General features: G+C 33.6%; 1 protein-coding gene and 1 pseudogene across 1 annotated transcript; both read right to left on the bottom strand.

The window, feature by feature from the left end:
• Positions 1-13,997: 13,997 nt before the first annotated feature.
• On the bottom strand, positions 13,998-22,508 carry LOC121366097 (transaldolase-like). The gene is given in 11 exon segments (XM_041490684.1): positions 13,998-14,161; positions 14,219-14,286; positions 19,519-19,583; positions 19,585-19,649; positions 19,848-19,962; positions 20,007-20,061; positions 20,108-20,239; positions 21,036-21,143; positions 22,144-22,270; positions 22,443-22,475; positions 22,478-22,508. Coding segments are annotated over 11 exon segments (963 nt in total).
• Positions 22,509-39,816: 17,308 nt separating this feature from the next.
• On the bottom strand, positions 39,817-49,898 carry LOC121366098 (annotated as a pseudogene).
• Positions 49,899-55,782: the final 5,884 nt, after the last annotated feature.

The following is a 55,782-nucleotide window of genomic DNA, read 5'->3' as shown; positions in this document are numbered from 1 at the left end:
ATCTCTAGTTAGGCAAGCTCCCCACACAGTCCTTTGTGACCATCAAATTGTCCCCTATCCATCTCCAGTGTCTCTTGATGAAGCAGTGGCCTTGCATCTGAAAGTCGAGGAAAAGGATTGGGCATCATTATGGGATGAAAGACCACATCAGTAAAATATATCACATCAACTTAATCACCAAATCTAAATATAAGTGATGTAATGTGAAATTATAAACGAAAAAATCATTTATAATAATCGCAGGTTTTTTCTTGTTTCTATTTTAAAAAGCTACAATATCATACCTTTTGAAGCAGTGATAAACTTGAATTTTCCTTCATCATATAATATCACTGAAATGTAAAACTGAACAACAGGTCGAGTGTGAACTGGACAACTAAGCGGGATTGTCGAAAGGTAAGGAGACAGCCATTAGTTACCATGCTGTTGGGTGTGGTTTGCACGCCAACGCCACGCCTCTTTTAATTAAGCGAAAAACGTTAAAAATAACAATAATAATAACAACAAACGTAATATTAAACAATAACTCTGATGACATTATAATGTATCTGGTCAAAAAATAGATGATAGAAATACCTTCAGCAAGATAAGAGATATAATTCAATTATCGGAATATTTCCAAGACACACACACACACACACACACACACACACACAATATTCAGTAATCGTAGGAGTACCAGAAGCAGAATATCGGAAATTATGGAAGTTGTATCCACTGCTTGGTGTGTATGGACTAGAGCGAGGAGTGAAGGATAGTGGTCTTCAGGAGAGGATGGTTTAAGAGAAGGAGGATGATTGACAGGATAAGAAGAGAGAGGATCTCTTGGGGTAAATTTTCTTTGTGTAGAGCTATAAGACTAAAAAAATAAAGAAAGAACTAAATTACAGAAAGACATTGCTAAGTTATTAATAATTCAATTATTGTTGTTCGATACAGTAAGTAGGTGTGGTCTCTTTCAAATATGCTTAGTTATTTGATAAACTTTTAGATGGCAAATGTATCACAAAATGTCTTCACTGAACTATCAGTTTTGCCTATGATATTTTGACACGGTTTTTGATAGATTACACTTCTTTTTGATTATTCTACTTTTATAGAAGGCAAGTTTGGCATCTGTTACAGAAAATGGGGCTGCTAAAGATCCTACAGTTTGTGAATTACGATTGTATAAAGTGCTGTACCAGAGTAAAACAAAAAACTACTGTAACCTTGGCCTAAACATATGCCACAGCAAAGTAATGTATGGATGAGATAGATAGATAGATAGACAGATGGATCAATAGTGACAAAGCCATAGATGAAAGGTTAGGACTTACTCTAACAGGATAATACACTCTTCTGGTAAGCTTTCCACTTGATCAGCATCTTCAAATCGTTAGGCTTAAGTGGAGCAAAGATGATGGGACTATAGCAATTTGAGGAACCAGCATTCTCAACACTACATAAATGACACCATATTGTTAAATCAGTAATATGTCCACTTTGTTTGTGAACAAATGTTAGTAATACAAACAAAACATGTTTTAAAATTGAATGTATACCTTGAGGAGAACTTGAACAGAGACCACTAACACTCTTCATTGTGAGATATAAATGATTGTTAGAGAAAAGTATATTATATATATTTTCATAACAACAACTTACAATAGCAGTATTACAGTTTATTCCAGTCTCTGAGGAGAAAAATAACACCATATAATGCAGTGCAAATGTTGTAAACATCTGAACATTGTCTATTTATGTAGAATCTATTATAAAAGGCATTGGAACCGCTCATTACTGAGGACATTAGTAAAAGTACAATGGTTAATTGAACTTTGCTTAGTACTAAACTCTAACAAGAGAGACTCTAAAAATAACAGGAATGGAGTGCATTACAAGCTGTTGATATATCAGAACCCATTATATAAAGTACAGTAATTGTATACTGACTGATATCCTGTAGACATCATAAACAAAGACTACTATGGACACAATTTCATAAGAAGTTAACAATAATATGGGGGAAAAATAGACAGCAAAGCAATTGAATAACAGATTACAATAATGATGAGACTTAAAAAATAAGCTGAGCTTTTGAGACCATCTGTTTATTCTCACTGTTCTGACATGATTCCAGCTTACTAAAAATAGAAAATAGAAAATGAGATTTATTAATAATCTTCTTCACTTAATTAAAACTTGTCATTTAGATATTAAAAAGTGAAAGTTATCATTATTCATCTTTTCCTATTAAAGAATGTGATAAAACTATAGTATGATTATCTTTAAAGGGAGTACAATCTGAACTATACTAAGTCATAACGGTTTGTGATAACAGATAGATGAATGTACATCAACCACACTCATAAATCATAGATATAACATGGACAGGAGGACGTGAATGCTCTTAAAAACCTAAGTGTGGTTATATGTATAGCAGAGAACACATACCAACAAATATAGATGACAGTCACAAGAAAAGAGTGGACAATAATAGCTGAGAAGTTGAAAATATTAACCACTGTGGTCCTATTGGAGAGAAGGCACAAGTGTTATTCTTGTACAAATGATTCCGCATATTCAACTTACTGGTGCATTCATGAGATTCATCAGATGCTGAGGCAGCTGCCCAACAAACACTCCAGTAAAAGTGAGGGCAAGTACAATTACTAGAGGGATGCACCACTAGGAAGAAAGTGATATAACACAATATTATATTATGATCTTTAGAACAGATAATACTCACTAGAGAAATAATAATTCTTTCTTTAATAATCTGAAAGCCCGAATAATAATAATTTAACCAAATAGAAGAAGCTGGAGAGAGAGAGGGGAGACAGAGAGATTAATAACATATATAAGCTTCCTTTCAACTTGGGCACCTCTTATGGTTAATGGTTTACACAAATAGACAATAGCTTCACTTTCAACAACAGCCCTGCTGTCTCCAGTAGCATTACTTACATGACAGCAATGCATATTATACATAATTACAAGTACAGTAACAACATTAGTACATTATTTCACTTCTATAGTTTGAATTAGACTACTACATACGCAAAAGGCTTACCTGCACAGCAACCAATAGTAATAGTAATAAAATCCAATTGTACTTTTGAAACATATGCTGTGTGTACATCCTGTAGGTATCATGTGACAGTCACATGATGAAAAAGAGCTGTCAACTTACATTATGGGGTAATGATGATTCCAGTAAGAGAATGAAGTATTGTACATATGTTTATTTTTATAACAATGGTATTGTAAAATCTGTGAGTATATAGAAAACAAGAGGTTAATTTGTTATAAACAGAAAACCTTTAATATGTACCATGACATTCAAATATAGCTCAGTTATGAGGTTTATGGTCTTGACATCACTTAAACCACAATAGTCTTGTAAATTGCTGTTACCGTGGTGACAGTTTGTTTTGATCAACAATGCTGTCAAATTTATTAGACCAATTAAAACATTGTCATTTTATTGGTATGTTGTGACCTAAAGCCACTCACTTAAAGCCAATTTGTCCTGAGGACATCCCATACGTTTGTAAGTATAGATACAAACAGTAGAGATAGGGCAATAAAGTTGTTCTAAAGAACATTATAAAATTTCCTTGAAGGTTTCATTCTTTAATTAAAACTATGACTTTATAGGGATATTAGTCGCCAATCTTCATTGTTAGTCAAACGGTAATTTGTGGGATCTCTCTATAACAATATTTAGAAGTCTAAGAAACTAATATAAAGGTCTTTAATTGAACGATAAGTGTTATAAGTATAATTGGAATTCTGTATGAGAGGTTCTACTATATTAGACTACCTTCAACAAACTTACCCGAGCTATAAAGTAGGCCTGCAGTTAGTACCAATAAGTCCTAGCAAAAACACCAATCCTAAAAGGTCACAATATGACTAATATATTGTATGATGATGATGTCAGCATGTTTATTTCATGACCTGTCAATCTACACATTATAGTGTATAATGAAAAGTAAACAAAGTCTATTACATAATATGCTTAATAAAGAATTTCACGTCAGCACACAAAATGAGGTCATTTATCTGTCCATTGAAGATTATACACATATACATCTATTTTAACAAGTTATTATATATATAATAAGTGTGAAAATTAGAACAAGTAATCAAAAATGGAATTCTTGCATCATGCTAGTTTCTGTTGGCCCAATAACAGAGAAAACAACTTACATAAACATATTTTTCCTGTGAATTGGCAACGCATATAAAAAATAATCAAGACAGGTCGTCTATTTTGGTTGAACGAACATCTTATAAAAGTCTGTTACCACAATAGTCAATAATAAATATAATCTTTATAACGTTTGACGTAGACGTTCTCCTTACCTGATGCAAACATAAGTATCCATCCTTTGTAACATGCTGTAGCCTCCATAAGAATGGAGACGACATGTTGTTAGGGAAGACATTGTAGGTAGATGTCCACGCCGAAGTATGTCAATTATTTTTTAAAGGCGTACTATAATATAGTATTGTTTTTGCTAGTACTAACCACAATCAGCAGATCAAAAGACATGTCTAACAATTATAAGAAAAATGCCACACCTATGATAATAACTAGTCACGTTCACAAAATTACGAGAATATACGTAGTACAATTCCGTGTTATGTGTACATGTACATGTTTGGCTGTGATACCAAGGAAAGGCATTTAGTCCCTAATATAGTCTGCAAATAGCTCACCTTTGATAGAAAACTGATATACATGAATTTTACTAGAGAGGTAAATTATTTTAATAATATAAATATTAAAACACATAAAAAATCAAAATAATAATACTACTAAAAAAAATTATTACTGGCTGGTGATCACATTTGCCATTATTAACAGGAACTCTATGAATTCTTTTCTTCTAAATATTTCAATAAATGTAGCAAATGTTTGAAGTGATTGTTGATAAGTGAAATTTCTTTGATTACAATATATTTAATTCATCAATGTAAGCTGAAGACCAGAGCTAAATAAAATGAATTTGAATTTTAAACTTGGACACACAATAGTTAACTTTTACTTCTCTTATTCTCAATTCTACAGCTTACCTCAAGTTCACATATCTTGTCAGAAAGCTTCCAATTCTTCTCTAACAATTCTTTCTCTACTCTTTTCCAGTATTAGAGACTGACTGGTTACTATATTGAAATATAACAAAATGTATTACATGCAATGATAACTGCACCCATCATATTAGTAATTGTTGTCTCAAGTTGTTTATAAATGGAGGCAAACTGCATGTTGGTATCATTATCCTCTGTGATGTAAGTAGTGCCTCACTCTCCATTATTTCATCCACCATTTGTTCATCTTCATTTCCTGCTATTTGATTCATCTATTACAGAGTCTCCCTCTGAATGAGTCATTATTGTCTTTCCACTCATGACTTCCTTAGGTTCTTCGGGGTTGTTTGAGATGGTCAGGACAGAAGCTAGAGACAAGTTGCTCAGTGATTTAAACTCTGATTCAATTCTTGTATCATTTAGTGAAGGCTCATTAAAAGAATCTGTTGGCATTGCTCCTGTTGTTGATCTGTAACTGAGATGCAGTTTTGACTATTCTCATGTTAATCTCTTTGGTGCTTTGATCCTTTTTTCCAATGTCAATTTAGCTGGTATCATTTTTCTTCAACTGACTTAATAGTTCTTCGTGTGTGGGCGGCCCACAGAAGTGATAATGCTTACGGACAAATTACAAAAGGAGATATGACACAAATTGCAATACAATGAAGTGTCTCATCTGGCAAAGATTCTTCCAATTGACGTTGTCAACCAAAAATGGAGAGATCGGATTTGCTAGAAAAGACCTATTAAATTATAACACTTTTATAATATTTATATTTGAGTAGACAAGTTTTAAATAAAATTCATTTTAACAAGTATTTCATCTGTTAATCTGTTGATAATTGAACCATGTAATAGTTCATCATAATTATTATATGAATAACTTAGTACTTATTAATAATTGCTGTAAGTTACCTTGACATTTTCTCCATAGGTAATCTTTAATTCACATTAAATCGTTGCTGATCTTCAGTAGCTTTAATTTGATAATCCTAAGCATTAAATTAATTATGTAATAACTATAACTATTAATTTATCTAACATCTTTCAATTTCCTTTGTAAGTGATCCCCAAATTTTGTCCCAATTTTTTAGGACACTTGTTGCATAGATAATTCACCAGTGGCAGCTAAAGATTGATTCTCACGCACAAAAGCACCATAACTAACAGTGAGAGATAGAGATGCAGTAATAAGTTTATAAGTTCTCTCTCTCTCTCTCTCTCTCTCTCCTCTCTCTCTCTCAGCTCTCTCTCTCTCTCTCTCTTCTCCTGCTCTCTCCTCTCTCTATCTATCATCCTCTCCTCTCTCAAGAAGTACCTTGTGAGAGGAGGTGAGGAGGTTTTAATAATTCTAGCTCAGTTTTTCTTTTCTTTCCCTTAGTCCAACCTCCGCCATGTTTTCGTTTATCTACAAATAATTTAAGTGGTTTTTTAACAGTTTTGACTTACTCTTTTTGTTGGTAAAGTTTTTTATCTGATGATCTACCCATTTCTATGGAGACAATTGGTACTGCTTGATATTTATTTTTAGCAGTACTATGTTTGTCAGTAGATGATCCACTGTAGTTGTTGTCATGGAAATTCTCTCTAAGTTCCTTTACTGTTGTTTTCCTTAGAGCCTTGTGGAGTGATAGTTCTAGTAGGGGAAGTATCAGGTGATGAATTTTGGGACTAGGTAACAAAGATGGAGGCTGAGATGAGTTGATGTGGCCGTGTTTGGAGGGATAACTAAAGCTAATAATGGAAAAGTGGTTGGGAGTTGAAGGAGAAGACACAGGCACACTTTTAGAGGTTGTACTTTTCTGATGAGAAAGTCTCGTAGTTTTGTCCTAGTAAGAGCGGGACATATTGTTTTTGTGGCAGTTCTTTCGTTGTCCAACAACTACTTTGTACATCAGCTTTTTGTCTTATCTCGTCTTTTTTAATAGGAGATGTTACAAGTTCAGGAATTGGGTGTGGCTTTACCCATATCATGTCTTGACTTTTGTGAGTGGTTCCTTGGTAGCAATTGTATTGATTGGAGTTACAGTCCCTATAGAGATACTTGTATTTAGGCTTGGAGAAGGTTGACCATTTAAGTGACCATAAGATCTTCGTTGCATCGAAGGGAAGAAGGACTTTCGCTTGTAGGAGTCCCCCGAAGTTGAAGATGAGGTTTCAGTCATTTGAATTAAGTGTCATCTACCAATAACCTCAATATCTCTTCATCATTACCTTCATCCTCTTCCAAAATAGATATATGGCATTTCCTGTGATATTTGGTCTTAAGTCCACTGCATAGAATTATAACACAAAGACATTAAGTGAATCAAGTAATATACTAACCTTTAAATATGTCTAGTAATTTTTAAAATGATTTATTTAAGCCACACTAATTCATTCTAGTTGTGTTGAAACTTGATACATAACAAATTTAGCAGTTATTATGAGTATCTAAATTGCACACAATTAATAGCAGGTTTAAGGTACTGTTGTTAAATTAGGTATAATTTTTTCTCAATGTCATTTTACTGTTAATTTGCTGTTTAAGTATATTTAAAAGGGCATTGAGGAATTAATATTTACCAGAAGCCAAGGTGATGCACTTAGAAGCTCCACAGTTGAATGAACATGGGGTAAGAGGTGTTGTCATCTGAAGAATACCAGTCGTTCCTTCATCGTGAAGTGGTAACTCGTCCACGGGAATGACTCCGTGGAAGGACAGTACAGTTCGTATATCATTTATAAAGTTGATCTGTTGGTTTAGATAATTTGAGAATGGTATAGATATTATCATCTATGAATTACTTACCGCCGGTTCTAAATTGATGCCAAAAAGATCTTTTTCTGGAACAAGTGACCAAAAAGGTTCATCCAAAATGTTCCCATCTACCATAGTGACCTGTGCCCATGTAAGATAAGATTCTTATTAGAACTAGCCATTAGCAGCATTTTGTGCCACACCTCTTTTAATTAATAGATACATGGGAGTGAATGGGCTTTGGCAGGATTCTGTCCATGCTGGGCAGCTTTGTTCCTTAGAAGAGTTAAAACGGCAAACGTTTGGCTGTTGACCTCAGTTGCTGGATATGAATCATGTCAGACTAAAGGGCTTGCTGAGGCTGTACAAAAACCATACTTACGTAACCTGTTTTTCCGGTTATTGAACTTGTATGTTTGAAGTGGGTGCAAATGGGTGTTTGTCATTGATGGTGTATGCTACTTCAATGAAATGGGCCACTATGGATCAGAGGATGTCAAGTGTTCCCTATGGAAGAGGTGGAGCTAGAAAAACTGGTGTCCCGACATCAGCTTAATCAGAAGTGAAAGAGGTATTAAATGAAAATAGGTACTTTTTTGCAACTGGTTGTGTCTAATGTGATATGGCCAGTTGCAGGCTGCCTTCTGTAAGGAATTGACACACATTTCTTTAGTTTGGCTAAGAGAAATGACAAAAAATATCACATCAATAGCTATTTATTTATTGATGTTTGCAACATTGATTATAAGTATTTGCATGGCAAGCCATACTCATGGGAATGATAAGGTGATGATTACCAAATATTCAATTTACTGTTAGCAAAGAATCTTTATGGCTTCCTGTACCTTATTTTGCTAATTTAATATATAATTGTGTTTTAAATTTAACTCTTTTTTGTTCATAATAATTAAACAATAGTGTTGTGAGCTGCTTGAAGCAGGTGAGTACCATACATAAAAAGTAGAGGAGAAGCCGAGTCTCTGTGTGCTCTTATAAATAAAGAAGGAGTATGTTAACATGTTATTTTATCTACTTACTGATTAGATCATTCTCCAGTATGTTGATGGTGTTATTACTGATGATAGTGATGCACTGTTATATGGAGCTACTGTTGTCTACAGACAATTGTCCATCAAAAAAGTTTGTATTAAAATATCACACACTTTAATTATATTTGTGTCAATATGACAGGATGTCCATTTTGAGAAGTATACTATAAACAAATTAGTAGCATTTTAGGTAAATAAGTAAATAGTGAATGACCTTTTATAAACATATTTTGTAGGTTTTAGTAGAGATGATTTGGTAAAAATGAGTGTCCTTCTTGGCTGTGACTATCTTCCTTGTGTTGTCCCAGGATTTGGTAAAGAAAATACATTGAAGATTATTAAGGAAAACAAGAGATTGCTAGAGATACTTTTAAAGGAAAGCATATAGAATTAACTGAATTAGGAAAGACATGAAATAACAAGAAAATTTATTGAGTGAGCCTCTATTGTTCGCACGATTTATTATAATCAAACTTGTTTTACATTTAGTAAGGCAATGGATATACCTCATTTCTTTGACAAAGATGTAAGTTGCTACTGCAATCTCTTGCTTTGGATATTTATTATTTGTTTTTTTAGGCAGCTGTTATCAATGAGTATCTTCACCCCAACGAGACATTACCACATGATCCAACTTGTCTCTTTCAATGGGAGAATGCCCAATATCACTGGCTTACAGGTATATTATACGTGGTGCTTAGTGTTAGATAACATTGAACACTGTTACTAGTCAAATTGTATAGGATGTTTTGCATAAGGAATTAGCATGGGACTTCCATTATGCACTAGACAAAATAGTTACACTATTAAACTTATTGGGTATTGTGTCAAAGAAGACAAAAGAAAAATGTGGTCTGATATTAGACCTCAAAAAATATTGGCAAGTCGAGTAAGACATTTTATTCCACATACGAGGTAGAATGGTGCACGACATTGCCATCACATGTGACAAAGAGTCACCTTGGATCTTTAAGACTTAGAAAAAAGCTGATGTAGTAAGATACCTTTGTTATAACTCTTGTTCATTATATTCTTCAGTTGTTTAGAACTTGCTATCAGACTGTGTACTGAATTTGAAGAGCAGAAAGCAACAGAGACAACGAAAAAACCGAAGAAGAAGAGCCAAAAAAGTATATTATGCATGTATCATTTAAGTCATCATTCATCTTTAGTTTTAGAACCTAACGAGGTTAGCGGAAGTTGATACGATTGAGTGTTCAAGTCACATGTTGTCATTGGATATACCAGGTATATTATACAAGGAATGCAATGCAATTATATGGAGGTGTGTAGTCTACAAAAATCAGTGTGAACTACACTTTAAACTTTACACTACAAAATTTGCACATTACTAAGTAGTTAGTAACGTAACTATTTCGTCCATGACATTCCATAACATTTATGGACCTGTAGTATTACAGTAACTATCTAATTATAATAGACTTGTGTATTATATGGGAATTGAACTTTAAACTTTATATTGCAGAATATGTACATTACTAAGTAGTTTAGTAACATAGCTATTTTCATCTATACCTCCATGAGTTTGTGTAATATTACATAATTCATCAACAACATGCACATTTTCCTTAATAGGATTACTGCAAAATCACATCACTTTATACAAAGCTAGACAAACTGTCGACAGATTCATTATCACTTCATACAACTTCTCTTATCTCTCCGTTTTTCTATAAGCCCAAGTCCTTTGTCCTTTGTTCAAAACTGCATCAATAAAGATGCAAGCTCTTCTCCTTCGAGAAAGAGACCCAGTCCATCAAAGACATCAATAACAACACCTGAAAAGAGAATGGAATATAACCCTATCATCTGATGAGGAAGAAGTTCTTCCTTTGATGGAAAGACTCAAAATGTCATCACCACTAAAACCACACATGAAAGGAAGTGATGTGAAATGTAAACGAAGGATTTGGGGCAGCAGTGAGTGTCCAATTGAAATTAGTGACTAACAAGCCATGAAAATGTTGAGTTGAGTTATGAATATAGTTATAGAATTGCATGCATCATTGTCTATGAATGGACTTGACAGTGCATGCTTGTATTGTCTTTTTACTTGACAATTCTGTTGAAGGTACTTATATCTACTAGTAGCTTAAGTACGCAAGATTTACTGTAATTATAACAAGTTTGTTTTTTACATTATTTTATTAACAATTTGACTTTTTCTTATTGCAAAGAAATATCAGAGAGAATAAGAGTAGTCTTTAAGATAAGTGTGAAAGAAAGAAGAAAGAAAATCTTTAAATGAGACAATGGTTAATATATGACTTCTTAGTTAACAAAACTTCTGGTTCATTTTGGCAAGCAAAATGAAGAGTACTAAGGTAAGTTTTTAGTCTCTCAACACAAATTGTACCAGCAGTCATATGATCACTTACAAAGATAGGATATGGATAGTCTATGCCAATAATACAGCCACTTTCTCTTTGAACTTCGATAGGAGCTGTCCAAGGACAATATATGTACTCACTTGGATATTTTTTAGTTCTGGTATGTAATGACGTACATGCGTCCATTTGGGTCTAGTTGTTGGCCGAAACTGATTGGACAATAGTGCTCAATGGGGCCAGTAATAAAAGCAGAAGAACTGCTTTTCATCCACAACCACAGCTTACGGATGATTCGTAATCTAACATATACATCTCAAATGTGTCCTTTCCTTTGACCCACGTTATCCAAAGATCTCCTCTTGTCAGGAATGTTGCAATTGATTCCCTGAAGCAAAAAATAATATCAAGTAATACAGCAATTTATTTTACAAAAAAAAAAAACATGCTGTGGAATTTAGACTGATTTAAAACTTATAAAGTCCAATCAGAGTATACTCTGATAAGTACTGAAGCCGAGAGTGGACATCCACCTATACTACTTTTTATATTGTTCCTAGACCTACCACAAATTTTCTTAAACTCTAAAGTGCAAGTAGTAAGTTTTGGGTTTGAGGATAGGGTCTAGGAATAGTAAATGAAAGGCATAGTAACTTAGAAAGTAGAATAGATGTCTATCTTTGATGACCGCTTCCTTCTATAGATAGGAATCACTATGTTAAATGTCAGCATTTGATTGGTGACATGTGTGTTTACAGCATTATATTAGCACGCAATATGTATTATAAGATTATGTAACATTACTCAATCATGAGTGCTAAGGGTATTACGTAATATAAATATTATATAATATATTACATATACGCAGTAATCCCATGTGTACAATACAGTACAATACAGTCTGAAGTGCCTTGTAATTTAGTAATCTGTGTAAGATAGGGTTTTCTTAGGCGCTATGCTCCTCTGCACTTGCTATCTATTATGCTAACCTTAAACAATGATGTATCCAGCCTTCTTGTAGCATTTGTCTCACTGCAGCATCAATCCATGGATAACTGTACATCCTTTTTTCCATCTCATTAATAAATTGTTATCCATCTCCCATGGCCATAGCAATACAGAAGGATTGTTCCTGTCGCAATCAAAATTTGGCACTTGTTGTGCTACGAGAAAATAAAATTCACGTTGTAATAGTTTTGATGCTATTTCCCTCGCTAGCTTCTCTTTTGAGGTATCTGTGATAGCCAGCTCACGTGCATAATGCCACAGATACCGAACTGATAAACAACCAAATCTTATATAAGGACTCAATGAAGTCTTGTCAAACAAAGTGGTCAACTGGATCACGAAATGGCTTGCTACGAACTTTAACATACGTTTGCAATCTGTTGAGAGCTTCTGTCTCACCTCCACGCCAAGGGTTGGTCCCTAAAGTTGCATTAGGAAATCCTAATGTCTCTAAGTTGGAATCAGTATTTTTGAGTGATAATATAAGGTGTATTGTCTTCCTCAACAAACTGATCTTGTTTTGGGACCCAATAGGCAACTTTGGACTACCCAATTTGGTTAGGATTTCACGGAAAACTTTAAAAGTGATTACAGGTTTGTTACCCCCCGTTATTGTTGGCTTTGAGGATATCAATATGATTATATAGAGTGTGAGAATGGAAACTTTCAACTTTAATATCCATACTGCTGGCCCTTTGGTTGATAGTCATTTCCTCTACATAGCTATGAGGCTCTTGACTTTTTTGATATGTAAAGATGCTTCACGTCCCACTGACTACAGAGATTGGCAAGTACTGAAGTTGTTTGGCCTTTTGCAACATATAATCGAGAACCAAACATCTCCAGCTGCCTATGTATATTGTGCAAACACTCAAGGAGAAATCGCCATCGATTGACGCCAAATCTCTTGTCACCTGTTGCACACCACGTATCAATGATGAATACAGCACGAAAACGGGTGTTTGGATTATTGAGTGCTGCCATTAATGCTGGATTTTATCATGTAAACGTAAAGCACACATTCTAAACCAATGGAGGCTTGTGGAGGCAGGTACATCAGTGCAGCTGGATGAATTGGATGGAGAGGAAGAGATAGATGCTGAATAGGGAGAAATAGAACCAAGGACAAAGAACCGAATGTATCATCTTCAGAGGCAGAAACATCGCTGTCAGAATCTAGAGGACGGATTACAATGATCGTATTACAGATGTATTATTATGACAGTACGTATTACCTTGATCGGCAAATAGTCTTCGCGTGGATCTAGACTGCTTCGAGAAACAAGTCGTCTTCTTCAGAAAAAAACTCTGTTCCTTGCTCGGTCTCCCATCATTAAACTCATTTCGGACACAAATAGGATGAAGGTCAGGTATTGTACATATATCACGTTTTACGCCTTTCAGCATGCGCACATTTTTTCTGCTTGCTTAGATTGCGCGTGCACTCTTATCTTTATATACACACGTGACGTAGTGGTTTTACAATTATAGGGGGTAAGAATTATAATAAGCGAATTTTCAGCTTTTATACATATCCTAGCGTTTGCTTTTAATCTGTTGTACTTATTCAACCTTATAGCCACCTCTAAATTACATTTATATACATACATATGTACATTTTACTTTTAATATTCGTTAACACTACATAGGTGTTAGTTAGGTATTATTAAGATAGCAGCATATAAAAAATCATGTTAGGTTAAAATTGACGCTATACTATTAAAGTTGAATTTTTGTCTTGATCGTTGAACAATTGATGACTGTAAGCATCTAACTGGTTAACTTCTGCTTGATCAGTTTTTCCAATTTACGAGTGTCTTCAGCAAATTTACGGATGCCCTCAGATAATTTCTCAGTAGCCATTTGATCTTCATTCAATTCCCAACGAAATTGCGCTTCATTCAAGGTTATCTTCTCCATATCTGATGTACGAGCTAATAAAAAAAGGAACAAAAGATGTCTTATTACAATATGTCATTATAACAATATACCGGCTTCTATGGAGAGCTTCTGAGAAACAGTTTCCTTTGAATTTTTCAACTCCTCCAAGAGCTTAGGCCTGAAAGGAACCACACATTATAATTACATGTCTGTGTTGATAAAGTTATGCAACAATACATCATCACTATGAGTATAATTAAATGATGTCTCTTTGAAGACTAATTCAATATTATGTTCATTTGTTGTCCTTTATATCTATAATGATATTGCAACTAATCTTTGCACAAATCAACAATTGACAACATCCAAATTATGTTGAAATATATAATGATTAATTTTATATACATAACAATGAAATTATGCAAAAATAACTATTACATAATGCAGCATAATTATTTATATAACATTAATGTTGTTGAGGTATACTATTAGTTTGCACCACCAACACGCTACAGGCTATAAATGATTACTCAACATTATGTAACAGGAAAGTCATCGGCATGATAATAAAGCAACTATAATTAAACATGTGAGAACTACCATCAACAAAAGTCATAGTAACCTTTGAACAAGAATTTTGGCTACTAGAGCGGGTCTCAGAATGGCATCTTCTATAACTGTGAATGTTATATTGGTCAAGTTATAATACCTACAAAAATTTTTAATTGAGAAAGAATGGCAGTTGTGTTGTGATATGTAACCTTCACAAAGTATTAAGCCTTCTAGAAGTAGCTGAAAATTAATTTAAAATATTCCATTTTACTGAAAATCTTCTCGTTTCATTTTTTCTCTTATATGCAATAAATTAATGATACAAATGCAATACAAAAAGAGACAATATCTATAAAAATCACTAATCATTTATAGTATTCAAGTAAATTATTCTGAACCAGTTCTTTTTTACTATAACATTAGTTTGATTAGCCATACTTTAAAGTTAACTTTTTTGCAGTAATTGTTAAGAATAAAAGGAATGTAGTTTATTTGGTATATAACTTCAAGGAATTAGTCAATAAACTATAAAAATTATACTAATGAGTATACATTTCAATATATGGATTGAAAAAAAAAATTGGATTTAATATCTTATAAATAACTATTAATAATATTATCAGTCATTTATGATTTTTACCTTCAGTCAATTATTACATGTGCTTCAAGTTATAGTTTATTAAAATTAATACCACAAGTTTAGATTGTTAAATAATACACCCACTTATATTAATTATTTAACAAAACAATTGCATAATAATAAATAATAAGTTATCAAGCAGCATTGTATAGGTACAAGAGTGAATAAAATATGTTACTTCTTATTACCTAATACTATAGAGGTGGCAGGTGCTTTTAGTAAGACACAGGTAGTACATTATATTCACATCCTATATAAACTTTACAACATACTAGGAGGTGTATTCAGACATAATATGGTTTAGAGCACACGCTTTTAGCTAAAATTGGTTCACTTAAGATTATGTAACATCATGTTATTGGCATAGACTAATTCAATATTAAGTCATTTGTTGTCCTTTATATCTATAATGATATTGCAACTAATCTTTGCACAAATCAACAATGACAACATCCAAAATTATGTTGAAATATATAATGATTAATTTTATATACATAACAATGAAATTATCCAAAAATAACTATTACATAATGCAGCATAATTATTTATATAACATTAATGTTGTTGAAGGTATACTATTAGTTTGCACCACCAACACGCTACAGGCTATAAATGATTACTCAACATTATGTAACAGGAAAGTCATCGGCATGATAATAAAGCAACTATAATTAAACATGTGAGAACTACCATCAACAAAAGTCATAGTAACCTTTGAACAAGAATTTGGGCTACTAAAGCGGCTCTCAGAATGGCATCTTCTATAACTGTGAATGTTATATTGGTCAAGTTATAATACCTACAAAAAATATTTTATTGAGAAAGAATGGCAGTTGTGTTGTGATATGTAACCTTTAATATACACACAAAGTATTAAGCCTTCTAGAAGTAGCTGAAAATTAATTTAAAATATTCCATTTTAATTGAAAATCTTCTCATTTCATTTTTCTCTTATATGCAATAATTAATGATACAAATGCAATACAAAAAGAGACAATATCTATAAAAATCACTAATCATTTATAGTATTCAAGTAAATTATTCTGAACCAGTTCTTTTTACTATAACATTAGTTTGATTAGCCATACTTTAAAGTTAACTTTTTTGCAGTAATTGTTAAGAATAAAAGGAAATGTAGTTTATTTGGTATATAACTTCAAGGAATTAGTCAATAAACTATAAAAATTATACTAATGAGTATACATTTCAATATATGGATTGAAAAAAAAATTGATTTAATATCTTATTAAATAACTATTAATAATATTTTATCAGTCATTTATGATTTTTACCTTCAGTCAAAAAATATTACATGTGCTTCAAGTTATAGTTTATTAAAATTAAACCACAAGTTTAGATTGTTAAATAATACACCCACTTATATAATTATTTAACAAAACAATTGCATAATAATAAATAATAAGTTATCAAGCAGCATTGTATAGGTACAAGAGTGAATAAAATATGTTACTTCTTATTACCTAATACTATAGAGGTGGCAGGTGCTTTTAGTAAGACACAGGTAGTACCTTATATTCACATACTATATAAACTTTACAACATATTAGGAGGTGTATTCAACGTAATATGGTTTAGAGCACACACTCTTAGCTAAAATTGGTTACTTAAGCTTATGTAACATCATGTTATTGGCATAGTTTACTGTAATGTCGGGTAACTTTGAGCTCATTTTATAGGAATCTTGTAACATGACTCGACTGTTCCAACAATAACATTGTCAAAAGCCACAACAACACTTTGTAACATTAATATTGTAATATTTAACAATACTATCATTAGTACTGAATTGATTGGAAAGTTTTTTTTTTATGTAACACCATAAAACTTAGTCAGTCCCTACATGTTCTGCTTGCTACTAGAACTCTAATAAACACTTTTGTTCAATCATGTCAATTAGCGCTCCTATTTTGGTCACAGGAATAAGTTACACCAAATACCATAGTCATGTAATGTTATTAGCAGATAAGAAACTTATTTAACAATTCTTAAGTGAAAATACTGAAAATTAGTGACAGAATAAAGTGCATGCATCAAAAAGTTAGTAACTACATCACATGTACCATCACAATCGGTAGTTGGATGTATGTTCACTACTCAAACTAGTTATATCATAATCAAATATATAGTTTATACACCCAACTGTATTATAACTCATAGATTTCATAGATGATATGGGATGTGATAGCACACACGTGTGTCAAAACTTGTCATCATTAATGGAAAATTTGCTTACTAAAGACTCTCTGAATGGCATCTTTCTATAATTGTTATATTAAGAATATTTGATTGAGAAAGAATGACAGATGTATTGCGTTATGTAATCTTCATACACACAAAGTATTAAACCTTCTAGAAGTATCTGTAAATTAATACATTCAAACTATAATACTGATAGTTTGGGGTTAATATTACTTTTAAACTGAAAATCTTCTCATTTCATTTTTCTCTTATATGCAATAATTAATGATACAAATGCAATACAAAAAGAGACAATATCTATAAAAATCACTAATCATTTATAGTATTCAAGTAAATTATTCTGAACCAGTTCTTTTTACTATAACATTAGTTTGATTAGCCATACTTTAAAGTTAACTTTTTTGCAATAATTGTTAAGAATAAAAGGAAATGTAGTTTATTTGGTATATAACTTCAAGGAATTAGTCAATAAACTATAAAATTATACTATTAAGTATACATTTCAATATATGGATTGAAAAAAAATTGGATTTAATATCTTATAAATAACTATTAATAATATTATCAGTCATTTATGATTTTTACCTTCAGTCAATTATTACATGTGCTTCAAGTTATAGTTTATTAAAATTAATACCACAAGTTTAGATTGTTAAATAATACACCCACTTATATTAATTATTTAACAAAACAATTGCATAATAATAAATAATAAGTTATCAAGCAGCATTGTATAGGTACAAGAGTGAATAAAATATGTTACTTCTTATTACCTAATACTATAGAGGTGGCAGGTGCTTTTAGTAAGACACAGGTAGTACATTATATTCACATACTATATAAACTTTACAACATACTAGGAGGTGTATTCAGACGTAATATGGTTTAGAGCACACACTCTTAGCTAAAATTGGTTACTTAAGCTTATGTAACATCATGTTATTGGCATAGTTTACTGTAATGTCGGGTAACTTTGAGCTTCATTTTATAGGAATCTTGTAACATGACTCGACTGTTCCGACAATAACATTGTCAAAAGCCACAACAACACTTTGTAACATTAATATTGTATATTTAACAATACTATCATTTGTACTGGATTGGAAAGTTTTTATGTAACACCATAAACTTAGTCAGTCCCTACATGTTCTGTATGCTACTAGAACCTCTAATAAACACTTTTGTTCAATCATGTCAATTAGCACTCCTATAGTGAAAAATACTGCAAATTAATGACAGAGAAAAGTGCATATACTAAAAAACTAGTAACAATATCACGTGTACCATCACAATCAGTCGTTGGATGTATGTTCACTACTCAAACTAGTTATATCATAATCAATAACTATAGCTTATAGACCCAGCTGTATTATAACGACCCACAGATTTCATAGAATGTGATCATTAGCACACAACAGACTTGGCATGATTACCTAACATTTTGTAAGAGCAATGTCTTCTATGTACCATACCACGTCACAAGCTTGCAATGATTATTCAAGATTTTATAACAGTTACCTTGCTGGTCACGATAGAATTACACATAGATCCATAAACAACGTCGGGTAACCTTTGAACAGGTCATTTCTATCTGTTCGAGCCAAATTCCATAACTACAACCTCATTCCATCATTATATAAAGATAACATACAATAATCAATTTTATTAATTTAAAAGTGGTTGAAAATTGATAAGAAGAATAAGATCATAATCTCATAAGATAATTGTAGTTGTTATTTTAATTTACACTAACTCATAAAAGTCATACATAACTACAATATATTTTAAGAGAACTATTATTTTAATCTATTACGTAGAAGACTTTTCTATGTATATAACAATAAGCTCCTGATTCAGACTTCAGAGGAATATACTATCTAATGTAATATAGCTATAATACTAAATAACTTCTTATTGAGCTTACTACTTGTTAATGGGAGATATGAAAACAAAAACTAACCAATTCTCATACTATACTATTAAATAATGAAAGCTTACGATATAGTGAGGTTATCACAGCCAGCTAACTCAGTGATCTGCCCAATATTTCTAAAGGAGGCACCCCATCACGATAGTCTTGTAACCATATTTCTTGTAGTAATTATAGATTTTTGTAACAGACTTCACACCTAGAGAGAGAGAGAGAGAGAGAGAGAGAGAGAGAGAGGAGAGAGAGAGAGAGAGAGAGAGAGAGAGAGAGAGAGAGAGAGAGAGAGAGAGAGAGAGAGAGAGAGAGAGAGAGAGAGAGAGAGAGAGAGAGAGAGAGAGAGAGAGAGAGAGAGCAAAATACTCTAATGCCTCGAATGGGAATCCATGTTATTCCTGACCTGGATCTTCATTGGGTTGATAAACCTTCTTGTCAGTGTTCTTAACATACCAATCAAAAATACGCCCAACAAAAGGAGAAATAAGAGTCACGCCTGCTTCTGCACAAGCTACAGCCTATAAGAACAATAACACATTAGAAGGGAAGAGGGTATACTGACAGAATGCAAAAGAAGAGTGAGATTGCAATGAATGCCATACTGCTCTTCCAATATTCTATAAAAAGGGATTTTACAATTTAAAACACATTCATTGACATTACTTCGCAGTTTGAATGCCTTCCCATGTGGAGGCTAACTTGATTAATACTCTTTCTTTACTGATTCCAACTTGTTCATACAGTTCAATAAATCTCCTGGCCTTAGCCAAGCTAGCTTCTTTGTCAAATGAGAGACTATAGGAAACAGAATAATGTAATAATTACAACAGATATCACTTTGAAAGTACAGGTCTCTAATGTCATCTTTTATCTGATTGCTTGGCCCTAGTCTTTAGTACTAACTACAAGTCAATACACAACAGATGTTATACTCAAAAACACTGTTCAAATTCAAATAGAGATTCTATTTGATAATCAACTGAATTAAGATCACCATAATCCTTATGACACTACTATACTAGGACATTTATTTTGAAATTAATAATTCCTTTCTATCAATTGATTAATAAAATTAAGCTTCACTTCACATGATATCAGAGGCAGATCTATGGGGGAGGGAGGCAGGCCCACCCTAAAATTTGTCCCACCCACGTTACTTTATTTTTATTGATAAACCACGCCTTAATTAGTTAAGATTAACTGCACCTCTATGATAATTAGCCTCAGGGCCCACCCAAGAACTTTTTCCTAGATCCACCCCTACATGATATTGTTGTATATAGATAAACTGGTAAAAAACAGATATTACACAATGAACAGCTGAGTATTCATGTAAATATAAGATGCATCATTGATTCCAATAAATAGTCTCATTGATATTATTATATGAAAAGTTAGCTAACTAGCTCCTCCCACCTACGGAAGTAGGTGGAGCTCCACGTGTGGGTGTGCATGTAACCTATACCCATCCCACATAATAATCCATAGAAGTGACAAAATAATTGCATATCAGTAATAATTATTTAATTTAGATGTTTTTAGAATATTGGGAATTATATGATAAATTTTTTACCACAGCTGACATACTTACCGGGCATCTACTTCTGTTGATACTCGTCCAGGCACAAGTTTGAGAATTTTCTCTCCAAAATTGACATAGAGTTTATCAATGGCAGCAGTGACTTGGTCATCAATATTACTGTAGAAAATGATGGAGTCAATTACATGTGATAATAATCTTGGCTGTGTTAAAGGAACATATGATCTAATGATTGCTATTATTGGGACTACTCTACAAGGATAATTCACTATTATGTTTATAGTCCTTCTAGAGGACATACAATGATAGTCAAACAAAAGACATCTGTTCCATTGTTTAACTATATAAACAGTGGATTAGTTTGATGAGAGAAAAGGGAGCTGCTCTTCTAATGTCACCAGATAATAATGAAAATTCAGGTTTGGGGTCAGTACATTTAATATAATTGTATAAATACTCCAGGCCTGAGATATACCATTGAGACTTAGACAAGGAATCAATTCAATCTGAACAATGTATATATGAATAGCTTGTTAAGGTCTTTAAAAGTTTGTCATTTAAACACACCCAACAAGGTGCACATGAAATACTTCTCCAGTGATACTAAGTCTTTTACAGATGTTGATGATGATACATGATGCAAAAAGAGTTTGGAGCATTATTAGAAAGTATAAAAAATTGTTTCTGACTAGCCATTGAAAGTACAAGTGTGTATGTTTCCTTGTAGTAAACCAAACAGGTATTGCACTAACAAACAAAACTGTTAATCAAAGGTAAGCAACAAGGCATAAATGTAGTAAGATACAAGTATTTGTACTTTTTAGAAATATTGTCGATGTTTAATTATTTGAATGAATAAAATTTACAAATTACTTGGCATTACCTTGAATAAGAAATGAAAAAAATGTATTAAACCTCAAACTTGATAATAATACTGACTAAACAAATGTAGTACCATGTTTACTATAATGATCAATCATACTCTAAATTCTGGCAACATGCATAACCAATATGCCTTCATGGCCAAGTGTAACTTGAAATTTCAATTATAATTATGTCTTAGCTAATAAATACCACCTGCCCCTTTTACAAATGCTCCCTACAATTAAGGATCATAATTTTGTTTATGATTCTATTTATACAATTTCCTTTATAATACCTGCCTCCCTGAGCCTTTCCATAGGCAATCGCATCAGCTACTAAATCTTGATATTGAGGCATCTGGGCTGCTGCATACAGCAGAGAAGGATTAGTAGTGGCATCTGTTGGTTTATACTGATCAATAGCTAAAGGATATATGTAATATATGAGTAATCAATTTCTTGAAAGTACTAGATTTATCATTTGGGATAACTACATCAAACAATTATAAAATATAGATAAAATATAGTGTATTTGTGACATACAAATACATGGACATTGATAAACTCAATGTTTATATAATAATTATATTCTCACCATCAATATCGCCAGTGTCAGCAACTACAGTTTAAACTGCTTCAATTGCTCTAACGCATTTGCCATAGCTAGGTAAAAAATAAGGTCTTTACTGTTATTTACCAATTCACATTACCTGCTGTATAAAAAGACTTTATAGTCCCTCTTGATTCAATGGAATGTACAGGGCTGACTTGCTTCAGGAAGTAGGATGGGCTGAAGAAAATGTGAAGTGACGTCATTGTGACATTGCTTTATGCAAATTACTACTACAATACAGCAAGAAAAATGTCCCGCTCTTACCACGTGTAACGACCAATCAGATACTTTGGTGTTTGGTACCTCTTCAGTATCTTAGCGACATTGTTTACAGTTCAGTTGGCAGTTCTAGTCTAGAGTATTACCCTGAGGTAATTTATTCCTAGGAGAATACCACTGGTCATGCAACAGCAACAAGTGCCCTTATATCGACCACTACCACCAGCCTACTCTTACCTCATCTTTGCATGTCACTAGAGGTTCTAGACCGAGCATGCATCAACAGACTCACAGTCCTTTCAAACATCCTAATCAACATCCTCGTCAAGTTGTACAACACAAAAAACGCAAGTACACCAAAACCAGGAAAAGAAAGGTAGTTGAATTTTTTACTTTTATGTTTGTTAGTGTTTTCATTATTAGAGGAGAGCCAATCTCAGACTGACCGTTTATCTCTACTTCATTCACGACTTCAACAAGAAGCTGAAAAGATACGGAAATGGAAAAATGGTAACAGAACTTGAGTTACGACAAAAAACCACCAACTTCAGGAAGCACAGCAATTAATTGAGAAGCAACAAAAATCACTTATTGATATACAAGTATGTCTAATTAAAAGTACATAATTCTATATTGTGTTCTAGTTGCAGAATGAGTCATTAAACTCACGTTTGGAAGAGGAGATAGCAACCAACAAGAAATACAAAGAAAGTAATATTTTTTTTAAAGAGAGCCACTGTTGTAATTTTTTGTTATCTTTAGATACAATCTACAGAGAGTTATGTCATGCTCTAAAGGAGCACACCTGTAGTGTGGAGACATCAGTAGATCAAGGAAAAATGATCGGAGAGAACTTGGAGAGCGCAATATATATTTTGACTGAGCAATATAAAGTGAGACAATTTAAGACTGAATTGATATGCCTGTTTAAAGGAATTAGTTGAACGATTTCAAATGGAGCAACAGCAAATAGAAACTTACGATTTGTTGAAGGAAAAAAGTCAGTTCCAAATACAAATGAATACTTGTATTCATGACATGTGCACAGTTGAACAAGAGAAGGCAAGAAAGGCAGAGCTATCTAAGCAACTAAATGAGTTTGAGAACATCTAGTACTGAACAGGTATAACAGTATAATGCTGTATGTGTAACACTAAAACATTATCTTCTCTTGTCAGATTCAAACTTTACAGTTTGAGCTAGTTCAGTTAAGAACTGAAAATGATAACTGATAACTTCTCTGAGGAAAAGAACTCATGCCTTGCTATTCTTTGAAGAGAACAACGTATGTTTAAGAGAATATAACTGTGTTTATGTGCCTTATAGGAAAATTAGAAGAGACACTGAAAAGAATGGAGATAATTGTTTCAAATAAAGATGCAGAGTTGGAAAGTTGCAATGCCTCAACTCAACAGAGAGAGGTGAGTAATAAGTTAGTGTGTAGAATACTGGGTCCTATTATGTACTATTTACACTACAAGTATTAGCTATAATGTTTAATGATGTGTAGGCATTGTGTTACTTATAAATTATTTCATCATCTATAGACAGAAGTGGTGACTTTACACAGTCATATAGAGGACTTAGACCAAGAGATAAAGCAGTTAAAATGGATTTGTTCTGATCACAAACAACAACATGTTGAGTTAGTAAAGCAACATGAAGATAGAGAGAGAGAACATCAGGAATTGAGAGGGTCATTAGAATCACAATTAAGGAGAAAGAAAGGAGGTGATTCTTGTAATGATACTCTCAGCGATGAGTTTTCCAATAGATTAAGCCAATTAGAGAGCCAATTATTAGGTGCCATAGAAGAAAAGGTAAGTAAATATTATAGTCATATCAATTTCCAACAACTGATTAAGAGTGACTCTCACCTCTACAGTTGCATCTTGCACAACAATGTGAGAGTTTTCAATTAAACTTCAACTTACAGAAAGAGAACGAACAATCGCTCAACATCAATCTGAATGATCTGGAAAACCAGTTTGACCAGCTCAAACAGGATCATACCAAGTCAAAGGATTGAGTTTCAACATGTCAGACCAAATATCTGGTCTCCAATGTTTACTAGAACAGAAAGAACAAGGAAGAGGTCAGTGTGCATCAGCAATTTAACAATTTTACTCAAATAGGATGTAAGAAGAAAATGACAGAATCTTTAGAAGAAAGAGACAAGAAGTAAGAGTTTACATTCATTTATATAATCTAATCCTCTATTTAGGTTGTGAGCCTACAAGATAATTGTACTCACTTGCAAACAAGACCTGTACACTCAATGAGGAGGTAGATATATGTACATGTGTCAGGTGATTGTTCATTGGTTTGCCTAGAACAAAGATTTATCCTCTCAATTAAAAGAAAGGAGGAGACTATACACTTGCTCACAACAGAGGTCAGTGTATGCTAGCTTATTGAGGAAATATGACTGATATTAGATGGAATCACTTCATGTAAAACTAAAGACTACAGATGAGAGAAAAGTCTCACCAATACAGAGGTATTTATATGTAGATAAGTACAGTAATAACATATTTCTCATGTTATTGTAGCTGTGTCTGTCAAAGATCACCTAACAACTGTTGAACAAGAGCTAAGGGACAAGGTACATGTACATTATTTTACATGTAATGTGTGATTCTTTTATTCAATAGACTCATGACTTACAACTCAATTAAAACAACATAGAACTAACAGAAGTCATGAAGCTCAAAGTACATTATTTATACTAACATTTTAGTACTTCATATGTATCCACTTAGAACTCGGTCCTATATCAGATTTAGAGTCACGTGACCAATCCATTTTCATCTCTACAACTTGAAATAAACTAATCTAAAACTAATGAAAAAGAGAGAACACTGCTATTCACCAAAAGGAACTCCCAAGAGTATTTTGATAAGATTTCCAAATTACAAGAGCAATTAAAGGAGCTGTCTCAAGAGTTTGGTGTTGTCCCTCGAATGAAGAAGAAATCAAGAAAGCTATGGATGCTCATGCTAAAGAAATGGGATTAACTCTTGAGAGATACAAGTTTACATCATAATGGCATTATATGATACTTATTTGATCCTGACAGGCTGAGAATACTTACATTGTAGCACAGAAAGATAAGAAAATTGAAAGTTTGAGAGAAGTACAGATGAAAGGTTTTGTATTCAACCTGCTATAGTACAATGATTTAGTAGAATTCAATAGTCAAAAGAAAGAGAAGAACTGAAAAGTAAAGTACTTGAACTTGAAGAACAAATGCAACTACATAGTCAAGAGAAAGTGTGTACTATAATATATAGATATGTTGCTTTTATTAATTATAGGAGTGTGTTGCTAAGGAAACAGAACAATATAAAGCACAGATCCACTCACTGGAAATACAACTAAATGACAAAGTATGTAAACAAGGTTTTTAAGATTAGGTGATTAAATTGTATTGCTTAGGACAATGAACCTGACTCAATTAATAACAGCAGCCAGTACATTGCAGCTAAATTAAAGTAATTGTATTGTGTATTAGAATATAATAATGACATTCCTCAGTCCCCAGAATAAAAGAGAAAAACAAGGCTACAGAAATTTCTCCCTATACTACTCCCATTCAATCTAAAGGTATTATGAATGTAGGGACTATAAAACAATATCTTTGTTAGCCAACTCCTCAGACACCATCAAGACAATCCAAACTTCAACATAACTCAACAGTACATTTATTCAGAATTTTTAATCTATTTTGTCATGGTATTTTAGGCTTCAATCAGCTATTTCTCCTCGTGTCCCTGTCCACCTCCTCAAAGAATCACTCGTCCTCGTCCACTACTCCCAATCTAATAGCAAGAGTAAAGATGTGAGTTACATGTAGCTTATAAAATTATTAAAATTTATGTTAGGGTCACTGGAATGAAGAAAAACGGACAATTCAAAGAGTTATTTCCAGATGGCCGGCATTGAAGATGATGAAGCAATTTTTTATAGACCCTAAAGCAAGGTAAAGCCATCCTGTATGTACCGTTCTGTACAGTGAGAGTAGCCAGCACTGTTGTATAGCTGTCCTATACTTCTTTATTACTCTATGTACGTCAGATAGCTACTCCTCGATCTCAGCCTAGGTTCTACAAATGGGCGTGGAAATACCTAGAGTGAACAGACAGGTTCCTAGTAGAGGTCGTGGATGGGAAAAGAAAGGGGGGAGGAGTGAGTCATAATAACAAAGAAAGAAAACGAGAATCTCTTGTGGTTTGACTTAGATCCTGTATTTGGGTTTCCCTCCTGAAACTGAAGGGTATTATATCTTACTACTCATTAAGAGTATAACAATACTTACCTCATTATACGCCTACTCATTAAGAGTATATCACTTATTCTGACCTAATTATACACAATTCAGTGGGTGGGCACCCATCCAACATAACAAATATGGGGATTGCCTTACTATAACTAACACAGATTCAATTATACAAGTCAATTATGTCACTTATGTACAGAGTAGCTTATGAAAATAAACCTGAACACGAAGATTTATTCGAACGAGTTTATTTACCGAGTGGTAGGTCTTCGCGAGCTTGGATGAAGCACCTCCACTGTTGTTCTCGTCTTCGTTGTTGCTGTTGCTTAAATAACAAATGTAATACACAACACAGGATATATAATTGTGTAGAGGATATGTTTACCTGTGGAGGTAGTTGTGGTTGCCTGAAGGTGGTTGAGTGTGATGAAGTTGTGATTAGAACCAAGAAGATGTTCTGCTGTGTATAGGAGATGGAGCAGTAAAACACCTGTAGAAGGCACTCCACTACACTTGTAGTTTGCAGTAGTTACCACCATGGAAGGCTATGGAAAAGAAAAATGAGGCTAACAATTATTAATGAATGTACTACTCCAAATCTACAATTCCAAATTCCGTTAGACTCAATTTAAAATCCAACAGAGTAGTAGGAGTCCATAGTATTTATAATACCAGCTGGTCACAACAGACTAGTAGGAGTCTATTAGTTATTTATAATCCAACTGGTCATATATTCAAGCAGGAGACAAGAGATCGTCTGTAGGTGAGGTGAATATGGAGTGGGGACTTGAGTGATGTCTACAGCGTTCATTAAATATCCGTTCATCCTCCATTCGAATGAACTCTCACTCCAGAGAGTTGGACGTGATAAGAGCTTCTCCTTCGCTCAACCTCACGAACTAGAAGACTTGGCAGTCTCAGTTTCTCTTCTCGTAATGCTTCTCCTCACCTATACAGCTCGCAATTTCTCCCTATCTGAAAGATACATAAAGTATAATTACTAATTTTAAAATCATGGGGGGGGATCCAGGTAAAATACATATGCTCTTTAACAAAGGTGGCAGTCTCATGACATGCAGGCCTCTAAAAATAAAATTGAATAATCATACTTTGAAGCTTCAGTGGTTTGTTAGTAGTCGTTTAGGCGATCTACTTCTGCTGAGAGTTCCCATAATTTCTAGAATTAGGCAGCTGGATTGGAACGATCATTGTTGTTGGAGATGGAGGAGTGTGGTTCCTAAACGAGATTCTAACTCTCTCTTTTCAGCTTCGACTTTTTCCATTCTTTTTCCTAACCTGTTGAACAAGCATTTCCGCTCTTGTTCTAACGGGTCTCCAAATCAATCTTCTCACGACGAAGCTAGAAGAAAAGCAAAAGATATGTTAGTAGTACTGTTTATCACCAACTAAGTTACATTCAGTCTTTTTGAAACATTCTTATATTCAATTAAAGGATCTTGTTAATGGTTATAGATAAGTATGCCATCTCAGTATTCGTATAACTGAATTCTGGTCATAACTAAATAATTAAAATACCTGCTCAATGTTGACTGTTTGCCATTGTCTCTCTCTCAAGCGATCTATCTTCTTCATCAGTTTTACCAATCTGCTGTTCCTGTTTCTTGTTCTAATGTCTGCTCCAACTGGACCTTCTGCCTGTCGTACACTACATAAACCAAAACATGAGGGTTGTCAGGCTATTTAATATTATGTAAATTAGCCACAATATTTATTATTTCTAATTATGTTTCTGGTAAGTGAGATTGTTATCTTTCTTAAAACTAACAACAGAGTATTAGGCAAACTTAATAGTATAGAAGGTGATGTTTATAACACTTGTACAATTCCATTCTACTATAAAATAGATTACTTGATCTAAAAATGAATCTCTTATACCTACATATCCCCCCCTATTTGTTGTCTTTACTACTTGTGCCAACTTTCTTGATAAGTCATGTTGTCAAGAACTATTTCTTATTGTTCATAATTTCATAGCAATTGCTCTTTCTCATTTCTTGAGGGAATGGATTTTCTTTAATAATGTATTACTAAATGAAACTCCTCTTCTGCTTCAGTTGGGCTTGCTAAATGATAGAAATAACAGATGAAAGCCAATAATTGACTGATAGGAAAATATTAATATGATAATTCATAGCCGTGAGGAGTAACGGACATAACAGATAGTATTGGATTTATGACAAAATTATCTATAAAAAAACATGGCTGCCATATCTTAATTACAGAGGTCACGAATTCCATTACTCTATTGAGAATACCATTGTTAATTATAACAACACAATACTCCTTGTATTGAAGAGTCCCTATTACATATAAAACAGATGCTTGACGTAGTCGGTTTGTTCTCTTCAAATCAATGATTTCTACTTGTCAATTTTAACATTCTAGTTCCGTTTGAAGGAAGGCATTTTCTTGTACTACAGGAGCCAGACGAACCATTACTTCACATCCTAATAAAAGAGATGAATATAAATCAAGAAAGTTGTAAAAATACTACAGGAGACCAGAGTGAAGTGTGACAAGATAGGTGATTATTGTCTTATTGTCACATTTTAATTGGCAATATCACTGCTACAATCAGTACAATCATATACAAACTTTCCCAAGCTGTGGAAAAAAAGGAACACATGAGCAGTGTTAGCCCGGTTCTAGATAATCAATGATATCAATGAGTTGCCATTGTTAAAAAGAACAAAACAAAAATTTCACAACGGAGAGATATCTCAACTGTAGGACAATCAGTTGTTGACAATAGAACTCTCTAGACTCTCATTTCTAATGCTTTTTACTAGCTTGATAGACTTGAAGCATCGCTGTTAGATAATAAACTCGCACGGTACGCTTAGTCCATTACCATATTGATAATCTTTAGGCATCTCCTCTCGGCTCCAAGTTAATATAAGTTACTGCCGCCAGGACCCCCGGAGGGGTTCATGGTAGGCATATGGGACAAAGTTAGGATATCATGGATTATGCTTTGTAGGAATAAATGAAATTTCAAAGGAAGGGCTAAATTTGGATTAATTGGAAATAAATAAAACTAGAACATAAACGGGCCGTTATGTGCTACTAGTTCGTTGCCAATATTGACAACGATTTCATAACAACTTCCCAACACAACGTTCTGTTCATCTACTAAGCAGATCTAAAAATTAAGGATAGAGTTCTCTCCTATTTTTATTATGCAAAATAATCGAATTTCTAGACGATATATCATTACAAGACTACCCTAACCTTCAAACAGGGTCCTGGTGACAAGAACGCTGCGAAACCAAGTCCAAAAACACAACTCTTGAAGATGGCTGCTAATGAGACGGCAATAATAATTAACACCACACGCTACTTATCTTATTTTTATTATCAGATCCACCCAAATCCAGCAAGAAGCTTTGACACCCCATCATGTCCGAAACGTCGTTTTCATGATCGTCCTGTTTCTAATAACCATTAGTAGATAACAAGTACATTGTTGTGGAGCTTGTGGCTACTAGGACTTACAAGTAAGAGTTGACTTAGTTACAGGACATTTGAACAAACCATAAAGATACAATACAAATATTTTAGTTGGTTGAAAGGACTTTTAAATCTGCGAGCTAATGTAAATAAGAAATCGACAGATGGTTTTGCCCCTCTATGTATTGGCCAGCTTTTTTTTTATTTTGGGGCTATTGCGAGATTTGTGAAAAATATCTGCTTGAAGCAAAGTACCCAGTCTTAGGGTTATTTACATTACTTCGTACTTAACACTCCTCACTATTTACTTAAGAGCAAGAAGGCAAGCTTACTAACAGGGTTACAGGTGGACAGCCTGTCATTGTGCAGCATTCAAGGTCATGGTAACGTCCTCAGGTCCGGGCCTTCATTATACCTGATATCAATATACAAGATACAATGGGAAGGTTAGGTTTATTAAAACAGTAATAACTTGTATATGTTACTTGTTAGAAACAGGCTGTAGATTTTGCATCTGCACAGGATCCAATTTGGGCCATTTTTCTCTGGTTAGATTACATGTTACAATGTATATAATAGTGGTATTATATAATGTTATAATTATGAGGAGTGCATTAAACAGGAGGAATACACTCCATGGGATCTTTCTGATTTTATAATCTATATAATTGTATATCCAATTATACAAATAGTGATGGATCTCACATTAATCCATTTCATTCTTTCAGTTTCTTGTAAATGCAAGAGAATCTTCAAAGGAAGAACTCATTCTCGTTAATATAATCCAAAAAATTGCCCTTCACAACCTGGTGCAGCTTCAGGGGGTGTGGCTCAAGCCACAGAGACTCAGCAGATTTAACCGACCTGGGTCTTCGTAATTATACTTGCTGATCTACCAATGGGGTGGAGTTAGTGATGAGATAACAACAGGAGAAAAAAGGTATTGGCATAACAATGAAAAGGACAATTGTATTTTTTTTTAAATAAATAGATGTCAGCAAGCTCGAGCTTATGGTAGATGTGTACTATATGAGGAGAAATAACTCTATACGCAAAGAGAATACAGAGATATACTACGTCACATATTAACTAGAACACACATCCAGAAGTGAAGTTAAGGAGAGTAATCATCAGCAAATCATGTTAGGGCAGATAGATTCTATTTACATTAAGATAGCTATAAAGTTCTATACGCAAAATGGCCAATATACAGTCCAGTTTGAGTGTAAAAACTTTCAGCTTGCTGTCTCATCTCAGACATCTTATCTTGTAGCATATCTGTGATTTGCTTTCGTAACACCAACAGCACTAGCTTGAGCAGTTTTTTTGTGCATTAAGAAGTGCAGGTGAAGTCAATTGGTTGTAACAACAAAGTAATGTTTAAATCGTTTTAAATAATTGTGGAATATATGGAGGATTTCTGGAAGAATGTCTTCCATTCCTACATGATATAGTGGTTAGAACAAATAGGTGGACATGACTGCCGCAGCCTATCATCCTTCCAACTCCTATAATACAGATAACATGACTTAGAAAAGAACCATATACTTCAATAGATAAATCAAATAGGTAGTACAGTGTAGGTACATACAATTGTTACATAATTGTCTAATAAGGTTATAATATAATAGGCTTACCCCCAGCTTTAATCTGATGAAAGTCACACCTGCATCACTTTTCCTATAAGTATAAACAAATGTAGTTACTGTAGTTACAATGAGATGGTTTACCTTCAGGGAAAACGTGGATGGCCATTACCATCATTGAGGAAGTTGAATACAAAAATTGAAAATTGATGGCTTTTTGATAGACTCCATCACCTTGAGGAATGGATAAATGAATGAGACTGATGAATTATAATAGATACATAAGTGAAATGTATTAACACTAGAATGAATGAACTGTGTGTGCAATCAAAGATAAACTTTTCTCTATAAATTACCTCGAAGTACAGGAACCACCTGTCTTCTTGAGAAAAATGATGAAAAAAACTTTATTAGTAAACAATAGTTCTTTAGCAGCAGTGTCCTACAGAGTTAATGGGGTGTGGCATTGTTATTACATAACAAGCATCATACTGACCATCTAAAGCCACCCTTCAGTGAAAGCAGTTCTAAACTGGAAGAGTACTATAGATAAACAACTTATATTAATAACAGCAGATGTGTTATGGTTCAGTAGACACACAAGTTCACTTATGACATAGTTGGTGCATAGCTAGTACATAGTCACCAATCATATTAACATTAGTATAGTGGATAACACAAATTATAAAAGCTATGTGAAATCAACTAACTGACTTATGCAGGCTCAGTTTTCAAAAATTTAATAAACAGTGCCTACTAGAGCCAACACCCATTACTCCTATACATACCCCATATACTGGATCGTCTAGACATGATTGTATGATTGCTGACAGTAACTAGAGAGTTTCCTGAGGGTTCAGTTTCACAACTGCTTCATGTAATACATCTAAGTTTTTAGTCTGACTTGCTGAAATAGTCCTGAAAGAAAAATACACACCTATGACACACCCACTGACACGATTAGCTAAGTGCTACTGTTACACAACTACTGAGATAGGATTTTTAGTAATAGTATGCGCCAAGGTCAATAGAGGGAGCTGACCTAGACGCCATCTGACGGAGAGAGGGACTTTGAAAAGGCCAATCATTTTGAGATGGACGCATGTATGCTTCGACTCCACCCTTTTTGGAGTGCTGTGGTCCGGAGAAAAAGACAATTTTTCGCCGGGCACACCCACTAGGTCTAGTCCACGTGGTGCTTGATCTTACCTGTTGGGGAGTATGCTCAGAATAGTCTCAATAAAGGAAAAGAATCTTAGAAAAAATATATGTACTTTATATATTACAGAATTTACATATCGAAGGAGTCAACTTACTGTCATTTATTTAGCTCTTGGCTGGTAATTGTAAGGCATTTAGCACAACAAGTGCTCTTTTTAGAGAAAGATGTTAGTTAAGTTTCTATATTAATTTTATAACTAATTGCTATTACATCATTATATTAGCATTAGTATGTTCAAGTTTTGGGTAGTGTGGAGTTGATCCACAAAAGTTATGTCCAGACGTAACACCGACCGAATTGGGTTCTTCAAATGTTGCAGTGAACCATGTGACTCGATTTCGATCAGAAGATGATAATTGTACGGGAGACGACGTTAATGATGTGTTACATTTCCTTTCTTTAGGTCAAGAGAAGTAGTCACAAATTGGCACAATGTAGCAGTTTTAAAGTCTGGTTTACAAGATATGTTCTACAACAGGTTTCAAAGGGGGTCAGTAATAATATCAATGAATTGTTCAACAATCAATTGTCAGAGCTCGTGTTGTGTAATTAGGACGACTGGAGACACGAGTAACACCAAGTAAGGAAGGAATACCTCCCAGAAAACGACTAATGTAGTTTAGGTATGCGACTAAGTGCTCATGGCAACAATGAAAGTAATGCACATGGTTATATACCTTATAAGAGACAATAATGATTCACTTGGTTGATAAATAGCAGTGTCCTCAATATTCCATTGTTGTATTAATCTTTCATATTCCTTTGTTCTGTTTGGTAGAGGACATTGTTATCATGAATGGACCCTCGAAGGGATGAGCGTCAAAGAGATCAAGATTATTCTGACACTTCTTTAGAAGACAATAGAGACCCTCCATTATGATAGGATCGTATTAGTGTTTATTTGAATATATAGTACTTAACAATATTAGATAGTTCGTTTTACTAACTCCTAGTATTCTAAATGTAGTTATTATTTAAGACATCCTTTTTTGAAAGCAAATAGCTTTATTTGCCACAGAATGAATACGTAAATTAGTGTGGACATGATGGGTACAATTCACATCTTATGAAGACGTAAGGAATAAAATATAAATAATGAAAGATCAATCAATAATTGTTGTCTTAGTAATGAGGATAGTTAATAACTTTATAATTCATTATAAAAGTATAAAAATTGAGCTGGAGTGGTGGTGTACTATAATGGTGGAGCTAGCCAAGTGTATAACATTGTATATGGAGACCAACCAACGTCTTAATAATTAATAAATTCATTTGATCTGAAACTATCTCCACACTTACACCAATATAATAAATGTTCAAAGTCCTAGAAAAGATTATTCAATTACAGAACATAAATTCAGTATATAATACAGTAACTAAGTAAAAATCATAATTGTAATAGTTCTGTACTGGGACCTTTGAACTAATTCTTAGGCATCAGATCATAGTCTCCTAAGTGAGGCTATGAGATCCTATTTGTTAGTGTTGTTTTAGTTAACTAACTATAAACAACTAAAGTTATCTGCTGATAGAGGGAAAACTAAAAACTAATATTAACTAAACGTACAGATAAAACTATAACAACACTATGTTAGTAATATAGGATACCCCCTTAATACGAGCTATATTAAAATATTAAATGGGAGGACTGGAACAAGGTCTTGCGTGTCTAAACTTTAGAGTATCTATTTACAAGACACTCCTGTTACTATTTGTAGCTGTACTGTTGGTATGACTCACACGCAAACTAAATATTGTTTCTCTTCTCCCAGTCTATGTGAGGCTGTAAATATCCAGTTAGTATGGGACTACTCCTCGACTGTTTTCTTACCAGAGCTCAACAACATCAGGATGACCTATAGGAGTGAATATTTATGAATTTCTAGGTAACTGAGCTGAACCACATTTAGCAGGATCTAACTTCTTAAAAACCCTAGTAACAATTCACATTGCAAAAAATATTTAATATTAGTGTCTAAAAACATCGGACATCTTGGCAATATAGTATAACAATTAATTTAGGGTTGATTTTAATTTAATTATTATAATTTAGGTCAAAGTAATATTGAAATGAATAACGCCTGATTTACTGGACAGCTATAATTTGTCACATGACTCAATTGTCTCACAAGTTAAAAATGAACATACTTTTCTTCTTAAAATAGATTGTCTCTCCTCTTCATTTCTCCTATTAATCAGGTATGCATCGTTCTAACCACCACCCTCGTATTCATGACCCCCCACAGTCCATTATCCTGGGGGGTCCTAACTTCCGCCCGCATCAACAATATAGGACTCGTGTGTAACAATCTCCATAATTGATCAAAGTCCTTATATATATTAAATTTGTAATAATGACATCATCTATAAGGTTACCTCAGGTGTGTTAGACTAATATGGAATGCTCGTTAAAGCTTGCTGGAGATGTAAGCGTCCTATGCCTACCAGTCCCTCAGGAGTACTCAGGTCTTTTAACAGTCGCCCTAAACCACTAATTGTCTGACTAGCTCGACCATGAAAGAGATTACGTAACATACCTATAGTAAAATTAGTAATTTTCAGTATATACTAAGTTTTACTGAGATACATATACCCTTGAAGTGTTTCTAATAGACTTGTAGTTCGTTGACTCTCTTCAGAAAGAGACTGTGTAAGATATCGTTTATCTGGTGGTATTCTCCGGTGGTTTTAGACCTTCTTTCCTATAAACATTACATGTACATGTATGGCCAGTAATATATTATACATACATGAGATTCTGTTTGGCTTGTTCTCAACTTCTGATATTCTAATCACTAAAAGAGGGCGTCGACTCAAACTCTCTGGTCAAAGCTGGTAGTGAGGCTGTTGGTCAAATAAAGGGTTTTAACCCTGCAATAATTACATTAATGAATTATCAAAGAGATTATTCGGCTATACCTTTTGATATGCTTTAGGTTCTATTGTTCACCTTCTCTTTTTCCTTGAGAGAAACCTATACACAGCACGGGGAGAAGTGGGTAGTGCTGATTGTCTATAATGAAGAAAAAAAAAGTGTTTAATAAGAGGTAATTCCTTTATTAATATCAATTATTACTTTTGTCCAAATTGTCTGAATTCATAAAATTGGGTCAAAGAGCCATCTGCAAGAAAGAAGAAACCGAATCATAACTCACGATGAAACTCACGACCATTCCTAAAGAAAACCATATTAAAAGAGGTGTGGCTTATCAATAACACACCCACTGTGTGTGAGAATCCTTGCACCGCAAATCGTAGTCTACGTTTGCAAACCCTCTGCTTTTCAATTGATTAGAAACGGGACCCACCTATAATATTATAGTATCAAGTATTCTTGTAACTATATTTTTTTGTTACTTTAGTTCTTGTGTTTTAGTGTGTGATGTCTCAATCTTCTCTCGTTTCATGAGACATAACTTTTCCTCAAAACAATTGGTATGTGACTTTCCTGTAATAAAAGATGAAAATAGAATATATTATATTATTGAAATCTTATACTAGGATACTATCTTACTTTGTTCCATCTACTCTGTATACAAGGTATCCATCTTATTAATGGTAATGCAACAGGAGTAGTTAATTTAGGTTCATTTTCCATATCATTCTCTCTCTGTCTTATGTTCTTTGGGCCTCCTCTTTAAGAGTTGTCACATCAACTGTATCTTGCTGGAACTCACCCAATGGCAAACGAGGAGTGCCCCAGCTATTAAATAAGTTATTAATGAAGATTTTGTGCAATTTAAAAGCATATTAATATATGTACTGTATACTCACCTAATATCTGTCCTTGATGTTGTCATATAGAACTGATACTTTATTTGGTATAAGTTCCTATATTGAAAAACAATATTAACTATGTATTATATATCAATACTTACAATGGGACTCATTTGTTCATAAGGTTCTTAAATCTAGCTAATCTAGTTTAGGTACACTGATAAATTGAAACATAATGTAACAATATATTACCTCCCGATAAACTACCACCCACCAAGGTCAGGAGGCTTTGTGGCCTGGTGACGCGGTATGGCTTAACTTGAACAGGCTATAGAATTTAATAAATTAATTGAAATTAATTAATTCATCTTATTTACATTCATTTACCCATTCATTGAATTTTTTTCCTTACTTTTATTCTTTCTCTATTTCTTGTTTTATATCGTGTCTCTCAGAAGATAATTTTGGGGCTCATTAAAAATATACCTCATATTATTAATAATGCTATTATACAAACTGGTACCAGTTATCAAGTTGAGCTGGTTGATTAGATCAGTGGATGACCATGCATTGATTCTCTCTCCCCTCAAGGTAATGACGGTGTCGTCTTTCAGGTTGGAAAGGGCGAGACAACCAAATGGAATACATTCGTCGCTGTCATAACAAACAAAGAGTTAATCCATTAGCTAAAATTATTTAGAAGACTGATCATTTTATCGTGCAGTAGGGCCTACCTCAAAGAATGTATTTTAAATATATCATGTATACCTGAGCATGAGGAGTGCTTTGATAATTCAGTCGGCTAGTTTCCAATTTTTTGCATCAAATTCTTTCCTTGATCATATATTGTGGACCTACTCCATTAGAATGGGAGATCAGTGAGACATAACTCTGAAAATATAGAATAGTAAATGCCACACCCCTAATTTCAAGTGCAGCATACTTACACGAAACAATTAAACTAAGTAGTAGAGAGCTCTTTTTGTTGCTGTGTTATTTTCTTCTTATCTTAACACCTCATTCTAATAAGTTATGAGAGACAGAAACCTCATGCATTGATGCGGGCTGCTCCTGATTTGCGCCTTTTCTTTTGAATATTAATGTACACGCCCACAATACCATAGCAAGCCCAATCAAATAATTTTTTTGATTAATAATAACCAAAAGCAAAGAACACAAAACAATATCGACAGAGTAAGATTAAGTTGAATGTATTAAAATTTTATAAATGTAAAAATGAACAAATTTTTGTATCATACATAGTTTAATGGGCACTTTTCCCACTACGCCCAAGGATGCTGAAAGTGAAGCTTTTTTTGTATCTGAGTTCCTAAAGAATGCCAACGACTGATTGGGGTTCGAGGATTAGCACACATCTCCATCCAGTTGTGAGCGTCCAGTTGGAGATGATCAGAGCCCTCTCCTAATTCAAAGAATCCCATAAGATCATTTCGTCCCAAAAAGATCATAATCCATAACAGAGACTTCAAGTCGTATGAAATGAATGTCCATATCTGTGATATCAAATTGGAATTGCTCAGTATAAATTGGAACAAGAGTCTTCTGTTTATATGATGACTTCCACTTTGGTCAGACGATTGCCTTTGTATAAGTGCGATATATCTTGACGTATGGATCTACATATAAAAACAAATACATAACCACACAGACACACACACATACACACACACACACACACACCCACACAGCACTAATTAACTATAAATTAGTGACTTCAAATCATTCCATATATATACAAGGAAATGATAAAACTTGACTTCTTCCTGAATTTTCACTATAGTCAACACTCTTAAATTAATAATACTCTATAAATAGACTCACAAATGTACATAAATAGTAGAAGACTTTACAAAATAGTAACAAACAAGTATTTCAACAAACAAGAGGTAGTTATACTGACCTGCTGAGCCCTGATATTCCATTCTTTGCAAGTTGGTGGCTCTTTAAAAGTTATTCCAGCAATAATATTCAAAGATGGATTAAACTGAGAGAAATCATATATCCCCTTGAGAGTTACTACTAAAGAAATAACTAAATTAGATGAAATGAGAGAGGGAGGAGAGAGAGAGAAATCTACATATCAATGTACAGTTATATGAAAAAAAACTGAAGCATCATATTTCAACCTTCAATATTCAATGTCAACCAGGCAGATGGTCATTGACGGTTATTATGTTCTAGTTAAGACTATTAAACAACCATCTGTTCATCAGTAAGTAATAGACTAGACTAGTATTCTAAATACAATGACCATAAAGCAACTGTCCCTCTAGCTTTATATTCCATTCTCCATACTGTAGCATACCAGTCTCCTCGCTCAATTTAGATGAAACTCTCACACCATATAAATCAGCTTCTTTAGAGGTAATTAAAACAGTGCCCATATGATCACAGAGGACAATGTGTCTTTATCAAGAACACGAAGGACAAGTTGTCTGAATTCGTATCTCATTTGGAAGGATACCATTAAATTCAAACACTTCATGAAGACAGGATTTAGGTTCTTTTTTTGGGACTTTAGACTCAAAAATTTCTTCTTTGTGAGGAAGAAGCTAAAGGATGACAAAAGGATCTGATGTACCACTTCGATCTTTAGCTGGAAGATTAGTCCCTTCTATTAAATGAACAGTCAGTGTACGACGTTGAATATCATAATAGAGTGAGTAATGAAGATGTGGATCGTCACTGGGATCAACTGTAGAACCACTTGGACTTTCCGTTGTCGGCTGTTCAGTGATAATAGAGAGTAACCACTGATTTGAGGGTGGATTGGCATGGGAACACAAGGTTGTTTGAATTCAAAGACTTTGTCTAGAGGGACCTTTTCATATTGAGGTAATACTACATCGATATCCACTTCATCTGCTTTCTGATATTTGACTGACGAGTGTTTTCCTTCACTAGATTCAGTGCCTTCAGTATCACCGCAAGGGCAAATTCGAGAACAGCAGTTTCATCATTATTGCTTAAAAGTTCACACAAAGAAAATAAAGAAAACTAAATAATGCCGGAGTAAATTATTTTGTGCATGGTACAAATTAGATTGGAGGTTTCATGTTCTGTTGTGAATGATTACAGTTAGTTACTGATGATGAATTGATTAATTAATGTACTGAATGAGTCAATTCTATCCAGTTTGGTCCTGGTTTGGTATCAGGACTGGTTTCCCAGTGTGAATTGGGAGCATTGAGCCTTGTTGACTGGACCCGATAATATGTTTCCTCTCTTTTCCCTAACAACATATGAAACATATGAACTACACATGAACTATACAGGAACTACATCATATGAACTATACATGAACTATACATGAACTACACATGAACTACATATTTATTGAATAGACACTACTTGTGTAATTCACTAAATTACAAGTGTACATTGTACATACTGGTTGGTCTATAATGGATTATTATAACAACCTTAAGGTTAAAACTCTAACCATTAACCACATTTAATTATCCATGAAATTATGTGCAAAATGTTAGGAAGTGCACATATGCACAAACAATTATTATAATATCTTGTTTGAAAACATGTTATAAACTACAAAGAATTGAGGTATTGTCACATACGCCTTTCTTGTCATGCCTTTTCATTTAACATGGTTTACTGTACCATTAATCCAACCTTACTTAAACCTAATTATTAGTTTAAGTCAGTCTAAATATCTGTTAGTGTTTATTTTAATAAGTAGTTTTGAAAATGATAACTTGTCTGATATTAACAATAATTAATTTGTCATCCCAATACAATAACATGATGACTATAGTTATCAATAACTGTGGATAAGAGACATAATATTACCAGCCACATGCTGTGCTGGAGTTCAACAATAACATTAATGGATACTTAAAATCAACTGTAACCCTATTCCAGTTCAAAAAAAATATTGCATTAATTTGTAATAGTACCAGACACTTCTCACTGCTAAATAAATTTACATAAGAGAATGTTAGTATAGTTAATGCAATATAGTACATTCCAATGACATGTGAACCAGGTGGGAAGTTTTTAACGCTAGGGATTGTTGGTACGTAAAGCACAACGATCCTTATAGCTACAACTAATAATAATTAAACAGTAATATAAACTTAACATTATTTTATACAATCTAATAATTACTTCCTACATAGCTAAATTCTATCGCTAGTTACCACAGCAACAAGTCATGACCTACCCTGTACTACTACAGTAACCTACTATTATAATGAACCCACCCGTAAAAAAAAACAATCCCAGAAATTGACGAATGTTCCTCAATACACCAACCAAACCAACTCTCCCGAAAGCAACGTTTCAATTTTGCTCTCTCAGTCTCACAAGCTAATAATGTTTTAGCTTTTATTTTTCTTGTTGTTTTTTTCTCTGTCTCTGTCCTCCCCAAAAGTCGTCCTTCCATATGAAAACTAAAAAACAACACATGCAATGCTAATTATTATTTTGGATGTCATAAAATCCTATCCAACACAATCTCAAAATGTCTAATTTTTTTTTTTCCAAGTTGATATTTAACGAGTTTTTGTGTAACTCCTGCAAATCCAACTACAATGTTGTTCAAGGTTGGTTTGGATCAGTCAATAGTATGTAGATCATTATCAACGAGAATGCTTTACTACATTCACACATCACATAACGTATATTTTCTTTATAATCATATATTTAGTTTTAACATCGAACAACAAACAAACAAATATATATTAAAAAATTTTTCTTTGAATAAAATTATTTAGCTGATCACTTCATACAGCTCAGTATTTAATGAACCTACCTACTGCCTGCTCGAAAACAGAATGAACGCACTTATCAACAGACAGCGACACAGACCTTGAGACACAACACAGGGCGGGACGATGACCGATCGATATAAACAACCCTTTTCCTTTCCGAAGTTACAAAAAAATGTAATAATAACGAACTCATATAACTCAAGCGCATTTGTATTGTCTAATTAGTACCCATCAACTTTTCGACTTCGTTGGCGGAAGAAGGGCTCTCCAGCACTTTAAATCCAATGAAGAGGACTTTTTTAAACTCTAGAAATACACACAAAAGAGGTATTTTGCTATGGTTTTTGTATTGCTATAAATGATAATAATTCTATATGTGATAATTCTATATGTGATAATTCACATACCAACTAGGTGCAAAAATGTCTTTTTGACGACTCAAGGATGTTGCAGAAACATGAGAAGGTAATCAACATAGTTCTTGCTATACGAGAGAAATCACTGCGTTCCAGAAATGAATTGAAGCGTATGACAAAAAGTAATGCTTTATGCATTAAATACCATTCCTTAAATTTTGGGAACGGGTGTAGTAATGTGACATTACCTTCCCACGTACATATTTTGTAGATTTTTAGAGATAAATGTCTTCTTAGTGTTAATGTGATACATATCAAATATCAAAAAACATTAGATAATTGGTATGATACTCACTTGCCAAGTATTACAATACTATATGTCTCTCATTGTTAATATAGTGTGATTGGGAAAGATGTAATAATGATGTCATCTTCTTTAGGTCTTGAGAGTCCAAAGGTCCCAGCTGACCAATGAGGGTGGGCGCTCTTTATGGAACATTGTTACAAGATGTGGCACCTGGAGACACGCCCAATATACAGTACCTACAGCTGTCCCATTTAATGTTGTACTTGTTCTCTTTGTTCTCGAAAAGCTAAGGATATTATCAGGAAACGAAGAAACAAGTCATGAAGAGAAGACAAATTTTAAAATTCATTCGAGAACAAAAAAGAGATATAGCTTGTGCTGAGTGAGTTTATAATGCTGTGTATTCTTTGAGATATAATGAACTTAAGTATTGGTGATGCATAATAACTTGTTTTAAGATAAACTGTGTTTATAAAATATTGTTCTCTCTCTCTCTCTATCACACACACACACACACACAGAAAACAAGTTAAAAGTACAACACGAGCTCTACCAATCCCAATTTGATCATGGTTCAACTAAAGAAACGTACAAGGTTGTATCCTTCACATACTTTATATACTGTAAATGTATTGACATAACTATTACATCAAAAAATAGACTAATATCAAATGATATCCAGACAACCTAATTGTAACATATATGTGTGCTCTGTACAATGTGTTGTTTACCTTGACTACAGACAGTTATCAAGAGAGAGAACAATTCAATTGAAGTTTTCTCATTTAATCTCACACTAGATAATCCTGTTGATATAGCTAATCTTTATGGGGTCATGACACGCATTAACAATATATCACATTATATAGGTTGTAATCAATTATTTTTCAATAACTTAAATTAATAATTATTACATGCATGATAATAATATAGTTTGAAAAAAGTACAAACACATGCAATATAAATCCAGCCAGTTAATAATAACACTAATAGTTGTAAACACAAATTAGAAACTAAATCATAAAGTATTGTACTCTATCTCTAAAATACTACACTTTCATCAAACACATTAAGAGGGGAGTACTAATTATTAGTCCTCTCTCTCTTTTTCAGGTTGTCATCTTCAGTATAAATCTTAAGTGCTTTCTCTTTTCGATAGTAAGTATAGCTAGAATGGCCACTGGAAAACCAGTACCATAAATCCCTGATTTATTAGCCCTGTATAAAATTATATAATTTATTGACATTTACTGAGTATATTGTATGCATTGGAGAGATGAATGATAGAGAGATGATGTGTGTTAAGGTGTACTGTACCTTGAGTTCTCAGTTTTTTGAATCTCATTCGTTCATCATTTGTAAGCTCCTTTGTCTTAGCTCTTGAATCTCTAACAAATAATATTATTACTAAGGATTACTGGTAATGGAGAATTATTACTTGTAATAGATCACTCCACCATCGTCGTAAAGAGAGAAAGGAGCTTGACTAATGGAAGTGATAGCTGGATTCCAATCTAAATCACTTTCAATTTCAAGAACAGAGATCTCTGCTGGAAAAAAGACCCTATTGCCTAAAGAAAGAGCAACCGACAATATTATATTCAATGAAGTATGTGTAAACTACAAACACTTTATTTATTATGATAATGGAATGCTTATGATGTATGCTACAAACCAAAGATTTCCCACAGACTAAATCAACACTTTATATACAAATCAAATTAATGTTGTAGTAAGAATTCCAGACCAATATATTACATTGTGGCTACACAAGTGTATTTTGAGAGGACGTGGTAAGAGCAACTGGTATTATAATCATGTATAAGAAACCATTAACAAGGTTTCATTTAGAAAATGGACAGGGGGGGAATACTTTGAGAAAAATTTAAGGGGGCATAGGAACTGTGCACGCAGCATGTCCTCTAGGGGGGTCTGGAGGCATGCCCCCCAGAAAATTTCTGAATTTTAGACCCTCTGAGATCGCTTCTGGCACATTTTCAGACCATTTGTGGTTTTTCAATGACATGATGAATGACCATATTTCTGGTGTTGATAAGAAGACACTTAACACCTCTAGACCAAGTTATACTGGTACTGATAAGACATTTAGGAGTAATTTAACACCCATAGGTCAAACAGTACTTAGCAGCCTTTGTGTTAACAATCCTACTCAGTAAACTGATCCAAAAATAGTAGCTCAAAAGTTACATCATTTCACATTTGGCAGAGTATATAAGGGATCAGACCTTTTCAGGTATATTTTTGCTATTGCCTCTGCAGAGAGAAGCTTCTCTCAGATGAAATTAATAAAAACTCGTCTACACAACCACTTAAGTGACACCAGCCTTTCACATCTTATGAAAATAGCCATTGAATCTCCTGACACATTGCCTGATAATGACCTTGAAGATATTGTAGATACTGGAACAGAAAGAGTAGAAGAATAGCTGTTTAGTTAAAAACTGTACATTCTCCTTGTGTTTAGCCTAAGGTTATGTTATGCTGAATATTCCTTGTGTTGAGTTTCAGTTCTGTATTCATTACATCCAATTACCCCTTGAAAAAAAGGCTAGCCTACTTTCCAAGGGGGGGGGGGGCATTTGCCCCCCCCCCACTAAATGAAACCCTGATTAACCACAATAAAAGATTGACTAACCTTAGCAATAGCGACATTCTCTATAGGAATACCACTAAGCTCTGATAACTAAATAAAACAATTATCATTGACTATCAGTTATATGAATAGATGCTAGATTACCTTACTCTTGAGGTCATTAGGGTGGGCAGAGTCAAGTATAACCTCCTTAGTGGGGTCAACTACAAATTGATCAGGATGCCACCTACGAACATACACCTGCATCTGTGTTGGAACAGACATCTTTTCCTGCATCTATTATACAAAATTATCTATAACTATGTCATCTATATTGCTGACATACTTTCTAAAGGTTCGACATACATCTCACTACCAGCATAAACATAGATATCTTTATCAATTAACTGGTGATCCAAATAGACAGTTCCAGGTGATCTCCATGTCTTCTTACGTAATCTCATTCTAAAATCATCACATGACTATCACATGACTTTTCTTTATAAAAGATTACTTGTCTAATTCAAAAGTTGCAGTCAACTCCTTGCTTTTTTGACTCTTCAATAATTTGTTTCTTAAATTCTTTTACAGGTGTATTTTTAGCCACAATAGATTCCATCATAAGATTGAAAAACTATTATAAATACAATAGAACAAATGTCATACAATATTCTCTACATAATAGTTTACCTCTGGTTTGTTGACATCCCAGTAAATATAATTTTATTCGATGTTCTCCAACTTGAAGTGCTCTCCCTAGTCTAACAACAAACTACAACAAAATATATGGGGTGTGTCATCTTGATGGCTTACTTTCGATTCTGAAGGTGTTGACATCAAAGTATCATTGAGTCTTTCCATTTCATACTCTTGTTGGTTTACTGTAGACTCTGTAGACTTTAAAATTAGTAGCTGGTACACCAACATCTGCAACAAGTTTATCTTTGAGTTGAGCTAGAGTAGTTCTTCGATCAATTCGCATTTGTATCTCTGAAAAAAATAAATTTTAATAATCTTAACAAGTTATTATAGTACCTCGTTTCTTTCCTCTTTCTTCTCCTTCATGTTTTGCTGTCTCTTCTTTAGCAGTTTCTTTTGAATTAGTTTTTGATTCCTCTGTCTTCTTCACTTTTACTTCTGTTTCCCCATCATCTGTTTTGTCTCCAACCTCTTTGTCTTTGTTTTTTTAACTCTTCCTGACTCTCTGTCTTTCCTCCTTCTTCTTCATGTGACGAGGCTCTATTACTTGGGACTAAATCTGGTATAACCTCTTCCTCCTCATTAGGTTTGGAAGAAGCTTCATTGTTTCTACATTCTCAGGTCGAGGAGTAATGTGATGTTTAAAAGAATAGAATTGACATGTAATTCCACAAATTTATGCATTTGACTTCTCTTTGTAAGGTTTTTGGAAGTCGTAGGGGTCAGAAGCAGCAAAGAGCTGATGAGAGAGAGAGAGAGAGAGAGAGAGAGAGAGAGAGAGAAGAGAGAGAGAGAGAGAGAGAGAGAGAGAGAGAGAGAGAGAGAGAGAGAGAGAAGAGAGAGAGAGAGAGAGAGAGAGAGAGAGAGAGAGAGAGAGAGAGAGAGAGAGAGAGAGAAGAGAGAGCAATTATAAAAAGACACAGATATTGTTATACTCACAGTATGTTTACGATATAAGCCTTCACCTCTAAGTGTATTGGCATCAGAAGGCAAATGTCTTCCATCATTATATACTTCATAAAACTAAATTCATACAAGTAGGATCAAGATTACAGAGCTAGCAGAAAAAAAGATGATTAAAAAGTGATCCAACAACTATTTTCTTAACTTCTCCTATAACTTGTTTTAGTTCCAACTACAGTCCACCCTTGTTCTGCTCTCATTGGTATAGGTGGTTTGAACTTCACCTGTCTCCATGTTAATAACAGCTATCTTCAATTTCATCCCTATAATATGTCATTGTAATACATCATTGATTGGTGATTAATCACACCCACCTCCCTTGTTGTATTTTTTAAACGTTTCATTTTCTCCTCGAGTCTCTAGGAACATTTCAAATGAGTAGTACATTCTAGCTCCGCCCACTAATTTGCCAAACGTTTGGTTTTCAAACTGAAAACAACAGAAAATAATAATGTACATATTTACATGTACAAATACAAGTATTTTCATGTACCTCTTCAAGATCAAAGGATTGGTCCATTGTCTCAGAATAGTCATCATATTTGAACAAGTCGACAACGTTCAATTGGTACATATGAGCCATTCCTAATGCCTAGATACCAAAATGGATACATTAAATATAAAATGGATTCACACATATTACTTTATATGCTTCATTCAGAGCAAAGGAGGAGTAGTTTATCCTGGTGTACTTCCAGTTTTGACTCAATGGTCTTACCAGTGACAGGATGAATGGCAAATAACTTGAACTATACAATCAATAAATGTGTAGTTATATTAATAGTATATGTACCTTGCACTTTTGCCTTTCCATTTCCTGCCTCCTTTTCTCTTCTTTCTCTCTTTCCAGTTCCCTTCTCAATTTGCTCTTTGAGATGAGGAGGAAAAGTCACACTTTCAATGAAGCCTACAAATAAGCACATTTATTTACTGCTTTGTATTGGTGGGTGTGGCTAACCTTCATTTTTCTCTTCTATTCGTCTGTACATTAACATGTAAGCGTTTGCAGAATAGCTGTACATTGAAGAGTAATACCCTCGATTTGAGCTACGATCTGCACCTCCAAATGTCTGTTCTATTTCATCTTGAGTTTATCTAATTATAAGAAAGAAATATTTTCCTGTAGTACAGTAGTGTATACTTACTGTGGTAACACTTTGGTCATTGAAACAATACCATCTTTTGTCTTTAAAAGATCTTAAGAGTTAAAATATAAGCATTGATTTAATAAGCAGATCTTATTCTCACTTGATATATGCATAATAATGACCTCCAACAGCACTACCAGAGTGTATCATAATAGAAAATAATTCATAAACATATGGTCCCTATTAAAGGAATGCCAGTAATTTTAATATTATAGGTTTTTAGATTATATATGTACCTCACATAATAACTGATGAACTTGACATTGTTTTTTGTCATCCTTTTCAACAGTTACCTGATTATGTCCGTCATCATCCTCATGTCCCATTTCATCAGTAATGCTAACATCTGGACCAGGTTGCTTTCTAGTGCTAGTAGTGGATATATTTAGTGACTACATCAATGTAGTCAATAGAGATTAGTTCCTTACATTTCAGAATAAGATGGAGGGTTATAATAGTTAGAGGAGACAGCAGTAGCATAAGATGGTGGACGATCTTGTCGATCAAATCGTTCCACAACAAAGTTTTTGTACTTTTCTCTAACATCATTGGGAACCTCAGGCTATAGAGAGATATAATGCATTATTGAATACACACAACATATCTTTCCACAAACTTTATCTTCACTATCATCAACAAAGTGATTTAAATCTAACAGTTTGGGAAATGTCATTCTATAGATGAGAGGTATAGTCAAAGTATATAGACTCCTCCCACTACATACCTGTCATTTAGTTTGATACGATGCATTGTTTGATAGTCAAAATCAAAATCTTTTGAGTTGCAAAGTAAGAAGATATGGGAATCGTTTTAAACTTGAGACCCTATATCATTAATAATGACAAGATGTGTCCAGTAAATGTACATTCATGATTTTATGATATGTTTATAATTACATATATGTGTGTTTATAATTACTAGTACCTTCAAAGCATCTTGTTTTTCATTACATTTCTCACAATTATACTAAATTAAATAACTCAATAAAAAATTATATAAGATTTATAGTATTACCCGATTGTCTCCTTCAAGGGTCTCTGGTTCTACGAATGCTTTCATAGCTTCTTCAACACTACCAAATGTTATACTGCTACCCAATGGTTTAATAACAGAGGAATATCAAGAAATGTGTCTTCACGAGCACTCTCATAACCACACTACAATAAAAAGTACATACAATATATTATTAACAATGTCAACACACCTTTTTACACTTGACATAGTCCTTCCATGTCCCTTGATACAACTCAGTAATCAAATTAACCTAGTTTAAAAAGATATTAATAAGTCTATCTATTATCAGTCTATACATCCATCATCTCCTGAACTTGTACAAACCTGAGCTTGTCCTTGTCGATCTTGATCAGCTTGTCCTTGTTGATCTTGATCAGCTTGTCCTTGTTGATCTTGATCAGCTTGTCCTTGTCGATCTTGATCAGCTTGTCCTTGTTGATCTTGATCAGCTTGTCCTTGTCGATCTTGATCTTTCTTAAATCTCTTCTCTAAAGCATCAAACATCACTCGACACAGTTCCTGAACATCATGTTGTTGCCATGCTAATAATTAATAGAGTAAATATATCTACATTATTACAATATGTACCTTCACTGCTGTCCCACCCAAAACTTTTAGTGATATCAGTTGTCTCTATAGCTCTCTTCTTTGCAGTCTAACATAGTATTTTCAATATTATTTAAATCGATTAGTAGGTGTGGCCTACTTGGAGTTGTAAGAAGAGTCTTTGAAGTTGGTAAGGTATGCATTTAGTGGCCTCTTGTTCAGCTGCTCCATGCCTTTTTCTTCTCTTGCCTCAAATTTCCATTCATAAATGGCATTTCTAAATTCTGGTGTTCATATACAAAGTCTGAAGTAGACTGTTGAGATAACATGTCATAGCTTGATTGACGAGTCCACAAAACCTGTAAAAACAGGATTGATAACAACATTAACACACAACACTACTATTATCTAACATCGATAGTATTTAGTATTATTTTCAACATATTCTAAACAATGAGCCTAATATTATATACTAATACAAAGCATTTAATATTTTTCCCTTGGTATACCTGTATCAGATTTAGAGTAATGGCTACTGTAACCATAGTTACTAGAATAACTGGAGCTGCTACCATATGAGGAGGAGTTATAGACAGGGTTACTATATGAAGACCACGTCGATGAGGAGACATTACTGATTTGAGTGGACACTTGACCAGTTGCTTGTTCCTTCTCAGCATCAACAGAGACTTCCTTAAAAGTGATAATAAGAATACAGAATTTTAAGGCTAATTTTAGACACAATAATTAAATTTATTGATTATAGGGACTTCCTCATTTTAGAGACTAATAATACTAAATAGGGACATTTATGATGTCTGAATATTAAGAGTCTTCACAAAGAAGCCAAGTTAAAATACAAGATTATTCTAGAACAACTTACTTTGTCTTGTCTTTCAGGAGGAGTTTCATCCTTTTCCCTTATAAGGAGATAAGTCTTGGACGGTTCTTCTTGCATACCCATTTCATAGAGAGTACCTGTAGAATGTGGATCTAATAAGATCTCCTCTTCTCCATCTTTGGCTGACTGACAACGCCACACAAGATGGAAGGTACCCAATACATATCCTAGAAACAGAAAAGAGCATACATACCTTTACTAAGCCAAAGTATGGTTAAGAAATTGTATAATTTATAAAGCTTATCTTAAGCAGATAATTCTACCATTAATATAATATAAACAATTATATATGAAAGTTTAAAATAGTTAGTGGTCATTATAATATTTAATAACTTACTAGCATCACTAGCTACTATAGAGTACAAGCTGTCAATGGAAGTGGAGAGAGGGAGGGTGTGGTTAAAACGAGAATTTTGCCAATTTGTTGTTGTCTCATCTGTTACAATAAAAAAGACACTGTTCTCTTGTATTGTCGAAGTACTAGTTGACGAGTCTATACTCTTAAATGAAACCAGCTCAACGTCTCCGCTAAAAATTAATATTCAATAATTTATATCAAAAAATAATTAATTTTTATGGAGAGGTAGAATAAATAAAATTGGACAGACCAAATAAATAAAAAAACATTAGAAAGAATGGCTGAGAATGAACTAGATGGCTATTTCAATATAAAGTACACATATGATAGAAGTGAATGATACATTGATGAATAAGGTAGTTATGGTGACTAACCTTGGAGCAGCATCAGGTGCAGGATCTTCATTATTAAAGACATCATCATGTAGAGATGAACTAGGAGGTGCTAAGTCAGGCTCTATAGTATCATCTGACACAGTTGCCATAGCAATAGAATAGTTCCAAAACTAACACAAAATTGACCAGTCACTTCAAAACCCAGGAGGGTGTGGTAGATGGGTGGAGTTATAGTCCAAAGACTTTTGATATTAGGAGTTCTGGTCCAAAGAAGTTCTACCCAAACACCAGGAGACACTTGAGCAAATGACAACTGAGTTTTGTAACTTTTCTGGATGTGTCTTTTTCTTCTTTATCCTCTGCAAAATACATGCATAAGATCAGCAATTACTCTGTCTTTCCCTTCCCATCATTTCCTGAACGTCACACGAGTGACTGTAAAGCAGGTGATTGTCATATGATTATAGATAAGTGATAATACTCTACTTAATGAGATTCATAGGACACCACCCACTATTAGCGTAGGGGTGTGTTTACTGTTTTACTTGCATTCCTATGGATTTCCAAATATAATATCTAAGTTACTAATACGTTGATAACTAATGGAGTATTTTCAACATAAAGATGAAGCACTATCTGAACAACAGGTGAGTAAATTCAACTCATGTATAAAGTAAAAAGTACCACACTCACTCAATGATGCATGCATGAGCATTAGCAAATTCCAATACAGAGTATACAATGAGAAATGATACACTGCATTCACATTTACTACTAACAAATATTTTTGTAGGCAGATGTAACTATAAATACAATTAGTGGTGCTGAAACAACTGTCAATCACAGTCATTTGATCACTGACTTAAGTCTTCTTAACGGCCCAGTGATTCATGTGAGAGCGACTGCTCTACATCCTGATATCAGCTACACAACACTTCCAGTCAACATGAACACTACAGCCCATGAAGTGGTATTTACTATAATGGAGAAACATGGTCAAACTAGCTGTTATTCAGCCAAAGAGTTCTACCTTGCTGAAGTAAGTGCTATAACTGCCATACTCATCCACAGTACATGATAGATATAAAGTTAGACATGTGTTTACATCTCACAACTGTCCCTATACAGACATTACAGATAGACTATATTGTGTAGAATATTCATGTATACTTTTATACTGAAAAAAAACATGTTGCAGAGTCATGCATTCATTTAGTCATACTTTTTTAAAGTTAAGCATACAGCATGGAGACATAACATAATACTTCAATCAGATATAATATATAACATGTTTGTTACATATATAATAGCTTCAATTATTGTCATGCATATCAGCTAACGTGTTCAAAAGAATGCTTATTTCATCTCAAAAGTTTCTAATGTGTGTGCATAATGTTATGATCATTCTTGATATTTTCTGCCTATACAGTAATGATAATGTTATGTCATCTTCACACCTTCTATTGATGTGTTAATGATATATGTTAGCAGTTTAAAATAAATTAATATCAAATAACATCCAGACAACCATATGTGTGCTCTATACAATGTGTTGTTACTTTGACTACAGACTAGTTATCAAGAGAGAGAACAATTCAATTGAAGTTTTTCTCATTTAATCTCACAATAGATAATCCCGTTGACATAGCTAATCATTTATGGGGGTCATGACAAACATTAAGAATATTATCACTTATATAGGTTGTAATCAATTATTTTTTCAATAACTTAAATAATAATTATTATGTGCATGATAATAATATAGTTGAAAAAAAAGTACAAACACAGTATTGTACTCTATCTCTAAAATACTACACTTTCATCAAACACATTAAGAGGGGAGTACTTAATTATTAGTCCTCTCTCTCTTTTTCAGGTTTGTCATCTTTACCATAAATCCCTGATTTATTAGCCCTGTATAAAATTATATAATTTTGACATTACTGAGTATATTGTATGCATTGGAGAGATGAATGATAGAGAGATGATGTGTGTTAAGGTATACTGTACCTTGAGTTCTCAGTTTTTTGAATCTCATTTCGTTCATCATTTGTAAGCTCCTTTGTCTTAGATGTTGAATCTCTAACAAATAATATTATTACTAAGGATTACTGGTAATGGAGAATTATTACTTGTAATAGATCACTCCACCATCATCGTAAAGAGAGAAAGGAGCTTGACTAATGGAAGTGATAGCTGGATTCCAATCTAAATCACTTTCAATTTCAAGAACAGAGATCTCTGCTGGAAAAAGACCCTATTGCCTAAAGAAAGAACAATGAATGATGTGTAAACTACAAACACTTCATTATTAAAATAATGGAATGCTTATAAATCATAAATGTATGCTACAAACCAAAGATTTCGCACAGACTATATCAACACTTTATATAACAATGAAATTAATGTTGTAGTAAGAATTCCAGACCAATATATTACATTGTAGATACACAAGTGTATTTTGAGAGGACATGGGTAAGAGCAACTGGTATTATAATCATGTATAAGAACCATTAACACAATAAAAGATTGACTAACCTTAGCAATAGCGACATTCTCTATAGGAATACCACTAACGCTCTGATAACTAAATAAAACAATTATCAATGACTATCAGTTATATGAATAGATGCTAGATTACCTTACTCTTGAGGTCATTAGGGTGGCAGAGTCAAGTATAACCTCCTTAGTGGGTTCAACTACAAATTGATCAGGATGCCACTACGAACATACACCTGCATCTGTGTTGGAACAGACATCTTTTCTGGATCTATTATACAAAATTATCTATAACTATGTCACTATGTTTGCTGATATACTTTCTAAAGGCTCGACATACATCTCACTACCAGCATAAACATAGATATCTTTATCAATTAACTGGTGATCCAAATAGACAGTTTCCTGGTGATCTCCATGTCTTCTTACGTAATCTCATTCTAAAATCATCACATGATTATCACATGACCTTTCTTATAAAAGATTACTTGTCTAATTCAAAGTTGCAGTCAACTCCTTGCTTTCTTGACTCTTCAATAATTTGTTTCTTAAATTCTTTTTACAGGTGTATTTTAGCCACAATAGATTCCATCATAAGATTGAAAAAACTATTATAAATACAATAGAACAAATGTCATACAATATTCTCTACATATAGTTACCTCTGGTTTGTTGACATCCAGTAAATATATAATTTATTCGAGGTTCTCCAGCTTGAACTGCTCTCCCTAGTCTAACAACAAACTACAACAAAATAAATGGGTGTGGTCATCTTGATGGCTTACTTTCGATTCTGAAGGTGTTGACATCAAAGTATCATGAGTCTTTCCATTTCATACTCTTGTTGGTTACTGTAGGACTCTGTAGACTTTTAAAATTAGTAGCTGGTACACCAACATCTGCAACAAGTTTATCTTTGAGTTGAGCTAGAGTAGTTCTTCGATCATTCGCATTTGTATCTCTGAAAAAATAAATAATTTTAATATCTTAACGAAGTTATTATAGTACCTCGTTTCTTCCCTCCTTTCTTCTGGTATAACTTCTTCCTCCTCATTAGGTTTGGAAGAAGCTTCAATTGTTTCTACATTCTCAGGTCGAGGAGGCAATGTAATGTTTAAAAAATAGAATTGACATGTAATTCCACAAATTTATGCATTTGACTTTTCTTTGTAAGTTTTTGGAATTCGTAGGGTCCGAAGAAGCAGCAAAGAGCTGATGAGAGAGAGAGAGAGAGAGAGAGAAATAGAGAGAGAGAGAGAGAAGAGAGGGAGGAGAATAGAGAGAGAGAGAGAGTTAATTATAAAAGACACAGATATTGTTATACTCACAGTAGGTTTACGATATAAGCCTTCACCTCTAAGCGTATTGGCATCAGAAGGCAAATGCCTTCCATCATTATATACTTCTAAAACTAAATTCACTACAAGTAGAATCAAGATTACAGAGCTAGCAGAAAAAAGATGATAAAAAGTCAAAACAACTATTTTCTTACTTCTCCTATAAACTTGTTTTATTCAACTACAGTCCACCCTTGTTCTGCTCTTCATTGGTATAGGGTGATTGAACTTCACCTCCGTTGTTTCCATGTTTAATAACAGCTATCTTCAATTTCATCCCTATAATATGTCATTGTAATACATCATTGATTGGTGATTGCTCACACCCACCTCCCTTGTTGTATTTTTTAAAAAATTTCATTTTCCCTCGAGTCTCTAGAAACCTTTCAAATGAGTAGTCTGTGTCTAGCTCCGTCCACTAATTGCCAAAACGTTTGGGTCTTCAACTGAAAACACAGTAAATAATAATGTACATATACATGTTCCAAATACAAGTATTTTCATGTACCTCTTCAAGATCAAGGATTGGTCCATTGTCCAGAATAGTCATCATATTTGACAAGTCGACAACGTTCAATTGGTACATATGGATGCCATTCCTAATGCCTACATACCAAAATAGATACATTAAATATAAAAATGGATTCACACATATTACTTTATATGCTTCATTCAGAGCATCAGGAAGTAGTACATCCTGGTGTACTTCCAGTTTTGACTCAATGGTCGTACCAGTGACAGGATGAATGGCAAATAACTTGAAACTATACAATCAATAAATGTGTAGTTATATTAAAGCAAAGCTACGTATAGAAAACCTCATGTGCTGACTTGTTCTCTTTGAAATACCTCAATCTTGATCTCTCTTAAATCTGCTCTCTAAAGCATCAAAGATCACTCGACATGAGTTCCTGTACATCATGGTTGTTGCCATGCTAATAATTAATATAGTACATATATCTATCATTATTACAATTGTACCTTTCAACTGCTGTCCCACCCAAAACTTTTAGTGATATCA

The sequence above is a fragment of the Gigantopelta aegis genome, unplaced genomic scaffold, assembly GCF_016097555.1.
Source record: "Gigantopelta aegis isolate Gae_Host unplaced genomic scaffold, Gae_host_genome ctg4754_pilon_pilon, whole genome shotgun sequence".
Taxonomy (NCBI): Eukaryota; Metazoa; Mollusca; class Gastropoda; order Neomphalida; family Peltospiridae; genus Gigantopelta; species Gigantopelta aegis.
Note: the sequence above shows the minus strand (reverse complement) of the source record. Positions and strands in the feature narration are given on the sequence as shown.